Source organism: Oreochromis niloticus, linkage group LG14 (genome assembly GCF_001858045.2).
Source record: "Oreochromis niloticus isolate F11D_XX linkage group LG14, O_niloticus_UMD_NMBU, whole genome shotgun sequence".
In the NCBI taxonomy this organism is placed as follows: Eukaryota; Metazoa; Chordata; class Actinopteri; order Cichliformes; family Cichlidae; genus Oreochromis; species Oreochromis niloticus.
The window spans coordinates 34,391,900-34,453,328 of NC_031979.2; the positions used below are offsets into that span (position 1 = coordinate 34,391,900).

At 40.6% G+C, this 61,429-nt stretch overlaps 1 protein-coding gene across 3 annotated transcripts; it reads left to right on the forward strand.

Moving 5' to 3' along the window:
• Positions 1–30,715: 30,715 nt before the first annotated feature.
• Positions 30,716–44,273, forward strand: pld3 (phospholipase D family member 3). Of its 3 annotated transcripts, none has more exons than XM_003456388.4 (12): positions 30,716–30,905; positions 33,541–33,627; positions 34,853–34,900; positions 35,067–35,236; positions 35,741–35,921; positions 36,103–36,220; positions 36,599–36,726; positions 38,735–38,932; positions 39,561–39,700; positions 39,991–40,156; positions 40,273–40,372; positions 42,156–44,273. In XM_003456388.4, the coding sequence occupies exons 2-12, from the start codon at positions 33,601–33,603 to the stop codon at positions 42,347–42,349; spliced, it is 1,470 nt and encodes a 489-aa protein (XP_003456436.1). In that variant the 5' UTR covers positions 30,716–30,905; positions 33,541–33,600; the 3' UTR covers positions 42,350–44,273. The 3 variants fall into 3 exon arrangements, with proteins under 3 accessions (XP_003456436.1, XP_005461169.1, XP_025754146.1); XM_005461112.4 differs by lacking the exon at positions 30,716–30,905 and adding an exon at positions 30,953–31,047; XM_025898361.1 differs by lacking the exon at positions 30,716–30,905 and adding an exon at positions 31,571–31,592.
• The last annotated feature ends 17,156 nt before the right edge of the window (positions 44,274–61,429 follow it).

Below are 61,429 nucleotides of genomic sequence, written 5' to 3' on the forward strand. Positions count from 1 at the left end.
TCTCTTTCTTTCCTAATTACAAAAAAAAAACTACATGTGTGCAAGTCAGCGGCGGTGAGTTTGCTTTTGTGAGAATTAGCACGCTTGAATGTTTATGTATACCTGAGCAGGTGTCCATGGACGGATGCAAACCTTGTCTCGTCTAACACGGCCCGCTGCTTTTTAGCTTCCTCTCCTGTCGTCTCCTGCTGTCCACACTGAGCCGCTCTCTGCTTTCTGCCCAAACTCCATCATCTCAGGCAATCAAGCTCAGTCAATGTTTCTTTCATAAAGGTTGCATTTCACCCCATCGCAATTTCTCCTGAACCTTCGTCGGGTCAGAAGTGTCTGTATCTATAGACTCATTCAGGCCTGGCTGAGCAGTAGCTGAGCGTATCTCTATAACTGTGTTAAAACCAGGCATCTGCAAAAATTTGACCTTAATATATATGCACTCACATATGAATGCATGAGCAGCCATTTTAACCCAGTGAAAACTCTGCCTTCTAACTGATTCAGTCCCATACACATCCACACAGTGTCTATACTGCATAGTTATCCTCATAATGATGTTTATACATGACATCAGCATGGGTACTTCCATCATTTCCTTTGTACACTTCAAAATGAGTTAAGCACACTGATGGTTTTGTATGAATATGTACTAATGTATATGTAGATATGTTTTTATTAGGATACATCCAAAGTATGAAATTTAGATGAATCTTGAGATGTGACAGAAATCTGTTTAATTTGATTAAAAACAATAGTTTTTTCTCCCAAAGCTGTTATTGTTGTTCAGCACATGAGGAGCTTTGAATTCTATTTATGCTGTGTTCAGACTGTATGATACTGGCATGATTTGACAACGTACGGCATCTTCTGAGGTTGGCGTCATCATGGAAATGATTTGCAAATCTCATAAACCCATAATTTATTTACAATAGATACACAATAGAAAACATATCAAATGTTTAATATCAGAAAAATCATAATTTTAACAAAAACATTATCTCTTTTTGGCAGCAACATATCTATGTTTACCACCGTGTAGCATCCAGGGTAAATGAACGGTCCCGGAGGACAAGAAGACAAGAATCTCCTGGACTTTGTGTTTGACAGAGAATTCTGGCTGATTAACAGTTCTGGCTCATACTTGCCTTATTTTTCATTTCACGATGTGTCAATGTGTCAGCTGGTGAAAGGTGTGGACTTCAGGCAGGCCAGTTCAGCACCCAGACTCTTCTGCTGAAGCCATGCTGCTGAACTGAGCCCTGATAGGAAGCTGGCTGGCTCCTTTCCTCTTTAGGATGAGGATGTAGAGGATGAAGAATCCAATTTACCAAATATTATTAAATACGTGTCTGTCAGGTTTAAATAGGTATTTGTGTTTTGTGAAGGGATGCTAAATGCTATCATTTTTCTGTAAAGCAAATTTAGCTACAGGTATAAATAAAGTAACCTTGAACCACATTTTTCACATTTGTCTGGCTTAAGAACTGTTTTCCACTTAGCTTCAGTCCATTTTAAATGAGCTTCGCTCCAAAGGGCTTCTTCTTTGCATGGTAGAGCTTTAACCTGCATTTATGGATGGCACAGCAAACCTTGTTTGCAGGCAATGATTTTTCGAAGTGTTCCCAGCCCACACAGTGATTTTAATGACAGAATCATGTTAAACCCTGTTTTTGATGCAGCACCACCCCAGGGTCTGAAGATCACAAGCATCCACAGATTCTGGTGAAATCTGGTATTCTGCACTGTACAGTCTTCACAATTTTGTGTTGAGGAATATTAATCAGAGCTTATTGAGCCTCAGTAGGTGACAGACTGCTGCGATACCAACCAATTACAGCACAGACTGTGTCAACAGTAGTTGAATTTTTTTCTACTTTTTAGTTCTTTGGAACTGTAAAAATGGCAAAAGCCAAAGAGAAATGATGTTGCAAGTGTAGCTAGGCTGGAACTATGAACACTGGTGGGAAGCCATTGTCACACATACCACTTTGGTCGCATAGCTCCTCCTGAAGGCAAACAAGCATGACGGATTGGGGAGCAACATTCAGTCTGAGTCTCAGTCACTGACATCACAGAGGGACCAAAATAACAGATAATACTACTGTGTAGTCTGAGCCAAGCATAAAGCAGCACTTAAGGAAGAGGGACAGGTTTAGTTAGATACTGAAGACAACAGAGAAGAGCTAAACTGAGTCACGTTAGAAGTGTCACAAGTAGAAATCCAATAATGGATCTGTTAATTTTGAAAATAAAACTGTAATTCACCTTTCAAAAAGGCAGCACATTTGTGACTGACTAAGATATAAGTGTGTTTTTTTTTAGAGCTAAACAATGTCTACAGTAATGGCCTCAGATTTGATCATCACTGAGCCTCTGATGAGGACGTTTCCAATTTCAGCTTAAAAAAACAAGCATCCCGACGCATATCCTGTCTTCATATTTGATAAGAAGATAAACTGATCATGAGCCAACATTAACGTTTCAGCGGTTTTAATAAAAGTTCACCTAACAGTGTAGGTGCAGCAAGCGAGATGCTGGCTGAAAGCAAACAGAACAGGACTGGGAAATAACTGGTCTGACTGGTTTCCTCTAGATGCTAATAATGGTGAAGGGAAGGTGAAGGTACGTCTGAAAATTTTCCATCCCAGAGTTGTTTTTTTTATCTTCTAGCGACGTTCATAAATTAAGAAGGTGGGAGGAGCTATGACATATTTACAAAAAGAAAATCAACAATAAAGAGGAAGAATAACCTTCCATATAACTGTTTACGACATCGTAAGCCTGATTTTAAATGAAATATTTTAATAAGAAGGTGCTCTCAATACATGATTTTGCCTTAATACTTTGCGTTTTTGCTTGTTTAAATAAATCAGTGTTTGTTGGTTCATGTAACGCATCATGCGAATAAGAGTATCACCCAAAAACCATGATACGAAAGTACTTTTTAAATATAACTTTTTATATGCCAGCAGATCAGTGTTGAAAACTGAACTCTATAGTAAGCATGACTCAGAATTAAATCATCTTCCACTGCCCTTTACATGAAAACCCAGCAGATAAGATAAACAGCAGTTTGTAAATTGCCTTTTGAAATGAAGCATTTATCACCTGACGAGCACCTGCCTTCCTTTTTCTCCATCTGGGTTTTGTTTGAAGTTGAATGAGCCTAACAGGTCAAACAAAACCCCTTATGGCTTGTTTGCTCGTAAAGACAGTTAATTAAAACTCGTCGCCCATTTAAAAGAATTACATGACTTATGAGAGTGGCAAATTGACTGAACTCTGGGGCATTGTAAGGCTGAAATGAAATGGCAGAGAGATGAGGGGGTTTGTTATTATCACAAGGCATTTCACCCATTCATACAGTCAAATATAAAATAATATATTTTGCCTTTATATTCACACAATTTCCAATATTGGTGCTTTTTTGGATGTTGGTCATTTTTATCGATTCATTCCTTTCCTTTTCACATGATTGTATATAGACCTGCAGAGACTGTGAGAAGCAGCTATCTCACATGAATGTCAACTTAAGTGTTACAGATGTTGGTGCTGAGAGTAGAGCTAGCAGGGCATCTAAATGTATTCTGATACTATAAAAACCCATCTCACACCGGTATAGAGACCTAACAGCCACCTACTGACAACTTCCTGTCACTATGGAAAATTGTATTCCCCAGTCAGTTGGTGAGTGGTTGTCAGCGGTTGCTGACTATGTGAAATCTGTTGTAGAGTGGGTGCTGCTCTCAAAAGCTTTGTGACTGCTCATCACTACCTGATTGCAGTGGTCGCATAGTTCACATCATAGGCTTTTAGTAGTAGTGCTCTACTTACATACTGATTATTTACCCATACAAATATGTAACTCGTACAATAAAAGTAGTTTCCCCAGTGGACAATTCATTCAATTCAATTCAATTTTATTTACACAGCGCCAAATCACAACAACAGTTGTCTCAAGGTGCTTTATATTGTAAGGTAGACCCTACAATAATACATACAGAGAAAAACCCAACAGTCAAATGACCGTCTATGAGCAAGCACTTTGGCGACAGTGGGAAGGAAGAACTCCCTTTTAACAGGAAGAAACTTCCAGCAGAACCAGGCTCAGGGAGGGGCGGGGCCATCTGCTGCGACCAGATGGGGTGAGAGAAGGAAGACAGGATAAAGACATGCTGTGGAAGAGAGACAGAGATTCATAACAAGTGTGATTCAATGCAGAGAGAACAATTCTGGCATGCTGTTCTCTTCTGTTCCCCCTCAGCCCCGGTCATGATGGAGGGCTGCCCCTTCTTGAGGTTTCTTCTTGTTAAAACAGAGGTCTTCCTTCCCACTGTTGCCAATTGTTTCCCTATAGGGGTTATTTTAATTCTTGAGGTTTCTTTTTAATACTGTAGCGTCTTTGCCTTAAAATAAAAAATACTTAAAGGTGGCAGCTGTTGCTAATCTGCACTATATAAATAAAACTGAATTGAATTGTAGAGAGTGATTTGACATATTTTTTATATGTCAAATCACTGCAAAACCATCAAATATACTATATTTAGTTGTTGCATTAAAAAAAAATTGAGCAGACTTTGGTCAATTTTCAGTTTCAACGCAACCTTTTCTTTTCTCTCTCTAAAGCTCCTGCAGACCTCTTGATAGGATTTCCTCAATCCCTCTATAATGCATCTGCTTATTTTGCAAACAGATCATATGTATATTGTAGCCATGAATATGTTAATATAAACTAATTGTAGCCATGAATATGTTAATATAAACTATTTCCATACATGGTCAAAGGCCCTGGACTCTCAGCTATCTCAATGAAGCAATGTTGACCTTTGAGCCAATCAAAATGTTGGGAAAGTTTAAGCTAATGTAAGAACTGAGTGTGATACATCTGACTTGAGCAGGTATGGTCTGAGAAGACTGCTGAAATCTGCTTCACACTCCTGTCTCTCTTTGGCTCTCACATACATGCCATAAATAGATCATATAAATATATCACAGTCACATCTACTTTCCCTCTTTTGCTCTAAAACACACTGCTGCCAACACATTTCACACTCACGCATGCATGGAGACAAGCATGAAGTCTACAAAATACCAGCGGCATCATTTTGGGACTCTGTGAAAAGTTAATGTCCTTTATCACGTTTATCACATAGCAGGAGATCTCACACCTGGAAAACACAGGAGGCACGAGGTGGGACAAAGGATGATCGCTTCATTGTGACAAATTCACCAGACTATTCCTCACATAATCGCAAACCTGTCATCAAGCACACTTTGTACGGAGCTGGCTAAAAACGTTTTACGTCCATCAGGTAATCTAGAGAAGCTCAGGGCTGTGATGCACGTGTGAAAAAAACTACACGGACTACAGACTCTGCCACACGCACAAACACAAACAGACACACAAACACAGGCTTCCTTTCTGTCCCTTCTCGGGTCCATTAGTCCCACAGGCAGCGGCCGACAGGACGGAATTAGTGATACGGCGGGTGATTTTTCACTGCTAAAGTTGCTCTCGGCCAAACCAAATAAATAACACCGCCATTCATTCACTTTTCCCTCCACAACCAGTTTCCCTTCCCTTTTAATGGTTTATGCTGAGAAAACACACATGCACACAGACAAACAAGTGAAGATGAAGACCCACTCAAACCCCAGCAGCACACTGACAACACAGATACAACACAGAAAAAGGCATATATGTACATGTGTAGACACACACGGTCACGTGCTCACTAAACACACAAACACACACACAGAGAGTGAAAACACACACTCCTTCACCACGTTTGGACATAAATAGCTGGATAAATAGAAAGCCGAGAGTCCGTTTTAAAAGGGTCTGGTTGAAGTGAAGAAAGGTCAGAGCAGTTCTCAGAGGCCTTAAAAAGAATACATACCTTAACTGACCCAAAGCAGACCGAACGCATCAACACTGCTGCTTGTTTTTAAATACAGTTTCACTGCTTCAGCGGGGCTGATATATTTAATGTAGGAGGACATACTGTCCTGATTTTTGCTTGTTTCTTTTAGCAAATCTTGCAGGGACTCGTCCAAATTGCACTGCAAGTTTTAATTTTTATAGCTCAAAATTAGTCTGAAAATACCTGCTTTCCAAAACACTACTTTCTTGTATTACAACACTTGATAGTATCTTGTTAAATAGCATTATTATACATTAACGATTAGGATAGGCGTAATAGCTGTAAATCATTTAAAGCATCTCTTTGTAAAGTTTTACAAAAAAGCAGTTTATACTAACAGTTTATACCAAATAAAAATAACTGCATGATATTATCAAACGACTGTATCTCTTTTGTGATACTTTCTTACACTTTTTCTTTAAAAAAAGAACGTTACTGCAGCTACTGAGAAAAGGTGTATTGAAAAAGGAGAAACGATGAGAGCAAAGATGATGATGATGGGGGTGAATGGATGCGATTCAGTGAGGAGACAGGCGGCTGGCAGCGAATCTGGTCCGGGTGGAAAGGAAAGCTCGATTCACCACTGGGGAGACAGAGGAGTCAAGTTTTTCCTTGTTTTCCCTATTAATAGTTTAAATAAATACTCAGGTAAACAGAAAAACTGAAACTGGAATAAATAACCATTATGTGAATGTGCAGCTTCTTTATTTCTGGTATGGATTGTTTTCAAGTCTGGGTTTGCCCATATTACTGGCTCCTTTTAGACATCATGATATTAAAAACTTAGTTTAGTATGACGATTACATTAAGTGTGCTTATTTGTTCTAAACTGTAAAGCGCTGTCTGCTATTATTTATTAGTTATACGTCAGGAATGAACAGAGGTTTTGATTTTAGATGCATGTCCAAGTTTTATAATAAGCAGACTGTTCTACATTCCCTTTGGAGTTCTAAGAGTTTCATTAAATAATCTTGGTTTTTTAGTGATTCTGAAAGATTTACATATCAGAGAGTCTACACAACTTGAAAAATCTTTAAATAACCGTCTTCTGTTGTTGGATGATTACAGACTTTTCTGTTTTCTTTCAGTTTGGGTCACCAATTGAACGGCACATGAAAGAAAACGCCTCATCCGTCTTTAGATGTAATTAGCTCACTTCTCATTTCTGGTCCTTCATGACAGCTTAACAAACTGTTAACATGCAAATACATCCGAGGTGGTGACTGATATTTAAAATCTCACTTTTTAATAATATTCCTGTTTTACTGAGACCAGCACTGGCTGCAGTTCTGAGTCTGGAGGCAGTAAAGCGAGAGTAATGAGAGGGATTTTTTTGGACGTCGACTCACTGTTACTCTGCCAGTGAGGTTTGTATGGAGACAGAAGGAAATTAACTGTATCAATGGAGAAAGTGTCCTGCTGCAGGTACAGGTGAGGTTTCAGTGAAAGGCACACAGAACAGGTCCAGTTCAGTTCATTTCCTCAGTAAAAGCAGAGCGCGAGAGACCCAGAGGGTACAGTTAGTGCAGCTACATCCTCAGTCTGTTTCCTTGAAAACATCCGCTCCATGAATTAGACATCTTATTTACCAAGTGCTCCCTCCAACTCAGTCCACTCCCTCTACTCCGCCCCTCCTCTTCTGGCCGTACACTGCTACCCCGCCCGTCTCACCCCTCTCCTCCACACCTACCCTCTTGCCGTACACCCAGAAAGGGGAAGGTTCTTTAAAGAGCTTTGGTTACCATGGCGGTTCTCTATAAAACCACTATGACTCAAAGAGCCCTCTGATTTCTTAACGGAGGAAAAAAAATTTACAGATCAGAATAAATAAGCAACTGTGGTTCTGAACGTTATTTTTAGTCCACCAACTCTGAACACTTCAGTGGTTTTTGAAGTAGTTACATGTACCACTTGAAGATAAATAAACAGTTACCATACTCATCATCAGACACATTTTATCATACTCAAATGAAGTTTTTTATACTTTTTACATCAGTTATTGGGAAGCTAAGTAAGACGGTAAGGATGCATTTGTTTGTATCTCCATGTCTATGCACATTCCTGCCTCCTGTGTGTGTTCTGTATGGTGGCTGCTTAGATCAGCACTCAGCAGGTTAGTAGTGGGTACAGTTCTCTGACCGTAATTTGTCTGGTATCATAAATTGGCTGTGAACACGACTTATTTTAGTCATTTTGAGTGTTATAATAACACTTTGATCCCCAACTCCCCAGCATTTGAAGCATCCCTGGGCAAGATCTTTAACCATTTATTGCCCATATGCATCCATCATACAGTGAAAGTGTTTGCATAACAGATCAAATGCACTTAAAATGCACAGAACAAAGTGCTGAACGAATGCGCACTTTTAATGGGTGAATGCATGTTGTAATATAGAAAGTGTTTACGGTGCTCAGTAGGAGTAGAAAAGTAAATACTAGTTCAATTACCGTTTCACACACTTTACTATCAAGTAATGACACCCTCACTGTAACCCTCAGCTGAAAGCATGACATCCAGAACATACCTGAAGCCCTGTGCTGTTTAAGCTCAGCCCTGTATGTTTGCATACATACACTTCAGCCTTGAATTTTCTGGTGCGCAATGACATCGTCGGGAACAACAGCATAACTTCCAGCTAAGATTAATTATTATACGATGCTGGGACACTGAACATACAGCACATAAGTTCTTCCATGCGAACTTTAGAGCTAAACTCTTAATACTGGTGTGCATGATTCAGTTTAACATTTAGGTACAGCACTTATACTTTTTATTTAATTATTAAAAGTAACAAATGTAAACAATATTGGTGCTATGGAGGAGTGTTTTTTATGAGTGGTCTCGTACACCTTTATCTAAATGGATGTACTGTAGTATGGTATTACCTGTTGGTTTTCACTGGAGGTGATTTGTTTATGACCAACACCATCTTTCTTTGTGGAGACAAGGTTGCTCATTGTGCAGTATGTTTAACACAATAGCCCTCAGATTAGTAATGAAAAGATGATTCAAATGCATTTTATAATAAAACAAACACATTAAGACAGGAAAGGAACAAGATTTTCCCTCTCCTGAGCCCACTGTTCCAGATTCAGGACAACCGTCACTACTAAAACTGCAATACATATAAGATTGAGCTATTTCTGTATGTCTGTGATTTAAGCACTTATTCATCATTTTAAATATTTTATGGATTTTTTCAAATCAGCAATCAAAAGGAAACATTTTGTATTTTAAAACGCTACCCATACCCATGTTCAGTTTGACCTTACAGTTCTAACTATCCATTAATTTTCTGTTGTTTATCCAGATCTGGGTCACAGTGGCAGCATTAAGCAGGAGACGCCAAGACCTCCCAGTCACCACCTATAGCACTTCCTGGTTCCTGACACACACACACAGATACACACACACACACACACACACACACACACACACACACACACACACACAGATACACACCAAGGTGTTCCCAAGCTAGCCAAGAGATATAATCTCTCCAGTATGTCCTGGGTCTGCCCTGGGGCCTACTGGTATGCCTCACAAAGAAGACATCAAAGAAGAATCCTGGTTAGATGCCTGAACCACCTCAACTGACTAACTGACTATTTTAAATGTGGATTTGTGGCCAGGACCAAGTTCCTCACCCTACCAGTAATAGCACTCTTCCACTTCCAGCTTGACTCGACTCAGTTTCGAACATTTTGCATTAATATCGGGTACCACCTAATGTGCACAGGGTCGCTATAGTAATGTATGTGACATAAACACCACAACAATAGAAGATGTCGAGGCGAGGTATACCCGCTGCGTGGTGTATGGCTTTTTATCAGATTCATAGACCACCTTTTTTGATTTGTTTTTTTCAGAAATGGCAGATTCTATTTTCATGAATGAGATGCTCTCATGAGTCATCGAGTAAGGCCACTTACCAGTCGACTATAGTCTGTTGATGTCACATTTTTAGTTTACCTCGGATCGCAGATACTATAAAGCAGTACCTGGTACCGGGTACTACCACCTAATGGAAAACCCTAAGAATCGTGTCGAGTCGAGTTGAACCGAGGAGATCGAGTGGAAAAGAGGTCTTTGATTCAGGATTGACGCTTAATTTCTGCTCTTTATATAATATCTTTGCACAACATTAAAAATACTTCTACAGGAGAGGTTTCAAGCTCATTTCACTTCATGGACCACCAGGAAAATGTCTGCATAATAATCATAGTAATGCTTTATTTATTAGGTCCACAAGAGAGGGTTGAGAATTGATAAGAATTTAGTGATTCAGCTGTAATTATCAATATCACTTATTGATTTTCATTGTGTTTTCACTGGCTCAGATTTGAGAGTCACCACCATCACTAAGCAGCATATCAAAGACTACATTTGTGCAAATTACTGGCATGCTGTGTGATCAAATGTTTGTGCATGTTGGAGGTATTGCCCCTCTTTGTTGTTATTACACATTTTTTTACACAGAAAACATTTCTTAAAAGTAATGCAATACATTACTTAATTACTCCCAGGAAAAAGTCATTACACTGCTCTTTGCACTACTAAGGATTACAGATTTCGCAGTAAGATGACATGAAATGTATTCTTTAATAATTAACATTTATAGGCTACAGTCCCACACATCAACACAAATCCCTGAGGACACACATATGATCTTTCTCTTGGTATTTCCATATGAACACAAACCTGACAACACAAAGCAAAGATGGAAACCAGCACAAAGAGACTTTGAAGCGATCACCACAGTACGTAATTCTACTTTAGAAACATGAATAGGTAGAAGCTGCAGCTTGTTACCTGTTAAAGGTCATGGTCTGGCTGCTTGGCTGGGGTCGGCGTTGAATCAGCTTTAACATCACTCTGGGTTCTTGGCTAGCTTAGCGTTAGCATGTTGTCTGTGCAGCTAGCAAAGAGTTCAAGCTGTGTTAGCAGCATAACACAGTTGTGTTGTTTCTGTCCTCGATGCAGTTTCCTCTTCACTATTGCGTTGTCATCCTTTTGTGCAGTAAAAATAAAATGTCACATCCACACTGCAGACTGCACCACTATTTACCTCCTCGCCCACACGCGATGATTATATTGCACGTGCAAGTAAGCAGGATCGATATGCAAGGATTCCAAGGAATTGAACTACTGGGAACTGGTTCTCTACAAGAACCAGTTCTTTATTCCCAACCCTACGTATAGCTCTACAAATTTAACCATCCATTACTTAATGAACAACATGAGATGTTACCATTTCTGCAATACAGCATTATTCTGTTTTCCACATTCAGTAAGTCTGCTGTCATTATATGTGCAGTACAGTTGTACTTTGTGCACAGTGCATCCTAAAGAGCATGAACCCTGACGAGTAGAGTTCCTGAAAGAAAACCACAGTAGCTTTGCATGTCTTTAGGACTCCAACTATTTACCTAAAAATACCTTTCACTCCTGTGAGGTAAGCATCACCACACCAGGAACAACAGTGCATTTTATTGTAAAATACTGACTTATTAGTACATTGACTAAATACTAAGTTGTGTGAATTGGACGCTCTTGCAAGTTAGCTGTGGGCCCTGAACCGCATGTTTGGCACCCTTGTTCTGGAAGCAAATATTGCCACTCCGCAGCGATCTGGGCACTTATTTTGGTCTATTATTTTGAAGCATTATCTAAATTAAATTCTACCCTGATGTTGACCCACACATAAGCCGTACGTAACAACCACTGGTTCGAAAGCGAGGTTTTAAAAAGCTTCTTCGAGCAGGATTCTTGGAGTGACACGTCCCACCGAATGTCTCTCTCAATATCTCTGTTACGACAAACCCAGTGAGTTTTCACATTCCACTGGTTGATGTTTACATCCCTCCCTCCACTAACCTGGCAACCACGTGTGACATCATCCACTCTGTTACCACAGGACTCCAGACCATTCAAACCCACATTTCTTGTACTTCTTGTATAAATTTACAACTTCCACTGTCTTGATCAACTCTTAAAAAGCAGTTTCCCTGCAGGGATTAATACCATTCCTCTGATTCTGTTTATTTAACCTGCTACGATTTCATGTTCTACACACAGACCTGCTGTGGCTCCTTCCTAAAGCCCTCTGGGGTTTTGATTGGTTGAAATGTCACCTTGATTACTTATGTTTCTCTCATTAAACAGTAACAGTCTAAAAATACCATGTTGCCTCCATAAATTCTTTTCAGCTCTTGCACATAGCAGGGCCCGTGTTGCAATTAAAGCACATTTAATTTTAGTCTCATCTGACATGCGAGTCCTACAAAGGTACCAGTGTTAGCTAGAGGCCAGAGAGAGAGGGAGAGAGACGGGCAGAAAGGGAACACATGGAGGTATTTATAGTGAAGAAAGTAGAGAGCAGAGGTGGAGTCGGCATCCGAGGCAAGAGTGACATAAGAGTGGCAAAGAGGTGAAGCTGAGGGAGTGCTGTGAGTTTAATATGTGTTTCTATTATTCTGCACAGACAGGAGAGCAGAGCTAAGATTGGAATGCAAAAACATAAATAAATAAAAGTATAAAAAGATGGGAAGTGTGAAAATCTTGGTCAATAAAAATAAAATCTATTCTGTCAGAGCGCTAAATTAATTTTCTGCTACAATAAAACTAATAAAATGCCTCTTTAGTCAAATTGTTGGCTAAAAATCTATCTGAAAATCTAAAATGTAAAACACTGACTTAAACGTTTATAGCTTTACTTTCATTTTAGTGCTACATTGCTTCACACAGCAATAACAAATATCTAGAGTGACTCTGTAACATTCATGGTGGAAAACGTTTGTGTCTTACACTAGAATTGGTACTTTTCCTCGTTCTCCATCTAGTTTCTACCTTCCCTCCTTCGTTCCCTCTTTCTGTTCATTGTTCCATGTTCAGGTGCTGTGCCGCCGGGCGGTTAATGGTTAACCTTGGGCTCGGCCCTGGCGCAGAGCGAGGGGAGGAGGTGGCAGCTATGAAGAAACGGTGACATTTCACTGCCATTATTCATCCGTGCTTTGTTCCTGCTGTGCTCAGGAGTGTTTGCACTAGGATGGAGCGCAGGGTAGAGGGATGCCGAAATGGAGGGATGAATGGGGTAGGGTGTGGAGGGTGAAGAGGAGGGGGAAGGATAGGGGTGATTGGGGGTTTGCGAGGTGAAGAAGTCATGGGGTTAAAGTGTGAGACACCTATGAGGAGGGGATAAGAGAGACAAAGGCCTCTGTGTTTGGGCCTCACTATCTGTAACTTTTAATCCTCATGATCTCTTTTCTTTCCCTCTCATCTTGTGCTTTTTCATCATATTTTCTCTCTCAGTCATTCTTTCTCATTATTCCAGGCACACACATGCACAGGAGACACGCACACTCATATACATGCACATGCTCCTCTCAGCTGTTTACATGGCGTGTTTGCACAATATGGTGGCTGGGCGGGGGAGAACAGCTAAGGAGGGGCAGGGATGTTAACCTCAGGCAGGGATGTTCTCTCCTCTGTTTAAACGACCACAGAAAAGCTCATCAGCTGCAGCACTTTTATTGTTTTAGGATTGGCACAGTCACAGCCTTCCTGACAGAACTTCGCAGTCACCCCGATGAGCCAGCGAGTGTTGTTGTGAAATGGATATGGGAGTGAAAACTATAAAACTGGAGTTATTGTTTCCATGGCCTATATCACATGAAACGAAACAGGGAACAAAACTTGTAAACCTGCAATACGGAAGAGCTTTAAACCTGCATTCTTTCTAATAGCAATCAGTAGGAAACTCCTCTGACTGAAAACAAGCCAAACGCTGCTATCATGACATCCCTCATTTTTTGGACTCTCCATTTAGCTGAGAGGCTAGTTATCAGTCAAGGCTAGCCACCTTGACTAGCAAGCTGCATCCATAACTATATGGACTGACACACACACACAACACACACACCTGTTGATTAGTGCTGAATAACAGATTAATAAAGCACAGACCTCTTGGAACTGTGACTCCATTATCTAAATGGATGAGTTGTTTAAAAAAAATGTTATGAAGTTATGAAGGAGTAAATTAACTTCACATATAAATAATTTTTTGCATCAGGCCGTAAACACGTTACTTTAACGCTGCAGATATGCGCTGTGATATGAGAGTATGTGGGGATACATTCACTTTATATGTTTGTGGAAGTTGTTTCACATGACTTCAGTCAGCTGGAGTTGATGCAAAGTGCTGCATTAAATTGTTCATCCTGAAATGGAGATGTAATTGGTTTGATTATCTCAGCCGGTGTGTACACCATAGCGTTTTTCCTGAGGCCTGTGTATTTTTGCATTTGTTTGCAATGGGAGTGGCATCTGTTTCACACCCTATTATAAAAACGGCAGCAACACCAGGGGCTGAACGTTTCTTCGACACAGAGCGCCACCTATAACTTTTCTTTCCAATCGACAAGAGCTTTTTTTTTTACACTGTGCATAAAATGTAGCAGTCATGTCTAATACTACACCAACCAACTGCCAGACTAATGACTGAAAAACAAAGCCTGTAAACATTTGATACAGAAGGTAACTATAAATGAACATTTCTGGGTGGCCCACTGGGAACTGTTTACGTTTAGAGGTCCTTTTGTGTAACAACCAACACGAACACTAAAGCGAAATTTATACCTTCCGCATCCGCGAGTCAGCTTGGCTCCCTGTGATGTAAACTTCATCATTTGACAGTGAGCGCGAGGGTCTGAGCGGTCGCAAAAAACAGGCAGGCACGTGGATGTCCACGAAAAATTTACATTCCAATGCACCAACTGTGCATCCACCAAGTGCAGAGGACTTCAAGTGGAATTTAAAGAAGTGTAACTTCTTTGACTACTAAGCCATCAGGTCTCCAAAGTCTCCAATCTCTGCTTAAGGTGGCCTATTAGCCAACTGGCAACTGGCATAGAAAAGCTAACAACCAGCAGTCTTGAGCTTGTGTCGCTCCTCTCAATTTTAATACTACTCTAGATTTCACACAGTCAAACTCACTATTTACACCTCATACACTCATGCACACCAACACATGCACCCAACAGGCTGCTTGTAACACGGACAAGTGAGCCGTGTCTTGGTTGTCGTTGGCTGGTGATCTGGAGATGGGTTGACTGCATCCTGGAATCGCTGCTGACTCTGGGGGGCACCTCTGTCTCCGCACTTCAGAAGGTGGGGTGGATGTGGTAGGATGTGCTTCTTTGTGCAGTTTCTGTGTGTTTGTGAGATGAGTCTTGATGGGGAGGGGGTGGTATCTCCCTCCCTGCTGCTCCCGGTGGTCGCTGCTGCGTGTTAGCATGTGGCCTTACTGATTCCGATCTGCGTCGTTTGGTCTTTTATTTACTTGTAGTCAGCCTTAACATTTTCCTTTTCTGTTGCTGTGTCCTGATGCTCCAGATAACTTGGAGGAAATGCTCACTAAGATTTTAGCAATTCTCCATATTTAAATTTTTAAAGCTGCTAGTCATGTATGACTCTACTGTCAACATCCTGCTATAATGTTTACATTTTTTTGTTTTTCCATTTTTTAATAGGACGGTTGACACTGAAAGTTTCCTATTGTGAAGACCAAAGGTTAAGGAGCTAAATAAAAAACCACACAATGGCTTTCAAAGATAGTTGATAGTTCCATAAACAATAACTTTACCAGGTTGTCCAAGAGCTTTGAAAACCTTCCCTGATAATCTGCATCCAAATATAATATCCAAACATGATGCACATGGACTACAGAACACTCTTTAAACATTATAAATACATTTTTAACTTTTATATTCAGAAATATTCATACACCCTGCTGAATTGAGACTAATGCACCTAACAGCTGCACCTGAACACGTATGTCTGCATGTGAATCATTTCATGCATTGTGCATATAGGTGTGTGTGTCTACCTGTATACAGTGGGATATATTCTCTGTTAAATGGCTCACACGCGCACACACACACTTACGCAGTGTGTGCAGAACAATGGCTGGCTTTGAGAGAGGCAGGCTGACAGGAGGAGATGGGCTGGATCTATTGTCTGCTCTGTTTACTCACAGACTCACCTGGCACTGAACTAATAGCACCGGCTCTATCTGTCAGTGCTGTGGACGAGGGTCTCAGCCCACACACACACACACACACACACACACACACACACACACACACACACACACACACACACACAGATAAGAGAACCGAATTGGTGGGATACGCGTTAACTTTTGTCGGCATGAAATTAACACACGTGAACACAAGTAATGAATGATGACACAGTGATGTGTGAGGCATATATGTTGTGTGTTTTTTGTATGTAGTCACACCTGGGTGTCCTGAGAGGGTCTGGGTAAGAAGGGAGGGTTTATGGAGGAGAAAGAGGGGAGGGACAAAGGGGTGGGGCTCTTTCAGGTTTTTACTACTGTGCAAACACACTGCAAGCAGAGTTGATGGGTTTTGATGGGATCAGTTGGAAGCCTCACAGTGACCCTGCCCACACCCCACCCTTGTTTGATCGACAAGGGTGAGAGACGAGGGTTTTTGTGTGTCTGCATGTGTGTGTGTCTGAATTGTGGGGTTGTGATGTAGGAAAAATTCATGATGGTTGTAACTAAAAGCAATCAAAGATATTTCCACATGGCCTGATAAAGACACACACAAAAAGTAAAGCTGAAACTTTTTAGATTTAGGCCTTGATTAGTCTACTTTCCACATCCTCGAATTAGACGGTGAGCGTTAGGGTCCGTGCGGACATCCTGGCCTGTTTTTTGTGACTGTGCAGACTCCTCCTTGGAGAATTTACATTACAATGCACCAACTATGCCACCACGCGCTCCAGGCAACGGACTTCAAAGAAGTATAACAGGAATGAGTAGTCGGCTGTGGTGTCTCCAGCTGTCCGTGTCCGTGTCCGCAACAGAGTATAATCAAGGCTTAACAAATCCCTTAAACAGACAAAAACACACTATATATCTCTGTGAGCACTGTCTGATTTCCCAATCCCCTCTGTGGCATTCACCAACACGTCTGGCACAGAAACAGTTGCAGTAAGGTGGTGCAGGGGTTAGCACTGTTGACTTCCATCAAGAAGGTTCCTGATTTGGATCCTGGCTGAGGCCTTTCTGTGTGGAGTTTGCATGCTCTCCCTGTGGCTGTGCGGGGTTCTCCAGGTAGCCCAGCTTCCTCTCACAGTAACAACAGGTTTACAAGTGATTTTAACTTGGCCACACTATCCCATCAACTGACTTAATTAATACAATAGAAATAGTATAAGAGCAGTGCAGCGAAACTGTGCTGTTTATGTATCCTGTTCAGTTTTTCTCTATTGTTGATCTAGTCAAATTAAAGCAGAGGATTTACATGTAAATAGTCCACGACTTTATTTTGAAATTTGTGTGCTAAAGCTTAGAGCCTGCAGTAACTGTCCAAATACTTCAAACTTGGACTGTATCTTAAAAGCTGATCAGGGCATTGCATAAAGGCCTATTTCACAATGTGTCCTTTAATTTCACCTGTTCAGACCCATGTCAGAGTTTCCCTGGTTCACTCTCAGGTCTCAAGGCCTGTGCAGTGGAGAGCTGGGCCGACCTCGACTGATAAGCCATTTTTGTTGTTTTTCAGCTTGGGGCTTGGCTCTTTGCCAGCTGATAACAACAAGGGGCATACCTGCTGCATTAATGATTGGTTAGCCCTGCCTTCTGCCCTCACCCAGCTCCTTTATTTTAACATAATTCTTTATCATTCGGGCATTGAGCTGAAACTAAATCTTATCAAGTGAGAGGCTGAGATCTGTGCTTGCCAACAGTTTCCACTCTCGCTATTGCAATAAAATATGCCGAAGGAGCACATCAAACATATCTTGTCCTCTCTTTATAAGGAAATGTGAAGTGTCAACCTGCATGTACATCTGTGTGCAACTTCTCCAAATAAAGGGAAGCAATTTGAGGGAGAATCGTCCACGCAGGGAGCTTTGAACATACAGTAGTAGGCTACCGAGTTGAATCAAGCGAATCCTCATTGACATCAAACAGAGTTCAGTCGACAGTCACGCTGACAGGCTGTAATGGAGGCAGGGTCTTTATACATAATGGCAGCTGTTCACAGCACGTTGCACATCATTGCACAGCTAACTACCTGCAAGAGTGTGTGTAGTCGTGGACTTTCACAGTGCATGCTGTGTCAGCTCCATCCTCAGTTCTTAGACAGCGCTGGTTTAGCACTGCAGGCTGTGTTTTGGTGCAGGATGCAGCATGATCACAGCATGGTCAGACTTGAGCATCTTCCTGCCAGCGTGCAATGCTTTGGATTTTAGACTCATACTCCATACAGTGTACTGTATGTGATAGGGCAGCAATATGTTGGAATAACATGACATGGGGATATTCTTTGTCTATAATATCCTGTGTATCACAGCATAAAAAAAACAATGGGGATTGGAGCATCTTCTGAGAAAACAGCTGTATTTGACACCCCGGATGAGATGGGGATTTTCCTCTCACGCTGAGTGCAGAAAAACTTTTTTGTTTTTTTTTAATGTACACAACTAAACGTTTGTGCTTTTTAAAAAACCTGCAGCAGCAACTTACAGACTAGGCTGTAGCACCATGATGTTGCCTCAGCGGAACAGCCCGCCACTGACATTGATTGCTTTCCCATCTCAAAAGCAGTGGAATGAAAAGCACAGGATTTACCGAGATTCCACAACCAATTATTTCAGTTACACCTCATTTAATAACAAATATTAAAGGCTTGGAAGATGCACAACCTCTGTCAACAACATGTTATTTTCCAAACTTTTATTTGATGTGCTTTTAGTCAGTATGTTTTGAAGTGCATATAGATGGTAGACGAATCTGTGCTGATGAAGCGCGTGCCAGCAGATACCTGTGGGTTCATGGCCAAGGTGTATTCTTCTTCTTCTGTCAAGATTCAAACCTACTGTGAGTCAACCAGTTGATTGACTTGTGACCTTCATAATGAGCGACAAAACAAAGAATTATCTAACAACAGCAACTGTTCCTGACTTTGGGAAGTTTGGTGTCCTCGTTTTGTGCCTAAACTGTGTGTAAACATTACCTACAGTGAGGGAAAAAGCAGAAGAACCCATAGAGATGTTTGTCAGACACTGCGATATAACAGTATTGTGTTTTGGTTAATTTGTCTACCTCCTCTCTCTCTCTGGCCCTTATCATACACACCTCCCACACTGTCATGCCTTTAACTAATACCCCTTGCTCTTCTTAGATATCATTGATATCAAACACCAGATTGAGATGAATGAGTCATCACTGCTCTGTCAGATCTGTGCTGCTGGCTATGACGGTGCAGTAAAAGCAAGAATTAAAACTGAAAATCAGTATTTAAAAAAGGAGAACGAAAGGAAAGAAAGTGACAACTTAAAAGTTAAATTTTTTAACATTTTGCTGCTGATATTACACTTTTGTGGTCGAGCAGCACCTGAAACCTGAGTGCCGTAGGTCGGGCAGTGACCTAGGGGTTGTCTGGCCTGGATAAAAGGAAGTCCTGGTTAATGAGTAACAATGGTGGCGATGTGGCCTGGCGCTACAGGTGGGGTGGGTGGGGGTTGGCTAGGACGCACACTGATAAGGCAGGGTGAGTTTTAGTGGGTGGGGGCAGTGAATTAGAGCAGGAGAGAGAGACTGGAGCTTTGTTGTCTTTACGTTAATGGCACAACTATTGTTCTTTCTGATGTTTGTGTCAGTTAATTCAGGTAAGGATGTTCACGTCATGAGGGAAAAGAAACGGAGGTTGTAACTCTAGTAGCCATAACTACCAGGTGAGAAGCGCACATGCCTGAAATAACATCATTTGTACAGTAAGAACACACGACCAATACTCCCCCCAATAAAATACACTATTTTAAAATGTTAGAACAGTACAGCCTTCATTCTTAATTATAGTCTTACTGCAAGATGTTGGTTAATCATTTAAAACATCACAAAAATATTAAAAACTACCACAAGTTCACCTCTTTTTCATTGGTGCCTACTCAGGTCAGCTCGGCGCGGTTTTTAGGGTTTTCCATTAGGTCATAGTACCTGGGACCAGGTACTTTTTAGTACCTACTGGACCGAGGTTCCAAGCGATCCAAGGCTGTTCGAAAACTGCAGACTGCATGCCACCGATTGGCTAGCCAGTGGCGTTACTCGATGAGTCACGGGAGCAGCAGCTTATACAACCTTTGTTGGTGGTGCTCGTGCTGCATACAAATAATGGATGTCATTAAAACTATTTTTGGATACTTTTATAAGATATGTATGTTTTAAACCTTGGTTGTATGATGACACTTTTCATTTTATAACCAAAGAGAACCATCCAAATCTACAATAAGAATTTTTTAATACTGAAAACTTTCAAGTATTAAAGTGTGAAGTATGGAAGTATAACTACACTTTGAACCATGTAAATACTTCACAGTGTAGTTTTCTTGTACCTGTTTAAGCCACAAAATGTGTATAAAGTACACACACACATACACACACACACATAGATATATACATACATATATAAAACAGCCCCTGTGATGCCACCCATTGTGTCATGATGTCTTTCTTTGAAGTTCTCCATTTAAAGATTCTGAGGCCACTGTCTTGGTTTTTTTGAAAGCAGTTGTGACATGTGAGGAGTGAAAAATCAATATCACCACTGATAGAGTGGCAACTTTTCAGTCACATGGTAGCTCAACCCTAAAGCATTCCTTATTTTTTACACTAATAGAGTTCATAATGAAAGAGGCCGAGACCATAAACTCAAATCACCAAATCGAGGGAGAAGCAGGTTTATATTCTCAGACTTCTGTACAATCAAACTTCTAAAAGTCATCTAGAGTCCTCATGCTGGCTGCTTCTGCACTCGATTCCCTCTTGAGACACAGAAGTGACGACTACTTTATACTCAGAGCATACAGCAGCTTTACCACTGAGTAGTAGTAATGTTAGTACCAGTCATAGTACCATTAGATTATCTTAGAAGTATCAGTAGCAGAGACAGTTGTACTATCGCTGTAGGTTATTGATCTAACAGTTGGGAAATTGCTGTTGCTTCTAAAATACCGTAAGTGACGTAACAGAGACACATGAGCGCGCTGACCCTCTGCTGCTGTGGAAGTGGATGCCAGTTGAATCTACACAGTCTTAGTAATCTGGCATTTTCCCGGTGGGCTGACGCGCTTTAGGGCCGATGGACCTGTTTGAAGGGTCACTGCGCATCAGCACTAAAAGCACTGACAGCAGCCCATTCGTTTATTTTCATTTCTGACACTGTATGGCCCAATCAAATCTCTTAATACGACTGGCCCCTCCCCTACCTTCGCTGTGCACTCAGAGCTTGTAGAAACAGTGTAGTGTGGAAGAAGTGGCAAAAAGGTAAAGCTGAAAAACTGAGAGAAACTAAACAGTAAATGTGTCAAATTACAGACATGTTAGCTGTCGAGGCTCCTGCACCGTGAACTGTAGTATCAGCAACAACTAGTAAGCAGGCCTCACAGTCACCAGCAAGCACCAGCTGTGGAGAAGTGAGAAAGGGATGAGGAAGGTGAAATTAAAGTGGTAAGAAAATAGATGGAGGGACAACATTAGGAAGTAAGAGATTCAAAGATTCAGCTCAAATGAATGGCTACTTTGACCATGAGCCACTGCTAATAAAGTGTAGCTTTTATTTATTGTCACATGCTGCAGTGCAACTAAGAATGAACCCAACAACATATGTGCATGCATGATATATACACATATACAAGATGGTGGGCCACCTGTAACAAAAATGCCAGGGCCGATTTTTTGTCCCAGTCCAGCCCTGGTCGTGGTGGTCATATATAAACAACAACAACGCTCTGTCTTTGGTTTAATTAAGGCGTGATGTGCTCATTGATTATCAGAATGCTTTTAATTGAGTGAGCTGGAATGTGAAGTTGATTCACATTGATCGCTGTCAGACAGAGACGTTTAGAGAGTGCTGATAAGACCCCTGATACTGGCCTAAAAGAGGCTGCCATGACAACCACATATCACCTTTAACCTCAGCACTTCAGTTTTACTTCCTTGTTCTGGACAGTGAGACAGGAGGGAGACCGAAGTGAGATTAACATCAGGAATTTATTCAAGCTGTTTAAGCACCAAAAGATCAAGTCTGTAGCTGAAAATATGATATATGTGAGGCAAATTATTAACAGAGATGCACTGGTTACAAAAAAAGGACAGACCAGCATTGTTCACAGTGACCCTGGGTTATTACCCCTGCATGTAATGGTGCACCCATAAAGAAAGAGCTTCTTAGGTTAAAGTTTCACCTTCTTTTAACCTTCTGATTTAAGTTTTCCATCTTGTTACTTTTCACTTTTGAATAGATTTTCTTTAAAGCAAATCGTCCCCTCATTTCAAACCTTTGCTGAATGTTGTCATTTGAAACCCAAACTGCAGAATCTTCACCTGCTTAAAGGGTTCGACTCCCAGAGTGTGTTTTTCTTGTGTCTTAACTGAACAAAAGCGCGTTAAACACAACAATGCAGAGGAAATCCTTCACATTCACGGTAAGGGTGTAAAGTTTAGGGTCGGAAGCTTTAGGAGTCAAGCTAATGAGGACATAAAGATATGCTTCTGGATGTACCACCTCCCTCTTCTTCTTCTCCTTTCCTCTTCCCACACACAGACCTCATTCGATTGGACTGGGTAATCAGTTACCTCCTCTATCTGACCTGTACTACCAACGGGGCTGTTGCTAGTATGAGCATGCACAAACACATGCAACAGCCCCATAAGTCCACTTAAAAAGTTCAGTTGGCATTCACAGTAATGTGTCTAAAGGTCATTTTTGTGTTAAAAATATTCCATAACAAAATCTGTCTTTAAAGCATCAAACCTTTGAAATCCACAGCAAATTACTCCTGTTGCTCCTTTTATATTATCTCAGTCCTTTCTAAGATTTTACCACTTCTCGTTTGCAGACAAAAGGCTTGTACCCACTGCGTGCAGCTTTCTCCATTTATAACAACAAATCATGAATTATTGCAGCTAATACGAATATTTCCACTAAGTGTGCGTGATTCAAATCGACAACTTGACCGATTTAGAGATTGAGCGGTCTGATATCTTTAGCAACGAAGATAACATCTTATCTCAACATCTTTTTATTTAAAATAAAAATGGTACAAACACTGCTTCCACTGCTGCAAACTGCTCTCTGCATTTATGAACAAACAAAGGAATGGCTCACCTCCAAATATCAGGAGCAAAACTAAACATATTGTAGCTGATCTCTTCATCTGGGTTTGTTTGTGAAGTGATGTCATCAAAGGCTGCATTCACACTGCAAACCTTGGTGCTCAGAGAAGTAAACGTGGAGGCCGCTCAGTGTTTACAGTTTCATTTTATAAGGCCATGTGCAGCAGAAGCAGCTGAGAGAAACTGATATTTCAATAAAGCAGTTGCTGTTACTGTGTATGGAGGTGAAGGTGGAGGAAGAAGAAACCAGGAGCAGTGGGACTGTGATGGGAATGGCTTCACTGGAAGACATTTCAGCCCAAAGGGCTAAATTACAACCAGTTGTGTCTCATATACACCTCTTAATAGTACAGTAGCGGTATTTATTGATAGGACTGCTCTTTTTTTATCAGGATAATTCACCCTGCCAAGCTCAGGAATGAAAAACACTTGAAAGAGGTTAAAGTAATTTATGCTACAAATTCCCCCAAATCCCAGTCTGATTGAGCACCTATGGAATGCCCTGGAAAAACCCAATCAGTAGAGGATCACATCTTTCAGCACTTACGGGACCTACTGCTAACATCTTGGCACCTGATTCCACGGTGCACCTTCAGAGTTCTCGTGGAGCCCTTGTCTCAGTGGGTCAGAGTTGTTCAGGCATGCAGCAGAGGCCCACACAAATGTGGGAAGATGTATGATTGTTAAGGCTGATTGGTGTGTCCTAAAGCTCCTTAACACCTCCACATATCTCCACCTTTAGTCAGGTTGAAATCTAGAAGATTAAGGAATGAAAAGCCCCAAACTAGATACAGACAATGTTTTTATCATTTCTGAGAGTATTACTGCCACCCCCCTCAGCTCACTATTTGGGTTATCTATCAGCCTTCACCTGTGACTGAACAGGCTGTTCTCTTGCCCCACTCACCCCCACCACTCTGACCATTGTCACCTATATCTCCCCCACATTCCCCCACCCCTGGTCATCAGGTCCAGCTCAGACAGACGTGGGTGGAGGATGAACAGAATGAACTGGCTTTCTGTCAAAATCAATTTTCTTGTTACTGCGTGTACTTTTTAATTCAGCCACCAAAGTCTTAGGCAGAAAAAAAGTGTTCATACAAGGTAAAAAAGTGTAGAATAAAAAGGTTAAATGGTAAAAAAAACAAAAGAAGAAATATTTCATTTTTGTCCAGGCTGAACCTGCGTCTGTACGTGACTTTATCTGCAGATGAAGTGGGATTTGCTGACATTGCAACAGCCATTTCTGAGAATAATGCACAAGTATGTATAGTTTTTAGTCTGTTCATAAAATGTTATCGTGTTTCAGGAATTGAGCAACTCCAAGGAGTGTTTTTTTTAATGTGGCACATTGCACTGGGAGAGCTAGGTGTGGTTCAGGTAGAGTGCGTGCCGTTGTAACTCTATGTTTCTGAGGACTAGTTTTAACTTTTAGAACACCAGCATGAGCCGTAAGGATATTTATTGTTGGTTCTAAAGGAGGCTTAAAAGCTTTAAAGCTTTATATTTATAACTGAATTCAGGTGATCTGGGTAGAGTGGGTACAGGAGATGTGTAGGGGTGAGATACCTGAGAAGCTTTTCTAACAGACGGTTGGGTGGTGACTGGTTTATAGCGGCATGAGCTGTCGTTCCGCTTCCTTCTGCACATCCTTTAACTGCACAGATGACTGGCTTTCCTCGTATCCTGGAAGCTGAAAGTCCGTGTGTGTGTGCGTGTGCGAGAGAGAGAGAAAGCACGCAAGAGAACAACAGATCAATGGTAGATGACTAATGAAGCAGAGTGCGTAGCAGGAAGCCATGAGTCAGTGTACATCAGGTACTAACCTGTGGGTGTGCACTAGCATTACCTTAATAAGACCTTTATCATATAAACCTGCCCCCACAATGATCTATGGCCATTTGCACTGTGGGACAAAAACATGATCTTTATGTACCTGCAGGAGAAGATCGAGTTTAAATACTTCAATTAATAAGAGAGTTTTAGATTTTTAATCAATTTAACTTTATGTTCATGGTTCATTGAGTGTAGTTTGAGGGGCAAAAAACTACGTCTAGAATTGAAGAGACTTATTATTCCTTTTGGTATGTAGTATTTGAAGTAGTTCTTTGTAATTTTTGCAAATGATTTTTGAGTCAATTCAAATGTTCTGCTTTTGGCAGAACCTGACAAATGTTTAAACTGGCACACGTCTTCCAAACAACACCAGTGCTAGTATTAAGAAATAGTTCTCTGGAGTTAGACCCGTAACGTAACCTGTAAACTCTAAACTGACAGTTGAACACACCTGAACACCGAGAGCAGCAGGTGACAATAACAAAGTAAGAAGTTAAGTGATGCAGTGATATTATTCACGCGTTTCCTCCATCAGAAACTACCAGGCCAGCTTCCATGAAACTTTTTGGACAGGTGGAATATGGGCAGAGAATGAACCTGTTAAATTTTGGCGTTGATCCCGATTACTGTCTTTATCCTGCTTCTTATCACTGATCTCATCTTTTGCTCTGATACAGTCTCCAACACACACACACACACACCTAAGCACATGCACACACACACACAGAGTTGTGTCACAGTCTAACTGTAACTGTATGCAAAGCATTTAGAAACACTTGCAGGCAACTTTGAAAGACTCGCTACAAACAACCTGAAAACACAAATTTACTTTATTTGTGATTTTACGGTGAAGCATGAATACAAAATAACATTTCCACATATGCCAGTCCGAGTAAATATTTGGTGCAACATATAATAAACAGTAATAAATAGAATAAGCATGGGTCATAAATGAATTTGGATTATAAAGAAAGCATAATTAAAAAGTAGTGGCAAATAAAATGCTCACATTAGAAGCAGAATAAAAACCTTGTGCGTAATAAAAGCCGTCATAAAAAGCAAGTTTACATCTAGAAGTCACAGGTTGTGGTTTTCTTGGTTTGGCAGATATTCACAGCCTTGTTGTCCTGGAGTGAATGCTCCTGTCCTCCCTGACCACAGCAGAGCGAACAGGATGTGAGAACGATGGGAGGGATCATTTTTGATGGCTCGCCAGTAGCAATATTAAGGTCACAAACAACGCTTAATGCTCTCTGTCGTATCTGTTGACATGGTTACACTCGTACTGTCAGTAATTCTCCGTGAATATAAAACAACCACACCTTCTCCGACCTCATATTCAGAGGAAAAGAAGGGCCATTGTTGTGCGAGACCTCAAACTGGAGTAAAAAGAAGCCAAATTAACTGGTTTATTTGTTGTTTGTTACTCCACAAATCCCCTGCTAATGTTTCTCTTTATTTTGTTTTCAGTATGAAAAATGACAGTTAATTCAATTTAACTGGGCTTGTACCTAAACTAGAAACTGGGGGATGTGTAAAGTTTACATAAAGAGGAATATTTTTAAGTGTGACTTCTCAGTTTATCTATTTAAAAAACATGACTATGTTTTTTTATAATCACTTAAATTTTAATTGAGGTTTCTGATAAAGTTTGCTTAGTTATAATTAATCACTGTCTTCCTCCCGTCACCCTCAAACGGTCGCAGCTGATGGTTAACCCTCCCTGGCTCTGCCAGAGTTTTCTTCCTGTTAAAAGGGAGTTCATTCCCACTTTTGCCAAAGTGCTTGCTCATCGTGTAAGTGACTCAAATTATTCAGTCACTGATATTGTTTTTAGAAGACAAAGAACAGGTTTTGGTGTAAGGGTAAGTGATTGCAGATTGTTTTCATAGTGTGGCGGCTGGGGTGCAGGACAGCTTTAAAACCTAAATCTAAACTCGAAAGTTTAGATTTTTTGTGATTAAATGCAGATATCAGTATCTTATTTGTTGATTTTCATCAGCAGTAATAAAAATGGGGGTTTAAAAAGAAAAAGAAATGTAACAGACTGAAGAAACAGAATTCTGACATTTGCTGAATGGAAAAATTTGCGTTCAAGTTTTTCCATCTGAAAAAGTGGTGACGCCACTAACATTAACACCAGCCGTTATCAACCTGCTGTGGTGATGTCAGTGTTTTTTATGGCCCCCACAGCCAGTAATAGCAGACCTGGGGCAGACTGCTCAGGAAAACAGGAGGGTTATTTGAATAATCTGAAGTCCCACAAAGGTGTGAAAACATTAGAAACAGAATCACTTGTTTTATTTGTGTAACTAAGTGAAGTTAGCGAGAAGACACTGGAATGCTTATTTTTATTTATTTATTTTTGCATCACCTGTTTTGCATCGTCATGCCTCACATGCAGAAGCGTGAATGGGCCCGGACAAGATACAGACATATACAACATAAGAAAGATTTGAATTGTCTGGGAGAATATGCAGCACATTAAACCAACGAACTACTTTTGGATCCCCCAAGAGAATATTACCTTTTTAGAGGAAATGAAAGTGATTTAAGCAAAAAGCAGCAGAGCTACAATGATAAAATATCTGACGTGCTGTTAGTAATAAAGCTCAGAGCCACAACTCTTATGGAGAGTTAGTGACTCACCGCAATCAATCCTGGCGTAGTATTACACCACCACTGATACTCCAAAAGGAAAAAACCTCAGCAGTGTGTCAACGTCCTGCCAGCCTCGCTTCTAGAGAATCAGGAAGTTAGAAAAGAAAATGTGGTGCTGTGTAGCCATCACATGAAGAGAATATGTGAAGCACTAACCAAGAATTCTATGAATGATTCAATGTTGAGCATGACTAATATCACCAAAACAAAGCAAACAGCAGCAAAATTCATTCTCTTTGTTAATGAATATTAAAATAACAAGAAATGTAGAATCAGATAAACCAGCTTCGGTTGGATTAAACAGATAAAATGAGAAACTAGTGGGACAAATAAACATAACAAGACATCTAAAGAGATGAAGTTGTTCTCCAGAAGAGGAAAGCCCTTCACAGCGGAAGTGAAGCGGGTCAGTTTTTTATAACCTCGCCATAACTCTCCCTTCATTGTTGTAAAAAAATAAAACTGTCTGCGATTTTTCTGAGCCCATCTCCATGGTTACACTAAAGCACATTTATGCATAACACACCTCAAGGCAGCCATAAGAACACTTAAATGCTAATCAATAGTAAAGCTGTTCTGTAGTGCAAACATTCACGTTGCTACAATTTAAGTAGGAACGCTGCAGCGAGGAGAGGAAAGGTGTGAGTGATAATCATGGAATTTTTTAGCTCTGGCCTCTTTCTTTCTTATCAAACAGCAGGTTTCACCGCTAACAAAAGAAAATATGACCATTCACCACTCCCTTTTTTTATGAACGCACAATCCCCTGTTTTTAATGGATCTTAATAGTCACTGTATTGTGAGCTGCCGGTGTAAATAAATTGCACTCTGTCCCTCTTCTCTCTACTGTTATCCAACCTGTTGCCTCCATCTGCAACCAGCGTTCATGTGTGAGGAGCAAAATGAAAGGCCAAAGTCTGTATCTACACTACAATGCCCCCTGTAGGATTATAAAAGAGAGAGACAAGGCAATGATGATTCTGTGATTCTATGCATGCAATTTTTACAAAGTTATGAAAGTAATTTTAATAATATTGCCCGATTAAGAGCACGGAGGTGTTTCGAGATGGCTGAGGCTTGCTTCTAGAAGAACTTTGCCAAGTGCCAAGTTAGGAAGCCAGCATGACTGAGGACAGGAAACACAAAGGAAAAATAAACACACCACGTAATCCTCAGATGGTTTATGCTGTTAATTTTCATTTTTGTGTAGGTTTATCTCATTTTTATGGCTATGAATGAGGCCACATGTCTCAACACCAGATGTCATTGCTGAAGAGGTTTACTTTGCTTTCAGGCCAAAAGAGCTGGAATCTAAGAGCAATGCCCACAATGAATGGTGAATGATGGATGAATTCAAATAACTGTCTTTGTGATGCCTGTGGGTTGCAGGAAATGTTACCACGGGCAACAACTGGCCTGCGGTTCACAGTTTGAGAACCCTGGAACGAAGGATTCACGTGTAGTTTGAGTGAGTGACGGAGGACAAGTTAACACTAAAACTCAAACCGCAGCAGAAGCCACAGTCAAATAAATGTGTTCATTTATTTGTTATTGTGGGAACACGGCAGAGAAATATACTGGAAACATGGCACTCAAAGAAATTCACCATTCATATGCTAAACCTGAGTATTAAATAATACATCAAAATACCTGCCAAAATAGGTACCCAGAGGCATTTCAAGATGGCCACCAAGTGGTGTACTTCTAGTTCTTCCAGAAGGGGTGAGATAAAACATTTGGCATGTGAAATCAATGCACTTCAAATTAAAAGATACAAAATATGTATTTGGGTTCACATCATTGTTTTATTCTGTCAGCAGAGAGAGACATGGGAACACTGCCGTGTAAAACTGTTAACCAGCCTCTTTATTTTGTGGCTGTGCAAACACCTTCAGGGCTTTGTCTGGAGTTTATTGTCACTGCTGCTCAAAACTGTGCGCAGCTGCATAGGAGCTAAGAAGAAACAAAGACAAGCATGCACACGTCTTACACTATTAGATATGCTGACAAAGCTGGTAAACAAGAAGAAATGTATTAGTATTACCATTACAACTGAAACCATACATATAAAGTAACAAGAAATTTGGCTAGTTGGATTTATGTCAGCTCATGTGGGGATATTTTTGTTAATTTCATTTATGTTGCTATTTACCTCTTTTGGTGATGAAGAAAGAGGTTTTCATGCTTACTTTTAAACACATATGCACTGCAGTGCACTTTATTCCATATCCTTAAGGCCAGATTACAATCACCAAGTAATCTAACATGCATGTCTTCAGAGCCTGAGCACCTGCAGGAGACCCATACAGAACAGAAGATCCAGGCCCAGAACACTCTGCCGTGAGGTGCCAGCCCTAACCATAGCCCCACACAAACTGAGGCACAACACATAAACATAAGCAGCTGACATCAGTAGATGTGACTAGTGCCGCACCAGTCATTGTGAAACACGGAAACTTTGCATAAGACAATAAAAAAGGATCAAGAACCCCCAATCTGTGCTATTTGTGAAGATATAGGTGTCAAACTAAATGAAAATGTGGAAAGTGCAATGATCTGTTCTCTCCTGCATAAAACTGAGGGGTCACAAGCTTAAGTCAAATATTGATAGCTTATCTCAGCTAGAAGTATGCAATACAGCATGTGACCTGATCCCTCAGTTAAAACTAAAGTCTGCAAAAATCACCTGTGTCAGAAGAGAAAAAGAACCGCAGTGCAACTGGCGGATGGATATGAGGAGATTAGCTTTTAGACCTCAGCTCACAAAATCATGCCTGCTTCTTATTTCGGCTTCTGCTGTAGAAGGTCAATCCCATTCCAGTATTTCATTACGTTTTTTTAAGGGGGTTAGCGTTTCTGTTTATTCGTCTTACCACCTGGTGGAGCTGCAAACCCTGTAACACTTCACCCAGTGGACAAACCTTTAATGTCCTTATAAAATCAATTTCTTTAAACGTCAATCCTTCACTCAGGTAAGCGCTTTCTCTGTGTTATTTGCGCCATCTTGTGGTGAAAAGGGAGAATTACATTACAGTAAGGCCCATATAGTACGTCACGCGAAAACGTCACTCTAATTGGTTGGATTGCACGGATCACATGACCTGCTCACTCATGTTGCCAAAACGGGAGTGAAACAAAACAAGTGCTTTAAATGTGCTTCTCTTTTTGTATTTTCCTGCAACTAACAATGAATATTAACCGTAAATGCCACTGTACGTAAACTGCACATGTCGTCGTCGCTGTGTGATGGACTGTAACTAACCTGAACGCATAGTAGCAGGTGGGTTAAATGTTCTTTAGAGCTTCTAGCGAACTGTTTTTGTTTTGCATCGTCAGCGACTCTCCGTCGGCCGACTAACACAGATCCAGGCTACAGTGTTTGTTAGCAGTTTGGGAGTTTAAACAAAGACTTTTCCCTCATGGTAAATTAATAATTTGTGCTTTACTTAATGTGTAGTTTTTAATTTATTTGATCTTTGCCAAACTCCAGAGTGACCCACATTTAACTGCATTCATGTTTTAGCCTCCTGCTGGCTAACCACACTTGTGTTATCTAAGTTAAACGTCAGAAAATGATGTAGGTAGGTAATTTAGTGATTTAGCATTCCTTACACTCACTGACACACTCGCTACAACTTGAGCTAAAAATCGTGAGTCACTTCTTCCTCTCTGAGTTGTTTTCTCTAATTCTAATTCATTTGTTCCTCTGCACAGATGCACAAACTCTTCTTTGTCCACTGCTAACAGATGCAGTTTGAGCCAAGGGGGCTTTTGGGGTTTGCTTTATTAAGTACAGCTAAAATAATAAAATTAAATATGGTGCTATAACAGTATGACACTTAGAGCTAACCTGTAGTTTCAACATGTTCCAGACTCGAGTTTCTTATATTGATGTTCCAGCATTGTTCAGTGTGTCATGTCCCACAGAAGGCGCAGGAGTTTGACACAAGTCCACTAAGATCACAGAGTGAGTCTGCTCAAAGCAACTCAAGGTTATTCTGTCTGTGATTCAGCTCCAAAATTTCACCCAGGACCTTCTGATTACTTCAAACTGGGAAACTGTAGTAGGTCAGAGGTTTCCCTGCTTCAGAACAGGTCTGGGTTGGTCATTATCAAAACAAAGAGTCTGTGTTACCTTAACAGAAGTCAATGCATTTTCATCAAAAGTTGTTGTTGTTTTTTTTAAATCTATCATGGTCTTAGTGAGTTTCATTGTATGGAATTGACAAAATTTGGTTCATAAACTACAGTTTTTTTGTTCAGTTCAAAGCTATTATGCTTCTTCTAAGCCAGCAACTTGAAAAGGACTAAACAGTCTATTTGATTTGTTACTGAGAGCAGATGTGTGGATGTTTACTTGAACGTGAAAAGCAGTTTCTCTTTCTGTGGTTTGTTTAAGTGAAATTTAAAAAACTTCTGAACATCAATCGGGTCACCAGCAAAACTGGTAGTGTTCTTCTTGTGTTTCTTAGATGCATTTGGCCCTTAAACATGTTTTATTATTATATTTTCAACATGTCAAAGCTAGTAAAATTTACAATTTGATACAAACAAAACACTCAAAGACTCTTTGTGTAATGAAGTCAGGACCGTTTTGCTTTTAGCAATAATTAAGCATTTCATTTCATTCGTCTGCTTTTTCTTAATTTAAGAAATTTCTTCATATGCTTAAAAAAAACAACAACAACAGCGTGTGAAACTAAAATATTAGTCATGTGTTCCTCTCTGATCAGAAATATGTCTCTAGCATGAAATGTGTTTCCCGTCTTTGAAATCATTTTTCAGGAAGAGCCGGTTACCTGAAATATGTCCTGTATGTTAAAGAGCTTGTTTCTGACTGCGCTTTATAAGGAGCGAAAACTTCCAGTGGCCTGAAGAGTATAAATGTGTTCAGTGTGTTATATTAAAAGTTCAAAATGATGCGGTCGTTTTAATTGACTTTGGAGCAATGTGTATTACAAACAAGCTATCAGCCATCACACTGTGCTGTAATGTAATAGCACTTTTCACCACATATATATTGGGAGTAGTAGAGAAATATCTTGGTGCAGGTCAGACAGCCTGTATAGCAGTATGTCTGTGATAGACCACAATGGACTCTACTTTCATAAAAACTTTCATAAGTGTGACTTGAAACATTTCCAAATATTTGTGCATGACTCAGAGCGAAAATGCTTTTGCTTCACAATGCAGTATCACATGCTTCTTTGACTCTTGTGACTTCCAGCTCAGTGATATCGCAATTCTACCAAGTCACGGCACTTCCTCTGTCTTTGATGTAGTCAGATCTTGTAAAGAAGCATCACGTTCTCTCTTTATCAAGTTTTTGTGTTTAATCAGATTTGATTTCAGTACAAAATACACTAATCTAATCCTTAATCTCTGTACTCGTAAGTTTATGGGGGTCCTTTTTTCTAGCTGCTAGCTGTAAGCTCAGAGGCCCTGTCACCCTGCAGGCAGCTTTTCAGCAGCTGGAGCTGTCTTTGTGCTGGAGATGGTGCAGTTCATTCTGTGTATGTGGTGGTGAAAACACCTAGAACCTTCTCTTTGTTGAGTGTGTAAAGGACAAGCTGAGGTGTGTGTCCCACGTTTGGTTGTGTTTGAGACTGCTATGTTGTTGAAAACTACACTGCTACTTTAAGTTAATGAGAACCTCTTAAGTCAGATAGAAACTGTGCAGGTCCGTCCTTTCTCAAAGCCATGTACCGTTAAATAGCATTAAATGAATATCTACTGCTGCTGGTGCTGTTTACAGATATCATTACAGCCAAAACTTGGAATGAAATGTTTTTTAAACCGTGTAGCAAAGTTTCCTTGGGTGCAGCTTCGGGATTGGTTGAGTCATCATGTGATTACCCCTGACACATGATGACTTGAAGTAACGTTTGTGTTTTGTTCCTCTTGTTTGGTCTCAGAGCTGCAGAGCAACATAGTGAATGTGAGCTGACAGGACGGAGCTCATTTCTTCCGTGAACATGAAGACCGGCATCCCGTACCACCAGGTAAAGTTCCTTTAATATCTGGGCTTCATCAGTGTACAAACATCTCAGTTTTTAATCCTTTTCTGATGAGGTTTTAATATTTATTTAAATTAATTATTACTTAATTATTTATCACTTACCTTCACTGTATTCTTTTTTAAATGTTTGAAATCAAATGTCGCCCCTTTGATGTGAGATAAAGTGATTAATTATTTTGCAATCACTGGTCACTTTGTGCATAGAAAATTAAGTGGTCAGTTATAAAGCTGTGTGCAGTGGTCACGCTATAACGCGGTTCACCTTTCACGGCCTCGCTGTTTCGCAGATTTTTTTGTGCATTTTTTTAACAGCGTATTGTGTTCTGCGTCCTGATTGGCTGTAGACCATCGTCAAATCAATCTGGCGCCGTGTCTCCTGTACAGTACAGAGTGCGTTCAGCTTGTCAAATTTACATAAATCTTTGATCGCCAGCAGTGTGACTCTGAAGTGCTGCACTGCATGTTTGTAAGTTTTCTCCCCAAAAAACACAACAATCACTGTCAAAAGGACCCGGGGGTTCCTTCGGTTTTATTCTTTAATACTGGACTTATTTTTCGACCAAGGTTTGAACTTTGAGAGTGTTTAAACAAGAGAGAAAAGTGTGAAAATGTTCATGCCTGTCTGAGAAAAGTGTAAAAAGTGTGTAGTGACGGGTTTTACAGCCTTAAAACGTTTATAATAACTGTAAAAAAATTAAATTGACTACTTCGCGGATTTCACCTGTCACGGGTTATTTTTAGAACGTAACTGCCGCGATAAACGAGGGGCCGCTGTATAGTCAATGTTCTGTTTTGTTGTGAAAAATATCCCAAGCATGTTGTTGGGGTTTTTTCCTGTAATGCTGTAGACGTGCCCAATGCTGGAAGTCAAGGGCATTTTTAAATCATGTGAGGAAGTGAAGGATTGTGTTTCAGTAAATGCTGTTGCTTTAGATTCATATTGACTGTAACTGCTTAAATTAATGTTACTCATTTTTCAATGACAGCATTTGGTGAATGAGTGCCAGTTTAGGAAGCTGCCAGACATGTAACTCTTTTCCTTTGTATGTTCAGAGAATGGTGGTTTTTCCATGACTCTAGCGGGTGCTGTCAGTTAGTGAGGTGACAATTTTGAGACCCTGGATGTTTGGTATGATAGAGGTTTATGGTTCAGTCTGGATTGAATGTTCTCACAGTGTCCTTGTGTGGTGGTTGTGTTTGTGTGTTAGCTGGAGGATGAGTCCCGGGGACAAGAATACAACAGGAGAACACAGGTGGTGAGTTAGAGCACTAACACACATACACCTGAATTTTTACTCGTCAATTTAAATGTTAATAAATCGCACTGATTTTTCAGTTTATGTCAAATATAACGACAGAGAAATAAACGTAACACTGAACAAGAGATGCAGATTCTAAGGACGTCTCCTCCTCCCTCCTCAGTATTACAGGGGTTTGATAGCTCTGGCCACTGGGGCTAGTGTGCTGCTGGTCATCATGGCGCTCTGTAACCTCCTGATACCGAGGCCCTCCTCCTCCTCTTCATCTTCCCACCCTGTTCCCGACATCAGCCTCCGTCTGCCTAACATGGAGTCCTGCACAGATCCCTGCAGGTAAGTGTAATTTAGAAACCACCACCTGCGTATGCAGAAGAGTTCAACATCCAGGAAAACAAAAAGCTTTTTCAAACCTTATTTTATGACAAAACCAGCAAACTTTCTTACTGTTTATCAAATTTGACTGATGATTCTATCCATCCAGCTTCATACCAACAAAAGAAAACTACTTAAAGTGCAGATTCTTGATTATACATGAAACAGCATCTTCATTACTATCCATACTCTACCCAGCCTCTTCTATAACTCAGCTAAAGTTTAAAGCTTAGTTAAACTATCTGCTTGACATGAATTCATGTAATTGTGTAATGATGATGTCAGCTAGCTTTTGGACTCAGTTGTCGTACCTTTTACATTCACCAAAAAAGCAATATAAAAAAATTCTTCTGAAGCTCTGGATCTTCTAAACTTGTGTTCTGAACATGTTGACCTTCTGTATTAAACATTTTTCTTGACGTTGGACGTTGAAGTAAAGACTCTCCCGCTCTTCTCTGTCTTCAGGATCGTGTTGGTGGAGAGCATTCCCGAAGGCCTGGAGTTTAACTCCAGCACCACTCATCCATCCATCTTCCAGTCGTGGATGAATCTGATGAACGAGGCTCGCAGCAGTGTCGACATCGCCTCCTTCTATTGGACCCTCACCAACAAAGACACACACACTCATGAGCCGACAGCCAATCAGGTCAGCAGGAGTTGTCTACATTTTCCTTTTTCTCTTTTCCTCTAACATTAAATTATGCTTAAGAGTTATTGATTATTAATTGATGAAAAGTGCTTATAATTGTGTCGATTGACCTTGGTCTAAAGCAGTTATCGTGAAACAACCAGATAACTGATCTGTGATTTTCTCGCCGTGTTCACAGGGTGAGGCTGTTCTGAACAGGCTCGCTGAACTATCGGGGAATTTATCCGTTCGTATTGCCGTCAACACACCACAGGAGAAACAGCCACGGCATGACCTCAGGCTGCTCAACGACTCAGGTGACATGATATATCATATGAAGTCTGTGAGCCTCTCATCGACACTTGTGTTTAGTTGGTTGGTTGTGATGGGAGTTTAGCTGGGACATTAACAATAACACTGGCATTGCAACATACAACTATGCATAAGCACCATTTTTTGTTTTTATTTCTTTGTTTTGGTTTTTTGTAGTGCATAAGACTGATAAACGTTCTGATTTACCTTGGAGCAAAATGGATTATTCTGAGATACTGAGTATCCCTTTCTTCTGTCTCAAATCATCGATATGTTATGTTCATTTATCATTGTGCAGTATTGCTGTCCTGTGAGCAAAATGCTTCCAGCCCTCAGAATTGTTAGTTTTTATGAAATAAGTGTTCGTTTTGTGTGACTTTTAGGAGCCCATATTAGGACCGTAAACATGAAGGAGCTCACCACAGGTGTTCTTCACACCAAGTTCTGGGTTGTGGACAAGCAGCATATTTACATTGGCAGTGCCAACATGGACTGGAGGTCCCTCACACAGGTACACAAACACACAGACTCTCTCTCACTGTCATGTAAATGCTGTTAGAGGTGGATGCTCAGTACAGTCGATGTGTTTAAAGGTAAACAGAGTAAACTTATCAGTATATTTACTATTAAACAAGTTCTTTCTACTCTTGACTTGGTGTGACGTTAAAGAGAGTGGATGTCCCTCCACCTACCTCTGAATATGAGAACAGCAGCACTGCCCACCTGCCAATCAACCTTCTGCTTATCAGGGCATCCAATCAGAAGAAAGGTAGCCCAGACCTTATGTGGGACTTCCTCTTCAAAAGCTGAAAAAAGTCCACACACCCACTCCCAACAACCGTTAACAATAGAAAAGAATCAAAAGTTCACCACGTTTGATTATGTTCCCTAATACACACATATATATATGTTAGGGTGACCAACCATCCTCTTTTCCCCGGACATGTCCACTTTTCACTTCTGTCCAGGGCGTCTGGGAGTTTTTCGAGATTGATGAAAATGTCCGGGTTTTCCTATAAGCCTACAGAGGACTCATATGTGTGATGTCATCCCCGAACTGCTGCTTTGTGAGTTGTTGTTCTGCACTCACAGACGGGACAGACAGCGCGCAGCTGTCAAGAACAAGCTCTGAGTACAAGATCCATAGAGGCTGGGGTCTATCACACCAGGCAAGACCCCAGGTGCAGGCTGTGTAAAGATGCCCCTGAGACAATCCAGCACATAACAGCAGGGTGCAAGATGCTAGCAGGCAAGGCATACATGGAACGCCATAACCAAGTGGCCGGCATAGTGTACAGGAACATCTGTGCCGAGTATAACCTGGAAGTCCCGAGGTCAAAATGGGAGATGCCCCCAAGGGTGATGGAGAATGACCGAGCTAAGATCCTGTGGGACTTCCAAATACAGACGGACAAAATGGTGGTGGCTAACCAACCGGACATAGTGGTGGTAGACAAACAGAAGAAGACGGCCGTAGTGATCGATGTAGCGGTTCCGAATGACAGCAATATCAGGAAGAAGGAACACGAGAAGCTGGAGAAATACCAAGGGCTCAGAGAAGAGCTCGAGAGGATGTGGAGGGTGAAGGTAACGGTGGTCCCCGTGGTAATCGGAGCACTAGGTGCGGTGACTCCCAAGCTAGGCGAGTGGCTCCAGCAGATCCCGGGAACAACATCGGAGATCTCTGTCCAGAAGAGCGCAGTCCTGGGAACAGCTAAGATACTGCGCAGGACCCTCAAGCTCCCAGGCCTCTGGTAGAGGACCCGAGCTTGAAGGATAAAACCGCCCGCAGGGGCGTGCTGGGTGTTTTTCTTTTTTTTGTTGTTGTTGTTTTTATATATATATATATCAGCATGGTCTGTATATGCTCAAAAATCTATTATTTTATTTTATTTTATTTACATTAGCTTCACTTTCTTCACCAGCACTGGGTCTGTGCCCCACAATTTGTGAACTAGCGGCTTAATGGGAATGATGGGGAGGGGGTCTTAAAGTGGAAAGTAGTTTTTTTTCACACAGGATGAATTACGGGGCTCCACCAATAAGAATCATCTGAGGCTTTTCTAACAGGCCTGTAAACCTATAAACAGCGTCAGTGTCGGTAGTCCCGCCCAAATACTGACACTGACTCTGTCCCATTTCTTCTGCTTTCAAGAGGAAGTTTTTGTGTTGGTATAAAGTTTCAGTCACATGCTGAACTGTTTAGTCTACACTTGTTTAATGTGGGACCATCAATCTGGTAAACCACATCTCCCTTTTACATTTCTCAATCAGATTTTTGCTGAGGTGTCATGAGCTTTCATTCGCATCCTGTTTTTACAAGATTGCACTAAAGTCCCAGAACCGTATTTCTGATAAACTAATCAGAAAAGGTACCGGCTTAATAGTAGGCCAAAGAAATGTAAACTGGGGCAGAAGTGAAGGAACAACATTTCTTATTTCCTCTTTGTTTTCTGCAGTTTTAAAAATGCAAAACTGGCAAAAAAGAATGTAAATAATGTTCTGTTGTTGGTCTCCAGGTGAAGGAGCTGGGTGTGGTGGTCTACAACTGCAGCTGCCTGGCAGCAGACCTCAGTAAGATCTTTGAAGCCTACTGGTTTCTGGGGGAGAGCAAGTCAATCCCATCACCTTGGCCAGAGAGGTTCTCCACCATGTACAACAAGGATACACCCCTCCAGCTGCCTCTTAACAACACGCCATCCAACGTCTATCTGTCGGTGAGCGGGATTTTCTTTTGATGTTGATTCATAAGAGCCAGTTAATCACCTCTAAGTAGTTTTAAGGTTTCATTTCTGACCATGTGGGAAATAACAGGTGTTTCTAGATGGTCACATCATGCAGAGAGGGAGGGACATTTTCAGCGATGTGCTTGTAAACATGCAATGTGCAACCACAATTTGTCACTTAACCACATACAGTTAAGTAGAAAATGTAAGAAAAAAACATCTTTACCCTTTTCTCACTCCTGTACAGTCTGCCATCAGTACTGAAAGAAGATGTGAGTGTTTGGTTTCTGTTACAGTCACAGAAATGGGCAGATATCAACACCTCTTTCAGGGCGATGCAGGGCCGGGGGGTTTCCAGAGCTGTTCGAAAACAATGTTCAGCACAGAGTTTTGGTTTCTCTTACAGCACTCACGTTTCCAGGATTCAAGATTCAAAACCTTTTTACTTTACTTTAAAATGTAATGTTTTAAATACAGTACCACTGAGGCTACTAAATCAACCTACAGTCCCACATAGCCGTACATTCATCCAGTTTTTGTAGTTTAGCATATTGTAGTTTTCTGTATTTTAAAAAATGTTTCTAAAATGAACTAATAATCCTTTTTTCTGCTGGATCAGAGTTCCCCTCCATCCTTATGTGCAGCCGGCAGGACTTCAGACCTTCAGTCCATCCTCAGTGTGGTGGAGGATGCTGAGAGCTTTGTCTACATCGCTGTCATGAACTACCTGCCCACCATGGAGTTTTCACATCCTAAAAGGTGCAGTTTTTTTGATAGTTGTGAAATGTAACTACAGGAAAACAGTTGATCGTTGTTTTTGCTGATTAATTTAATTAGTGTGTTTTTCTTTTATGGTCCTACATCAACTCTAGTCAAGTCAATAAAAACCAAAAACCTCAATTATCATTAAATAAAACAGTAAAAGAAGTAAACATGAACATGTTTGCACAATAAAACATCAGGATATCCTGATCAAATCATCCTGAAAGGAAGTGAGAAACATTAAGTTTTTAACGTTGTGCTTGCACTGTGTGTGGCGCCCTCTGCAGGTACTGGGCGGACATTGACACGCAGCTGAGACGAGTTGCATATGAGAAGCGGATTAAAGTGCGACTGCTGATCAGCTGCTGGAACAGCACACAGCCGGTCATGTTTTCTTTCCTGAAGTCTCTGGCCTCAGTTTATGACCCCAAGAATAACCTCGACATCCAGGTGGTGAGTGGCTCTTATGGTCAAGCATCATCTCCCGCTGGGAAAGGAGGTTGTACGCTGTATGGCGCTTATTCTTAAGTAAAAACATTATCTTATGACTTTGTGTTTTCTTTATTTAGAGGCTCTTTGTGGTGCCTGCCACCCCCAAGCAGAAGGAGATTCCCTTTGCAAGAGTTAACCACAATAAGTACATGGTGACGGACAAGATAGCATACATAGGTGAGGCACACTTTTTTTTTGTTTACTAATAATTTTTTTTGTCTTTAAATCGTTAAGATGGTTTAAAGAGTGCACATAGAGAACTTGCTCGACCAATTTTAATGGCCCATTTTCAGTGATGGGAATAACGGCGTTACAAGTAACGGCGTTACTTTTTTCAGTAACGAGTAATCTAACTAATTACTATTCCTATCGTTACAACGCCGTTACAGTTACTAACAAGGAAACGCGGTCCGTTACTATTTTTCAACAAACAGACGGTTGAAACTGTGTTCAGCTTACCGCATCTTATATCAGCTGCACGGAAGTAGCTGTAAGTAATCTGGACGCTACAGCTTTAAGCAGCTGCGCGCTCCCGCGGACGGTAATCACGATCGCTGTCTAGCACAACACCTGGAGCTCAGGGGGCAAAACAATCGCATGAGTGCTGCTGTTTGACTGAGGAAGAATAAAGTAGTCGTGGTAAGTCAATCACATGACCACTTAAAGACAAAGCAACAAGGTGCCAGTTTATAATTGTGTTGATAGGCCACGTAAAACCAGAGTCGTGATAAACAAGATATACGCGGCGTTTTTTCCTCAATAGTTTCGCCACGTTAGCGCTAGCAAGCACTCTCTGCTTATGAGCAACAAAACAAAACAAAAAAAAGTTTTAGGAGTGACGGGGAGAGAGAGAGAGAGAGAGAGAGAGAGAGCGAGTTTTGAGATGTGAGATTTGTGAAGTTTAGTGTGTTTGGAGTGTGTAGTTCATGTGTTGTCTTGTGTAGTCAGTGTGTAGTGTTGTGGATAGTTTTGTGTTGTGTGTCAGAACAATGAGGCGACTGCTGTCTCCAGGTAGAAACAGCAGTGATACACCTGCTGCTGTCAGACCTGCAGGTATCAGGCTGTGATGTTCTCCTTTATAATGGACAGAAATGATTTTTTTGGAGTGGCACAAATAATTTGTGGCATCTTATTGAAGAACAGCTGATTGTTCTGTAAATAGTTTGAAATGGTTATTTAAAAAAAGGGTAAAAGGTAAATGGATGCAAATAACTTTGTTGTTTGCAAAACTTGTGCAGAGGATTTTAAAATTGACAATTAATATTTGCATTTGAAGTTATGAAATATGATTCATTAAACATGTTTATGGTTGTTACAGTAAAAATATAACTTTTTCTACTCTGATTTTATGGTTTTTGTCTGATTTTTAGATCAATTCTGGTTATACAGTATGACAAAATGAGAACATAACTGTAAATTCAGGCACGCGAGGTTGTGCTAAAAAGAATGATACCAAACAAGGCAAAGCAAATAGTTTTTAAAGGTAAAATGTGGAGAGAAAATCAAGAGTAGTAAAAAAATGGCCAATTATACCCTGGACCCCAGGGGGTTAAACGTTCTTTGTTTGTTTTTTAAGTAACGCAATAGTTACTTTTCCAAGTAATTAATTACTTTTAGAATATTGTAACTCAGTTACTAACTCAGGTACTTTTTTGAAGAAGTAACTAGTAACTATAATTGAATTACTTTTTCAAAGTAACTTGCCCAACACTGCCCATTTTACAGTTACAATTAATCCCCCAAAACACAGAAAAATTTGATTTTCATGAGAAAATACAGATGAGAAAATACATCATGATACTGAACTTGAATACTTGTTGGAGGTGTTAAAAGCCAAGCTGATGGCTGCTTTTCTAAGCATGTCGTTAGTCACACATACTTTATTATCATCTGTCCAATCAGTCATTCAGAAAAAAAAAGATCATGTGCTTAAATATAATCTGTGGCTTTCTGTTTTCAGGTACATCCAACTGGTCAGGAGACTACTTTGTGAACACGGCTGGCTCAGCATTGGTTGTCAACCAGACGGCGTCACAGTCTGTTGAGTCAACTGTCCAATCACAGCTGAAGGCTGTCTTTGAGAGAGACTGGAACTCGGACTACAGCACTCCTCTCACCCAGCACTCAAACCTCAAAGACTTCTGTTACGTTTAACAGACACACGTCAGTCATTGTTTCTGACTTCGACACAGCGCACTTTGATTTTAGTAGTGAAGTGCGAAATGCATGAAAATTGATCAGCTATAATGTGGAAACCCCTGAGCTTAAAATCAGCAACAGCCAACCTCTTAGCAGAGTGTTTGCTAGACTGCTGAGGTTTAGTGCCACGCTCTTATTTCATCAGAAAAAAACGGAGAATATAGACAGTTTTTTAAAGAGAGTCCAACATATGCTCCATATTTTGGGCCGGTTTTAAGTAACGTTGAAGCTGATCTGTTAGACAGCTAGATTTTATCCAAGCATCTTTGTCTGCCTTATGGTTGTATGTTTTCACACCAGCATTCACATGGATACAAAAAACATATGAAACGGGCTAATACTGGCTGGAAATATTAAGCTCAACTTTCAACTACATTTGGCTGGTATCACAGTATTATAATATTCTGATGTACTTACAAACCCCAAGAGTTTGATTGCCAAAAATAGCACCAAAAAGAGTTGCTTTTCTTTATTCTTAAACTGGTACAGAGATGCCAATTTGAGGCCATATTGTTGTGCACTACAGAAAAATGCCAACAGAAGTTGGGAATATTCAGCTGAGCTCAGTGAGCTGTGAAATATGCCAACTGCAGGAAGTATTTAGGAATTTTTAGAGTTCATTACATGCACAGCATGGGCAAAGGTGTATGCAGGATTAGTTTGTAGATATTTGCAGATAAAGACGTTAACACGTCTCACATTATATTTGTCAGTGTGAGCAGGACCTCCTGCAACAATCTGTGGGTGAAGGTAGCGGTGTCCCTGATCTTCTCAGCTGCTGATTTCCTGACAGATTAAATGTAAATATATATTTAGATCAGTAAACATTCAGAGTGTGGTGAAGGTTTGCAGTCTTGTTTCCTTCCAGGTTACAGTCCACGTGTCTGTGCAGACACTGGTCATGCAGTGATGGGTCCAGTGGTTGTGTCTTTTTGTTCTGACACAGCCTGCATACAGAAGTGTTTTTCTTTTCTTCAGTGCCTCAAAGACTGCAGCCTTGAGTAATGAGGGGTAGCTGCAGTGAGTCAGTGTTATAGATTGATAACATAAATAATTCATTCAGCATATTAGTATTTCTTGAAGTGAGAGGAAGTTTGTTTGGTCAGCGAATCCCTCACATCGATAGCTGCAAAGGTTTGTATGATCAGCAGCTTTTTGTACTGTCTTATATTGTATATACCAGGAAAACGTTATGATGGGATAAAAAAACATACACACAAATGCACACCATATCTACTGGTAAAGGTTTTCCAGCAGTATCTGAGCAAAGGAGTCAGACATGAATGTTTAACTTTCATCACGTGGTTTCTATCATGTACTCCCAATAGCTGTAGGGGGCGCTGTTTCAGCATTGGCGTCAGGTCAGTGGTGAACGTCATGTTTTCTGTCTCCTGCAGTGACTCGTGTAAAGGGATCGATTCAGTGAATCACAGCTTCAGCCTCAGTGGGAGTTTTCATCCCAGTTCATCTCAGGGAGTTTGAGTGCTTTTGTAATTTTCTGGAATTTAAAATAATTGATGCTGAACCAGGTTTCCTGTGCCTGTAAACAAGAAAATAATTTTAAAAAATCCTCTCTGGACTGCTTTGAAATAAGCAAATAAAATCTAAAGTCTGCAGTGGACCTAAGGGAAATAAAGTCTTTACTTTCCACTGTGTGGAGTAACTGAAACTATTAATTACATGGCTATGATAGCTGTCCTGGGGAGCAGGTTTACAGAGTCAGAGTTTAGACTGCTGCAGGTGACTTTGATAGGCTGTTGTAATGTTAGGCAGAGGATTATGTCACAATTTACTTTCCATTTGGCGCGTAAACTAGTTAATAACACACTGTGTAGTATCAAAAGCTTATCTTTTAACTTCAATAAAAACGTCTTTCATACCACGTGTCATTATTTGAATTACTCCAGTGCAAAATAGTTTTTTCACACACTTATCACAATTTGATCATTTGAAATAAATTTAATCCCCCTGTAATGTGTTAATTATGATTGGAGACATTGTTTACAGTGCTAGAAATATCAAACTGAATTAGTTGCATGGATTGTAAAGTCATCAAAAATGTTGGAAAACCCCAGTTTGTCAAAACACATATAGACTCGGGGCCAAATGAATTAGCTTAGGCAAGCTATAAAAAAAGGGAAGCACAACATTTTATTGCTTGCTCAAACAGCCCAAGTAATCTAAACTTAGTAACAGGAACTTCCTAGACATGTCTACGTACAAATTAAATTCTAAAGCACACAGCGAAGCCTCACTACCTGCCATTTAAAAGAATAAAAGCAATGCTATGAGTTAAGGTTGAGCTGCTCTACCTGAAGGCTCACATTTGTGATGCTGCAGTATCAGATTTCTAACACTGGTGGGCAGTGTTGGTGCAGTTTTGAGCCTTGTCCGATCTGTGAGATTACATTTCAGGATTCTGTTTTCAAATTTGTTTCTGATAGAAAGTCTAAACTAAAAAGTCTCATGACCAATGAAATCAAAGTTTACCAAAGGGGGATAACCTAGTGCTGCTTCTATATGATGGAAGTACTAAACTTTACTATGAAATAAAAGGAAATCCTAGTATCAGTGCTTTTTACAGCCTGTGTATTTTATGCTATGTTGTAGTTTTTGTTTTCATGTTTTGAAGTGAATCACAGTCCAGAGCAAAAACAACACTCGTTTCAGACTCAGAGGGTCCGGCTGTGCTCCAGTGGATCTGATTATGGGTGGGTTTAAATGACAGACTCGAACACACCCAGTCTCTGCTGACTGCAGACCAGGCTGATACGTGCTGTGTGATAAATACATACCTACTGAGTAGGTGGGTGGTTTTTAACTCAAATACACTACAAAGACCAGCGGTGAAAGTGTCATGTGCAGTAAGATGATCCCTGTATTTTGAAATTAATTACAATGTTTTTAAATTAATATACATATACAATATACAGACATGTGAATACTACATGTCCTTGAAGAACAACCTTTTATGAACTTCACAAAAGAGTCATTTTTAAATTGGAGGTATTTTGCTCAAAATTGGAGGATTTTCAATATACTGGAAAAACTGAAATTGTAATGACGTGAAATTTACAATATTATAATACTAGCCCCTCAATTTGCATTTGTGGGTCCTTTCAAAAATTGTTTCAAAACAGCTATGCCAAATTACTTATTTGGCTTACGATTATTCATAGCACCAAAACACTAAATTCACACAGTTTTCTCACACAGCTGAACTCAACATCTGCCGACTCATTTTAATGTTATTTTGCACTTGAACAACACGCCTGTAAGTCACAGGATCCAATGAGCTCTGCTTAAACCATCCTGAATTGATTTAACTGTCCTTGTTCTACGGGATATGCAATAAAAAAGGAGTCCTGCTGCTCTCTGTGCATTAAAATACAAATGCCTTATAAAACTATACAGCGGAGAAGTATCTGATGAGCCTTCAAAACTCTGATCAGTACATTTGCTCTTCTTCAGGAATCATTTGATGGTGTCACCAGCACCTGAAACAGCATGTTCCCCCTCCTCGTGCCGTGGTCTGAATACCCGACAATAAACTGTATCCCTGATACATCACACTGATACCTGTCTCTGCTCAAACCCACAAGAATAGTGGGTTGCAAAGCAGTGATCCTTATAAATATATCTAAACCCGAAACATATCCTCTTAGGTATCTGCAACATGTTGCTTCCCGGTGTGTAAACTATGCCGTCGTCAGTGGTCATGGAACGCAGCAGAGCCCAACCCAGGAGGTTATTTCCGTCCCTCGGCTAACTATCCAAAAACGCACAGTCTCCACCCATTCAGTGACCCATGAAGTGTGTCTGTGGTGGGAGAGGCAGCTTGGGTTTAGGTTCTCTGCGGACACTTGATGGAGCTGCTTAAAAATACTGAGTTCAGGTGTACCTGTGATGGGATGGGATTAAAAAAGATGTGCTCTAATTTAATGTTTGTGTCCGTAATCTTCGCTTTTTAAGGTTGGAAAAATAGATTTGTACCTAGAAAGTTTCGAGGTACAAAGGCTTACAAACTTTATATCTTTATCTGTGGAGCACTTATCACTGCAGCATCAAGCTGCACCACCCACTAAATGCTGTTACGGAAAAGTCTCTGCTGCCAGGGGGCCACTTCAGTCTGTTTGTGCCAACCTCAGGACCACCCAAATTACTCTTTTACTATGCTGCACTGTGACAGATTTATATATTTTTCTCTTTTTGCTACTCTTTGTGCAGATGTTCCAGTGCCAAGGTGTTTGGACGTGCAGGGAACACTAACGTAATAACTATTGTGTGTGTGTGACATTTTGTTTTTATCTTGAGAATGACAATTAAACAACAGTATTTGCTCCTGAGTGGGAAGATGTCATCTGTACGTTAAATATTTATGCCCCAGATTGTTTGAGGTGACATTGATCTTGCTCTAAGTGTTTTCTGTGAAGATACTAAGCTGCTTTGGGAAATTAAAAACTGAGAAAAATCCATTATTAGAGGTTTGGTGATCCAGGTTTGTACTGCAGTATTTTATTTTAAAAAATGAATAAATGGAAGCTAAAAGGAGATGGAGAGAAAATCTGTAACCATGGTTTTTATAAAGGGAACAAGTATACGGTCAGAGAAGTATGTGAGGCTGGTGCAGGATATATATGAGGACATCAAGATAGTGGTGAGCTGTGCGGTAGGACTGACAGATGAGTTCAAAGAGGGAGTGGGATCATTAGAGATCAGCTCTGAGCACCCTCTTGTTTGGAGGTTGATAGATGAGCTCAGGCAGGAGTCTCTGTGGGCTATGATGTTTGCAGATGACGTTGTGATCTGTAGGGAGAGTGGGGAGAAGGTGAAGACAGCCTGGAGAGGTGGAGGTATGCACTGGAGAGAAGAGGCATAAAAGCAGAAGCAAGACAGAATAACTGTGTTAATGAGGGGAAGGCAAGAGGGAGGGTGAAGGTGCAAGAAACAGTAGTGAAGATGTCTTGATGCATTCTCAATCATCCAGGTAAGTAAATCTCCAAAGGTTGATTCTGTTCATCTGGACGTAACGGCTTTTAGACCCTTTTAAACCCCAAAACACGCTGCACCAAAAATTGGTCCACCCCAAGGATCGGGTCCCCCAACACAAACAGAGTAATATAGTGTACGCTGTTAAGAGTCAGGAGGATTGCCAGGATTTATACATCGGGAAACCAAATAACCTCTGGTGAAGCGGATGGCACAACACAGAAGAGCCACCTCGTCAGGCCAGGACTCTGCAGTTTATTTACACCTACAGGCCAGTGGACACTCTTTCAAGGATGAGGATGTAACATCCTGGACAGGGAGGAACGCTGGTTTGAGCGCAGAGTCAAGGAGGCCATTTACGTGAAAAGGGAAAGACCATCTCTGAATCGAGGAGGGGGCCTAAGGGTCCATCTTTCGCCATCTTACAATGCTGTGATTGCAGCCATTCCCCAACTCTCTGTGAATGGTACTCATGGCCATTGATCAGTGGGCCTTGATCAATGGTCATGAGAATTTGCATGATGAAGGAACCTCCCAGCCCATTGTTCCTTCAGTGGGCTGGTTTCAGTCATTATGCAAATGTCCTGTTTATAAGGTTGGGGAAACCTGCAGTCAGCTGAGACTGAAGAAGTCACTTGGATGAGTGATGAAACGTTTCTCCCACAAAACGCTACGTCCAGATGAACAGAATCAACCTTTTGGGATTTACTTATGGTTACTTGGATGAACCATCCAAAGAGACAGATGTAGTACAACAGAGGTGAAGAAGAGAGGGTGGACAGGGTATAGTGGGTGGAGATGAGTCTCAGGGCAAAGTAGAGTTGGAGATGCTCAGATTATCATTTGGAGTTACCAGAATGGACAAGATTAGAAATGAAAACATCAGAGGGGCAACTCAGACTGAGCACCGGGATACAAAGTCAGAGAGACACGGCTGAGATGGTTTGGACATGTGCAGACGAGGAATAGTGGATATACTGGGCAAAGGATGTTGAAGGTGGAGCTTTCGGGTGAGAGGAAAAGAGGAAGATCACAGAAGAGACTCACTGATGTAGTGAAGAAGACATGCAGATGGTTGTTGTGACTGAGGAGGGTGCAGGGCAGGGTGAGATAGAGGCAGAGATTTTTAATTACTTCCTCGAAAAGCTTTATTGTGATGTTTGAATGCTGAAGTCATTGTTAATTCCCGTGGAGATAAGTGTGATTAAAGCTGATTAAATCATTAAAACTAAATGTGTGTAATTTATAGGCATTGTGAACTAACCACAGGAGCAATTGCAGAAGCAAATACAGTGTGAGAGGAGAATAAATGGCGTGCATTTGTGAGTAAATGCCTTCTGCCTATACAAAGCGAGAGCATCGGAGAGGAGGAGTGGTGTGGGAAAACTTTAGATGGCTGGATACCAGGCACGTAGCAGCTTTCTGAATTAACTGCAAAGGTCTGCAGGTCCCCCTACCTCGGGTTATAGAGGAAAAATGATGGCAGTGGGGTACTGCTGCAGTGAAAGTGTAAGCAGGCGTGTCTAAACTGGAGAAGGGATTCTAGAGGACGATCAGTAACCGTACTGGTTTATTTTATAGGATGTGCGCCTCTGATTGAATAGGCTTCAAATAAGGCAACACGCAAATGGGAAGAGGGAACAGCAAAACCAGCATGTGGGACTGTGAGCAACAGGCGTGGCTGTATTTTCTGGTGTTGTCAATACCTTAACTAGAGCAAGAAAGTGCAGGGAGAAATTTCCACAATCTGCCACCTGTCCCTCTCTCGCTGTGAGTGGAAACAGTCTGAGTAGGTTGAAGGGTCAGAGGCTCACATGGTACTCACTTAGAAGAAGATTGTCATTTGAAGAGGAGTCAGACGTTTGAAAGAGTCTGACTCCTTTCTTTGTTCTAGCCTTCATTCACCCGTCTTGGAGGATATGCTGCATGCATGTCATGTCAGAGTGACTAATTACTTGTTTTCTACTTCCAATTAACAATCATGTCAACGTCCAACTGGGAAAATCATATTTTCTAAGGCTCCAAGGTAACAAAAAGAACTGAGTATGAGCAACAGCAAGATAACATCAGCCAAAGTCTTTGGTTCAAAATAACACTTTCTCCTATATCTCATATATTCTCTTATATCTTATTAGTTTCAAAATCACAACATAGCCGCCCAATTTATGTTAATTTACATGACATAGTGAACATTTGTGTCTTTATTTAGCTTTCATGTTTATTGATAAAATGGACTGGAAAAATCACCACTAGTACTTGCTAACACAAGTAAATGTATAGAAATCCTTTCATGGGATGTGGAAATTGCACTCTGCGTGCCAGGAGTGCAGGCCCAACTCTGGAGCTATCATTATGATTAAAGGCTAAGCCCAGACTCACACTGGCAGGTGAACACCATTAAGTCTTATACCATATCTAAAATCTTGTACTTTTGTACTTAAATGTGCTATTTTGAGGTTTCAGTATGTTCAAACCAACAAGTACAGCTACAAGAACTGCACTACGAATACCCGGGTGATGCACTAATAACAGTCAAAATGTTGGCCCCCCGAAAACTTGTAACCTTAAACGATAACCACTGACTATACAGTGGAGGTGGAGCAACGACCAACGAATTTTCATCCAGTAGCGTATCAGCTGCACAATTCTAACATTACTGAATCATTGCAGAAATGAATCCAGTGGCTCTAACTAAGTACTTTTACTATCTCTGTGTCTCATTTTCAGCCGGTCAGGTTTCACAGCAGGACTGGGAGAGGAAAACTATCTTTCTGAGTATCTGAATAGTCCCTTCTCCTCATCCCTGCATGCCTTTGAATGCAATCAAGTGATTTAGATCATTTCTCAAATCTCTTCAGTGTGATTGGACTAATTCAGTTGGTCATTAATGGGTCTGGAAAGCTGACGCCAAGCCGTTTCAGTGCGTCTCTTGTGTGATTCATTAAAGGTCTTTAACTCGTACAGGATACTTTGCTGAAGCACTAAAATGGATTGCCAAAACATGTTTTGCAAGATGGGCTTCTTGAAGAACGCCTCTTCAGAAAATCTGTCACAGTTCCCACATGGTGATGCTGGCAATAGCTCAGTGTAAAATAAAATCTTTTTTACTTAAGTAAAAGTTAAAGATGACAACCAGATGGATTTCAATGTCAAATTTTAATTAGTTTAGCTAATTTAGAATCAATTACCTCCACAATTACCCAGCAACTTTCCATTTTAAATCTTTTTCCACTCTGACAGAACAAATGTGAAGGATAGATGGACAGCAATGAGAAAAAAGCGAGGATGAGGGGGGAAAAGGACAAATGATGCTACCATCTAGCAGTTCTATGAAACTGTATGTACAGGATTTTGCTTTGAGGATAATGCTATCGTCTTACATCGTAAGTGTTAGGATAATGTTGTTTAGATCAAAAACAAACCTGTTTAAATTCAAAGACATTGACATGATAGGAAGGCACCTTTTGGTCATTTTTAGCATTAACCTGCCTTTACATGTAGTCACTTCTGGTTCAGCCTGTGTCAGTCTTTCCAGGAATTTTCTTGTGGTCACCTCACAGCTGATATTTACATCTTCTTTATCCGCCCGTGTGTTTCCTCCAGTTCCCCATCTTTTTTACACAGTCTAAAGACTTACATGTGAGAATAACTGATAATTATAAGTTGGTCATGAGTGTGGGAGTGGATGTTATGTCACTGTGTTAGCCCTGTGATAGACTGGCAACCTGTCCATGTTTTACTCCTCCATCTATTCTATATTCAATTCAATTTTCGATTCAATTGTATTTATACAGCGCCAAATCATAACAACAGTCACATCAAGGCACTTTATATTGTAAGGTAGGCGCTACAATAATACATACAGAGAACACCCAACAATCATATGACCCCCTATGAGCAAGCACTTTGGCGACAGTGGGAAGGAAAAACTCCCTTTTAACAGGAAGAAACCTCCAGCAGAACCAGGCTCAGGGAGGGGCGGGGCCATCTGCTGCGACCGGTTGGGGTGAGATACAGTCTTTGATTTTTTTTTTTTACACATTCATATACATATTCCTTTCAGCGCTCTTCTGCATTTTCTTAGCCATTCATTCAGCCATCGTTCCATCCTTTCATCATTTTCTTCTACTTTATATAATTTAGTGTGACGGGATGCTGGAGCCTATGCCAGGCAGGTACACCCTAGACAGGTTTCCAGTCTATTCAAGAGCCAACACATAGAGGACAATAATACACATTCATATACCCAATTTAGAATCCCAAATTAGCCTTTGGTATGTGGGTGGAAGCTGGAGTACATGGAGAGAACCCATACAGGTTCAGGTAGGACATGCAACCCAGCTATCAGGTGGATTCAAACCAGGAACACTCTCTTTGTGAGAAGAAGCTTAATTTCAATTTCTAGCTATCTTAAGTTAAAACCAAGAGGACTTATATAAAGAAAAAAAGAGCCGGAAGAGCATCATGAGTGGCAAAAAGTGCCAGCCTTCCCAGGTTAACACAAGCTTGCCTTTTTCCATACCTTATCAGGTGTTAACAGCAATCAGTTAAGTAAACACTTAAAGACTCTTGCAGCACCACTGCAGGCGCTGCAGAGGGCAATAACAGGAAATACCCCACTTTGACCTTCTGGCTGTGTTTGTGGCTGATACAGGAGCATTTGGAGTCACAAATGCCAGAGAATCATGCAGACTTATATACCTGCAAAATGCAACTGGATGCAGTAATTGTATTTCTGGCATGTGACAGAATACATAATCGGCATTTTATGCATTCTGGTATGCTAAATAGTATGGTAGCATTATTATTGGAGCACATTCTATAAGATATGTCAGAAAAACAACCACAAACACCCAGTTTGGTTCATAAATTGTTGGACCTTTCGCTTTGTGTCCTTACAATATCAACAACCTTGAGGCAATTTCTTTGTGAATAGACACTGTGCGCATAAAACTGAATTGGACTGAACTAAATAACAGTGCTCTGGTTTCTTTGTGTTGTTATTCCTCTTCTGACAGCAGCAGACAATAAGGATTCATGGCTCAAAACAAATGATTCCTCTGTCTGAATGGTGGGAAAGCAAAGGAGTGCTGTCGGTGGAATTCTTAAGATTAAAGAGCTGAGCTGTGAGTAGGCATCGGGAGGAGAAAACCTGTGTGATCCTTCTGAGTCGCTTTCGGTTAAACCCACAGGATTCTCAGCTTTGTGTGAAGTCAAAGTGTGTGTGCACACTACTCCATCCTCGATGACTCAGCTCTCGACTGCTCTGCACTTTGTAGGGATTAACCGAGGCATGTGGCAGACAAACGTTGTTTCTAATGAGTACGGAAACTGCATTTATCACCCTGAAAGCTGACGAAGCATTGCATACTCTCTGCGAGGCAGAAATCACAATTTTCTTAAATTGCAGTCGACCACCTTTCAAAAAGATGCACTCAACCAAAAAATTGTTTAAAGTAGTGAATAAAATTAGACTTTGTACGGTAAAGTGACTGAGGGGGGTGCATTTGAAAAATGTATTATAAAAAACATAGAGTAGCTCAGGTGTCTTTCTCTTTGTCCAAACTGGGATGGGGATCAAATTTGGTACATTTGTCCTTTTATTTCTGCCACCGTTGTCCTTAGTATTTAAGTATCTCCTTGGTGTAGTGGTTGACACATTTACCTCACATGTAAGTGAAACTGGGAGGAGACACAGAACACTCAGATGGTCAAAGCTGTGATGACCTCCGCCAAAAGTATGCATGATAATTATGGGATCAATACTGGTAAAAACCTGAGAAAAAATAGAGCTTCAATCATTTCAGTGGATTCTACAAAGGAGTTCTGGTTTAGATTCAAGAAATGTTCTCAAGCAGCTCAATCAATCCACAGCAGGAGAATAGGGGCTGGTTTCTTGTTGAAGGAGTGATTTTCAAATTGGGTTGGGGGGAGCTCGTACTAGATAAGTTCAGACAGTATTCTTCGTTGTACTTGACAGTTGTGCAGCACACACTCGTGCCAGTGGTACATATAAAAAGCAATAAAGTGTGTCGTGCAGCCAGCACAGTATATGCAAGAAAACCTGACTTAGACCAAACTTTAAAATCACACATATGGATAGATTGTAGATCACTTAAGTCTGAAGTTGAGATGAAGAAGAAACATAGCTTCTCTTCTTGAGCTCACGATACATCATCAATATGAAATACCCTCAAGCAGCAGGAGCCTGCAGTGCTGCAGCCAGGGAGCTGGAGAAGGCTCAGACTGAGTAATGATCTTCCCCTGATTAGTCAGAGGCCGGGCAGGACTGTACAATAAGCAGGAGACAGGAGAGACGGTGGAGAGAGGTAATGACTTGGCCTAGAAACAATGTTTGGACTAACAGGCTCCACAGATGAGGAGCCACTACAGACAAAAGCATAGCTTCTTGTTCTTTGCAAGAATTTCATCACGAGTCTCACAGGTTGAATCAACAACTGCTTCAGTGAGAGATGGTCTCTGTGGAAGGAGACGATGCTGCTCTCACTTTCAGTCAGAAAAGAAAAAAGGATGCTTGCACTTTCTTAATAGGAGACACAAAATTGATTAATATTACTAAAGAGTGAGTGAGGAAGGAGCAGCTTAATAGCTTAACAGTTGTTCATTAGTGCTTTCCTAATAACTTGCAGTCCATAGCCAGAGGTTAAAGTGGGCCGGAATGGCATTCTGGCACTTTCAGTGAATGTTCTAATTCATTTTAGATTCACTAATAAGGTGTTAGAGCTGTACATGATGTGTTGCTGAAGTCATCTGGATGTTTCTTTATCTATTTTTTAAGGAAATTAAATAATGATAATTCATGTTATTCAGAGTTTATACTAGACTCTAAGTGCAGGTTAAACTGGATAGTTTGCAGTGTTGTGTTCCAGATTACAGTGAGAGACTATGTTGGACCGGTGCAGGGCACACTTTGGTATCTTTGGTCCTGGGAAGCACCAGGGACATTATAAGAGAGAGAGACAGGGCACTCAATTCTGAATTAACATTTATGAGAAAATTTTGGATAGAAAGTAAATGGGGGAACTATCAGAGGGGAAGCTTTTAAAACCTTGCAAAGTCAGCAAACTTTTTGGCAATCTGTATCAGATTTGACTGAATATTCTGTGCATGGCATTTTTATGTGTAGTTGAACTTTGAAGTGAAAGATAATGCTTCAAAATAACTGTAACTATAAGCCATCGGATGTGTTTCGATATAGCTGACAAGTAAAGAGACTTACTTCTAGTAAGTCATCATTTTGAATATAAGTTTATCATCCACTTTTCAGCTTTAATGGCACATTTAAACTCCGCCTATGTAGCTTTTCCCACCTCCCAAATCCCACTAACTCTTGTCTGTAGCTGGTTGTACTAGGAAATATTGATTTCTGATAATAACAGTTTACTAAAGAATGAGCGGGAACACATTATGTTAGTATCAAAAGTAGTTTATAATTATCTATAAGTCAATCTAACTCATTTTCTTTGTGAGTTTTTATCTCTAATCTAAACACATTCACTCCTCTACAATTCTCTTTGTGTCACCTTAAGCATCAATATGAGTAGTTACACATATATGCAATGGTTTTTATGTTAATAATGTTCCTGTTTTATTTCATACTGCTTTCAATTTCCCTTCCTTGCTATGGTAGTGTTCCCTCCTTCTGCACCACCTGCTCCCAATCAGTTAATCCCTCTCCCCAGTAAACATTCTCTCCTCTGTGTTTCCCTGTCACTGACCAGATTGGCTTGTTACAACCAGATGTCGAGGATTTCAGCAGTTTCTTGAGTTTCCATGTTTTTTGGGCCATACTTTTTTGTTTATTTTTGCTTCATTGTGTTCTCTGCATAAATAACCTTCTGCCTGTTTTGTTCTCTGTCCATCAGCTGGTTAGTTTGCCACCCGACCACCATGAACTTTGGATTTAAGATTTGGATTTTATAATCGTCTCCTGTGTCCTGTGTATCATTTCTCATTACAAGACATTCTGAGGACATCTTCCCAGTTACCTTCTATTTATCTGTCCTCTTAAGAAAATAAAGCTAGTATTGGTACATACATATACAAAAGAGTGCTATTACAAAGTTAAGAAATAAACCCATCACCCGCTTATATATATGTGCAGTATGCAATAACTACCTTTAGCTTTTAAGTGAGTTTCCTGACCACTCCGTAATGAACTGCTATAAGCAGAGGTCATGTTGTCCGACTGACTGTGTGTCGTTGTGTCTGACTGGTATCCAGTGTCCAGCCCCTCTAAGCCCAGTAACAAGGCCCTGCTGGGCCACAACTAAAGCCTCCAGCACCACAAACAATGGAGCAGGGCTTTATGATGGGTCGAAGCAAACTGCTGACTGTCCACTAGTGCTAATACAGCCCTATTCTGTCTTATCTCAGTGGTGTCACTCTTACTTCACAAACACACACACACACACACTCAAACATATGTGGATATTCAACATCTATTTCCCATCTTTGCAGTGGTTTGCAGAAGAAAAAGAAATTTTAGCCATCGTTACGTTTATAAGTACACACGCTAAGATGGCCCCTCTATACTCCTGTAGCTCTATTCACCATCTACTATCTATCCATTTACCATCCATCCATAGATTCATCCATCCATCTATCCACCCATCCATCCATCCATCCATCTCCCAGCCCTCAGACCTCTCCACCCTCTCTCACTTGCTCTCTTTCTGTTTGTGATCGATGCCAAGCGTGTAGCTCAGTCTCCCTCGGGCCCAAACAGTCAAACCGACCCCTGGATCAGCTCCAACATCCACCTGCCTCCCCCAACTCTGCCTCCCAGCTCTCCCAATCCCGCAGCCTGCGCGTGGGCTGCTCCACCGGTGTGTTTCCTCCTTCGGATTCCCACTGTGGACCATGTGTGAGTGTCTGCGTGGAATATTCAGAGTCACCTGGACACCTTCCTCCGATGCAGGTCAGGATGAATCAGTTATGTGTTGCTTTACTGCTTTACAAGCTCCCTGGAAATATGTTGCAAACTTTGTATTTGATGCAAAAAATGTATTTTATACTAAATTACATTTGCTCATCACCAGAATCAAAGGAATGATTCTCTACTGTAGCTGTTAAGCTTTAGAACCATCTCCAGCTGTGAGTAGGTTAAAATAAAAAAGTTACATTTGGAAAAAGAATTGTCCACTTCATTCACTTTAGCTTAAAGAAATATCTGGAGTACATTATGATCATGAAATTGAGGCTCATAACCATGGACTAACACCGGTTACCTACTGTAGGTAATTGGTAGGTAGAGACATCCTCCTCCTTTTACTTTTCTACTTTTTTAATGTCTTTGTTTATAAAAAAATTTTCCCACTTTTGGGATGAATTTAGTTCGTCTTATCTTGGACCTAAAGTTCATCAGAACTGGTTTGAGATTAATGCAAATATTGTGCCTTGGCTTAAATTTTAAAAATATTAAGGGTTGATTTCAACTTATAAACCTCTGCTGCATGTTGTTTGAAACAGGAACGGGTCTTCGTGGATTTTTAGTCGTAAGATGTGGGCTGCATGGTGATTTGGTCTTTTTTCTTGTTCAGTATTTGCTGATACTGTGGCCAAAGCTTGGTCACAAAATGTTGTTGCCCATTGTAAATCCCTGTAAGCTTGATGAGCTGATAGTGACTTATTGGCTGTTAGTAGGTCTGCCAGGCAGCAAGTCAAAATGTATCCTCTTACATGTAACTCAGTTTCATTGACAATGTATTCTGCACATTATCAATTCTGCACTGAAAAAGTTAATTTTTACTCATTATATCTATGAAGTGAATATTCCAGTAATGCAACATTATCAGAACACTGTTTTCATGTCTGTTAACGACTCACAACCTCAGAATCAGCCTTGTTACAAACAGTTCAAATTACTTACATACTTTCTTAGACTTGCAAGACTGTTTTACATTTTTGGATCTTCACAATCAGCAGATTTAGCTTTACTTGCAAAATTATCCTAATTGGAATCAAAATTTTTGTCAGATGTATTTTTTCTTTTACATAAGAACAAATTAATAAAAGGCACAAAGGAGTCGCATATATAGAATTCACTTGATATAGCATTTACTGTAAGTAATGTTGACCACTAGGAGGGAAGATAAGCAGAAGAAGAAACTAATAATAGAATAACAATATCTTTAACCTGATACATTCATATGTACCAAGATCACAGTGATGTAAGCATTTGATGAATGAAGTCTAACAGTTGTTTGAGATTTTTGTGTCACTTGACAAGTTTTCTTTTGTCATGTAGTTGCCATTTTGTTTGTGTAATGTCACTGTCAACAGTGACATTACACTACTTGCGTTTATCAATTTTCATATGATAAAAGTTGTAAATGATTACATTAATTTTAGGCTATGAAGTACCCACTACCGCTTATACTTTGTGCATTCAACAGCCCCAACCAAGTTTTCGTTTTAGCTGTAAACACAGAAGATGAACATTCCAACAAAAACACATTTATTTCTTTTTTTCCTTTTTTTTTGGGCAGTTCCACCTATTCATAAAATTTCATAAAAACATCCAACAATAAATCTGTGTCAAAATGCAATTCAAAGGCTGCTGAATCCTTCACACCCATCTCTATTAATACCCTCAGGTCAGGTCAGTGCAGTGAACGGTCATCAGGTCACAGGTTAAGGTGAAGCTGAGGGAAGGAAGTGAGCATTTTGTCACTGATAAAATTTTTCAGTTGCTGTTTAGTTTATCTGCTCGTGCTGATGAAGTGTGTACATGTAGGAGAGAGAGAACAGCAACAATCTGCTTCCTCTGTGTGTTTCCAAGACATATAATCCAGCATGACGTTAGTCCAGGCGGACTGAGACGATACCCTTCTTCTCATCCAGCTGAGTATCGCATTGAGCACACGTTTGCTCTGTATATGCAAGCCACTTTGGAACTGACTTCCACCGCAGCTCCTCTTTTCATGCTGTATCTGACTTAATCAGTGTCATATCTGTTGCCACTGATGCCTGTTTTGTTCTGTGTGGGGGTCTTTGTGCTGCTGTCCATGGGACATACCATGAGAGAGACATAGTGGCAGATATAAATAGAAATGGACAATAACAATCTTCTAACACATACAGCTACATCTGTCTGAAAATCCTGCAAAATGTATCTAAAATAAATTTTCTTGTTGTCAGACTGCTTCTTCACTCTGAAGGTGTCAGGTTGGGTTATATTTATCGTGTTGAGAATAGTTTTCACTTGTATTGATATGTTAATGTTTTTTAAGGTGTCACTTAAATTTTAAGCTATATCATGTTTTTATGCTTTAAATTGTGCTCTAATGGCAGTTGAACTGCTAAACAGAACTGTATTTAAGGCAATAAGATGTATAATGTGCATGGATGACTTCCAGCCAATCAGAAACTGGTATTTTCAGCAGCCGCAGCAGACGTAAATTAAAAAGTAATAACCTCTGAGAAGTGGTAGCTATGATATCGCCCAGCACCCCACCCCCACCCCCGTGCATGCAGACAGGCTGTTAGACGATGTTTTTACCGTGACACACACTGACACACACTGACACGCACACACACACATACCAACACACTGCCTGCTCCAGTTTCCTGGCCCATTTAAGCGCTGACGAGGGCATAACTGTGGTTCTGGTGGGGCCTCCTCCACCCCCCGTCCTACTCTCTAGAAGCACCGCTCCTCACTCCCGTGTTTGCTCTCCTCTATCTGATCCCAAGTTGAGTTGAGTCCAAATAACATAAAATCATATCAGCAGTTCGTTGCTGTTTTATGAAGAGCTTCTGCTGAAATTAGGAAAAATATGTGTTTTAAAATGTGATATTTCTGACATAGGACTATGTAATCCTTCAGACCAGGTGAAAAAAATGTGTTACTACAAAGTAAAATACCTACAGATACCTTCCACTTTCTCTCTCAGGCTTCATCCCGCTATTGTCTGGCCCTGCCCTTGATTCAGGATCCCCGGCCTTCCCTGTATCTAAATCCTGGCTTTGTGTTGAGCTGAAATGCAACAATGACCATGTTAGCTGACACAGTGTTGGCTGCCTGATCTGCGCTGACAGCAAGCCCCCCCCCCAACCCCACCTCTGCTTGGCTTACTGGAAATGGAGATAGCTATTGCTCATCTGCAGGGCTATGGGCTGGTTGATTGGGTCGGCTCTATAGGGGGTTATGTGATTGGTGTGCAGGTGATGGTTTATAAAGCTCTGGGCTTTGAGTGGAGGTTTAAATGGCCTGCATGTGTTTTCAGTTGTATTTTGTTTTTTTGGCTAATTAAAAAGAAGATGTCAGCCAAGTGCTGTGTGGTCATATCCACAGTCCAGAGAAGAGGTGTGTAGCTGCCCCGCAGGTGTGCAGGGACTGTATTATTCAAGTATCCATGAACTTCATCGATTCCCCAAAACATTTTAGTTTTTAAATTGCCCCACCTAAGCCAAGGCCGAGCATTATGCTCCCAGTGTTTTTGCTTGTCTTTGTGTGTCAGCAGGGAATTGTTGTAAATTGTTGTAAATTAAATCCAAAGTTTTCTTCACATACTTTGTTATTGCTGATTATTTGTAATGGACTCACTGCAGCCAAAAACAGCATCCGTCCTTCTCTGCTCCTCAGGTTATTTAGCCATGCAGTTACTGAAAATGAATTCCTTTTTCATGTGAGTAAACCATGAGCATGTCTTTTACTTTTTTACTTTTTAGTCTATTAGGTGATCCCTTTTCACATTCTTTCAGTAGCCCATATCTTTGGACTAAACAATATTATATGGTTCCTTTGGCACAGGAAGCAGGTCATGTTCTAATTGGAAGGTTGTTGGTTCGATCCCTGGCTGCTCCAGTCTGCATGAGACTGGATACTGGACCTTGAGTTGCTTCCAGTGCATTCATTGGAGTTGCTTACAAATGAATGTGTGTGAATAGGTAATGAGCCATGCTGCATAAAGCGCTTTGAGTGCAAAAGCGCATATCAGAACCAGTTCATTTACCATATTCACTATGAATCCTTTGGGTAGGAAGACCTTCTCTGGAGAGTTTAGCTGTGATGATCTGCATAATTATCCTACATACCGCTAAGCATTTAGGAGTGGAACCTGCAGCTACGGTTGATGAAGTTGTTTTGGTATTTATTTTCCAGGATCAAATTCCTTTTAAGCAGCTGAGTTACTTCCACTGGAGTGAGCACCTCTCCACTTCGTTTCACCTCAGCGAGTGTGAAGTTGTTGGTTGTGTTTTGGTTTGCACAAGTGCCACCTTGAATCTCTTCTTTAAGTGGCAGCTGCCAAGTATGAGTTTGTATACAGCAACATGCAAATTCTCAGACGAGTGGGGATGTCAAGGGAAGGAAAGATGGAGTGAATCTGAACTTTTTTTATATATAATACTGTTAATGATTTATTTAAAAAATGTCAGTGTAGATGTAGACGTTTTAATGCTTCTGAAAGGAGAGGAGAAAAACAGTCCCAGTGCCACTGCATTAATATTTGGACAACATCCACAGTGTTGAAGATCCCTGAATCCCAACCAGCTCAGTGGGTGTAAAGGAAAAGTGAGTTTAGCAGCAGGTAATCTTTTGGTTTCTAGATGACAGTTGAGAGGACTTTGGCTCGCCAGCTGGCATGTATAAATTCTGCAACCAGCTGGATTACTGCAAATCATCAGTGAATTCGAGGAAGCATACAGAGACGTACACAAATACACAGACAGACACGCACGGCAATGCTCAAATTCAGGCAGGAATACACAGAGACAAGCATATATAAATACGCACACAACATCCAGCTCACAACAGCAGCTGCTTCCTTGAAACACATCACACTTTCTCTAAAACAAGATCCAAGGCCTGCTGTTCCTATTTTCAGCCACTTGGGATAAAAATAGCTTCTAGGCAGAAACATCACTCACTGATAAATTCATCCTGATATTTACTGGAAGCAAAGACGAGCTGAGTTTTTATTAGAGCTGTTTTCTTGTTTATATTGGCTCAGCTGAAACACCGAAGCAACCAACAGTTGGCGTCTTGCTGGAAAGAAAATCCACCTTTCAGATGTCACA

Bases quoted from the DNA above. Each gene is read 5' to 3' on its own strand.
- pld3 (XM_003456388.4), top strand. From the start codon at position 33,601: ATGAAGACCGGCATCCCGTACCACCAG. The intron at 34,901-35,066 runs GTGAGTTAGAGC...CTCCCTCCTCAG, and splicing joins ACAACAGGAGAACACAGGTG to TATTACAGGGGTTTGATAGC. The intron at 40,157-40,272 runs GTGAGTGGCTCT...TTCTTTATTTAG, and splicing joins ATAACCTCGACATCCAGGTG to AGGCTCTTTGTGGTGCCTGC.